The 64,787-nt window shown below is 63.5% G+C and overlaps 5 protein-coding genes, 1 long non-coding RNA gene and 3 other non-coding genes across 13 annotated transcripts; 4 read left to right on the forward strand and 5 right to left on the reverse strand.

The window, feature by feature from the left end:
- Positions 1 to 2,298: 2,298 nt before the first annotated feature.
- Positions 2,299 to 14,173, forward strand: HDHD5 (haloacid dehalogenase like hydrolase domain containing 5). Of its 4 annotated transcripts, none has more exons than XM_028526737.2 (8): positions 2,299 to 2,455; positions 4,970 to 5,173; positions 6,400 to 6,512; positions 9,011 to 9,104; positions 9,880 to 9,913; positions 11,389 to 11,563; positions 13,163 to 13,351; positions 13,500 to 14,173. In XM_028526737.2, exons 1-8 carry the CDS (start codon positions 2,330 to 2,332, stop codon positions 13,780 to 13,782), a joined length of 1,218 nt encoding a protein of 405 aa, XP_028382538.1. In that variant the 5' UTR covers positions 2,299 to 2,329; the 3' UTR covers positions 13,783 to 14,173. The 4 variants fall into 4 exon arrangements, with proteins under 4 accessions (XP_028382538.1, XP_035867032.1, XP_035867031.1 ...); XM_036011139.1 differs by having other exon boundaries at positions 9,880 to 9,946; positions 13,500 to 14,150; XM_036011138.1 differs by having other exon boundaries at positions 2,302 to 2,470; positions 9,880 to 9,946; positions 13,500 to 14,151.
- Positions 8,085 to 19,352, reverse strand: LOC118497283. Its single transcript, XR_004899809.1, has 3 exons — positions 19,342 to 19,352; positions 18,257 to 18,268; positions 8,085 to 8,297 (listed from the first exon to the last, which is right to left on the reverse strand). It is a non-coding gene; the product is annotated as an uncharacterized LOC118497283 (long non-coding RNA).
- A 1,155-nt stretch (positions 19,353 to 20,507) lies between these two features.
- On the forward strand, positions 20,508 to 22,394 carry TMEM121B (transmembrane protein 121B). Its single transcript, XM_028526939.2, is given in 4 exon segments — positions 20,508 to 22,015; positions 22,018 to 22,079; positions 22,081 to 22,248; positions 22,251 to 22,394. Coding segments are annotated over 4 exon segments (1,662 nt in total). The 5' UTR covers positions 20,508 to 20,610; the 3' UTR covers positions 22,278 to 22,394.
- A 7,359-nt stretch (positions 22,395 to 29,753) lies between these two features.
- Positions 29,754 to 45,314, reverse strand: IL17RA (interleukin 17 receptor A). Its single transcript, XM_028526345.2, has 13 exons — positions 45,048 to 45,314; positions 39,585 to 39,609; positions 38,567 to 38,713; positions 37,661 to 37,773; positions 36,768 to 36,894; positions 36,476 to 36,523; positions 36,211 to 36,377; positions 35,238 to 35,321; positions 34,939 to 35,023; positions 33,980 to 33,991; positions 33,600 to 33,701; positions 32,980 to 33,015; positions 29,754 to 32,480 (listed from the first exon to the last, which is right to left on the reverse strand). Exons 1-13 carry the CDS (start codon positions 45,192 to 45,194, stop codon positions 30,970 to 30,972), a joined length of 2,604 nt encoding a protein of 867 aa, XP_028382146.1. The 5' UTR covers positions 45,195 to 45,314; the 3' UTR covers positions 29,754 to 30,969.
- Positions 45,315 to 50,158: 4,844 nt separating this feature from the next.
- Positions 50,159 to 54,059, reverse strand: CCDC115 (coiled-coil domain containing 115). The gene is made up of 5 exons (XM_028526787.2): positions 53,858 to 54,059; positions 53,674 to 53,777; positions 53,508 to 53,590; positions 52,761 to 52,892; positions 50,159 to 51,081 (listed from the first exon to the last, which is right to left on the reverse strand). Exons 1-5 carry the CDS (start codon positions 53,966 to 53,968, stop codon positions 50,969 to 50,971), a joined length of 543 nt encoding a protein of 180 aa, XP_028382588.1. The 5' UTR covers positions 53,969 to 54,059; the 3' UTR covers positions 50,159 to 50,968.
- Positions 54,060 to 54,099: 40 nt separating this feature from the next.
- On the forward strand, positions 54,100 to 58,715 carry IMP4 (IMP U3 small nucleolar ribonucleoprotein 4). 2 transcript variants are annotated; one of them, XM_028526622.2, is made up of 9 exons: positions 54,100 to 54,811; positions 54,945 to 55,053; positions 56,786 to 56,869; positions 57,521 to 57,630; positions 57,704 to 57,836; positions 57,921 to 58,075; positions 58,158 to 58,252; positions 58,347 to 58,420; positions 58,521 to 58,715. In XM_028526622.2, the coding sequence occupies exons 1-9, from the start codon at positions 54,809 to 54,811 to the stop codon at positions 58,631 to 58,633; spliced, it is 876 nt and encodes a 291-aa protein (XP_028382423.1). In that variant the 5' UTR covers positions 54,100 to 54,808; the 3' UTR covers positions 58,634 to 58,715. The 2 variants fall into 2 exon arrangements, with proteins under 2 accessions (XP_028382423.1, XP_035867033.1); XM_036011140.1 differs by having other exon boundaries at positions 54,171 to 54,700; positions 54,943 to 55,053.
- A 1,327-nt stretch (positions 58,716 to 60,042) lies between these two features.
- On the reverse strand, positions 60,043 to 60,206 carry LOC114509023. Its single transcript, XR_003685591.1, has one exon. It is a non-coding gene; the product is annotated as a U1 spliceosomal RNA (small nuclear RNA).
- Positions 60,207 to 62,578: 2,372 nt separating this feature from the next.
- On the forward strand, positions 62,579 to 62,668 carry TRNAY-GUA. The gene is given in 2 exon segments: positions 62,579 to 62,615; positions 62,633 to 62,668. It is a non-coding gene; the product is annotated as a tRNA-Tyr (tRNA).
- A 1,145-nt stretch (positions 62,669 to 63,813) lies between these two features.
- TRNAY-GUA lies at positions 63,814 to 63,903 on the reverse strand. The gene is given in 2 exon segments: positions 63,814 to 63,849; positions 63,867 to 63,903. It is a non-coding gene; the product is annotated as a tRNA-Tyr (tRNA).
- Between the last annotated feature and the right edge of the window lie 884 nt (positions 63,904 to 64,787).

Genomic DNA, 64,787 nt, shown 5'->3' on the forward strand with positions numbered 1-64,787 from the left:
CGAACGTTCGCTTTGCTGGACGACGCCCAGACCACAGAGCCACATGGGCCAGGGCTCATTCATTCATTCTTTCCTTTTAATGCTTCTGACCCTTGTCTCATAGTTAGGAAGTTTTCCCTCTTCCGGGTTATAAAGAAATTAACAGATTTTCCTCCAAATCAGGGTGATATCAAGCAGCAGCAAGACAGGATTTTAAAGAGAAATCTACACATCCCCACTGCTGGGAAGGGGCGAGGGTGGAAGGGAGACCAGAGGGCACTGTGAGGAGCTCAGCTCCTGTTTATGGGGCTTCTCCGGATTTGGGAAGCGCGGTGTTCAGGAACTGGGAATTCTGGTGCGCCAGGTCCTCTCCCTGTCTCCCTCAGGAGGTTAGCAGGCTGTCCACCCCAGAGAGCCCCAATACCAGGGACTGTGCCCCCCAGGGGACATTGGGCATGCGTGGAAACATTTTTGGCTGTCGTTTCAACTGTGGGAGGGGGTGCTATTGCCAGAAACTTTGCTAAACATCCTACAACGCTCAGAACAGTCGCCCGAGGCAAAGACTCAAAATGTCAGGTGTGCGGAGGTGGAGGAATCCTGCTTCTGCCTTTCAGACCCTCTCGGAGCTCCCAAGCAAAGCAGCAACGGTGACTGAGGGACTGAGGCTGGGGGTGGCTAGGACGGGTGTCTACGTGGTTGTTCCCCCCCCCGCCCCCCCCCCCCCGGGGCTACGACCCTGCCTTCCACCTGGGACAGCTCCATCCGAGCTGCTGCCTGCTGCCGCCCTGCAGGTGGGCGATGGCTCTGACTCCTGGCGGTGATACTCGAGTGCTAGCTCCACAATGCCTTTGGAGCTGGCATTGCTCTCCTTGCCTTTTATTTTGTTTCTTAAAATGTATTCGAAGAAGCCCGGGCCTCTGTCCTGTAGAGCAGGCCCAGTCTGGACCTCACTGGCTGCATCCTTGTGGTGTCCTTCCCCAAAGGCCCGCGGGCCCTGTACTCCCTGTGAATGAGTCTTGATTAAGATTTCATCTGATTCTCTCGGCAGGACTATTTCACTAGTGGTGGCATCTGCACACCAGTGAAGAGCAGCCAGTCCAAAGCCTGCGACGGCCGGGGGCTGGAGACTCAGAGCAGAGCCAGGTGGGGATCAGGCCCTACGCGTTAGGGGTCAGGGAGGGCAGGGGTGGGGGGCCGGGCTCAGGACGGCAGTGAGTGTGGAGAGCGGGACCAATAAAATGGCGTAGGTCTGGTCAAGATAGGATAAAGTATATAAAACAAAACAGCATCACTCATCAACCAAGAGGGCTGCCAGTCAGCCATGACACTTAGGTTCAACAAGGAAACTGTCTAAGCCACGCCAGGCGCCCTGCCAAAGGCCTGCCAGGGCGGCACACCCACGATATGGGCACACGGACGCGTAAGCAGAGAGGGCATGCCTGCTGAGAGCGCGCTGGGGGCTCTTGGCCCTGAGCCACAGCTCCATCAGGCGCCATGAATTTGCGCAGAACTGAAGAGGACTTCAGAGCCACCACCGAGAAGCTGCTGCACGCTATCGTGGGCCACGCGCCGCCAGAGGTCTGGAACATCCACGCGCCTGAGACCCCCGCCAGCCTATGCTGACTTCCGGACCTGGGACCGAGACTCTGGGACTCGGGGACTCGGGTTCGTTAACCCCCAAAGGATTGTTGTGTGTTGACTGTGTGTGGCACCGCAGAGGGCAGGATAGTAATGCGGTGTTGATGTTCTCTCGTGTGAACCTGCATTTAATAAAAGCTGAGAGTGAGCAACAGGTCTGTGGGCTCTTGCCCCTGTCCTTGCCGCTGCCCAGTGTAGACGCAGTCAGGCGACCTACTCCCCAAACTCCCGCCCAGCCCAGCCGGAGGTGCGCTCTTACCTGTAGGAAACGCTGTAACGCTGCCCTCTTTGAGAGGTGCAGGTCGTTTGGAGGGTGCTCAACAGTCCCAGGAGCCTCCTCCCTGCCTGCCCCCGCGGTATCCTCCCTGGCAGGGCCCGGGGCCATCGAGGCTGCCCGTGTGTGTTGGCCATGAGGCTGCAGCTGGCGGGACGGGCGCCCCTGGCTCTGCTCAGAGGCTCCCTGGGAGCCAGCACGGCAGGGTGTCCGGGCTGGCTACAGGGTCCCCAGAGGGCTCTGCAGGAGAGAGAGTGGGCAGGTGTGGGGGGACAAACTTAGGCCCCCAGTACTGAGCTTCTCCGCTGCCCCTCGCACTAGCGAGGTCCAGGACACGCATGTGGGACTACAACTCCCGAGAGGCTTTGGGCGTCGCCGGCCGTTGATTGGCCGCACGGCGCGGACCGGGCAGGCGCAGTGTGCGCGGGCGGCGGCCGGATGGCTGTGTGGGGCGTCTTCGCGGCGCTCCGTGCGGCGCCCCGGCTCTGGCGGCGGGCGTCGCGGGCAGCCGCGGGGTTCCGGGGCACCTTCTTTGGTAGGGGCTACTCTGTGGACCCCGCGCAGGTGAGGGCCACGCAGGTGAGCCGGTCCGCAGGGCTTGCGGGGCGGCCGCAGCGCCGGGCCTCCTGGGAAATGGCCGTGATTGGGCACCTGGCTGTTGGGTCTGGCCCTAAGCGCGAGTGTCCCCGCGTGCCCTGCCTCCCGACTCGGGCTCTGGGGCGTGTGTTTGGCCGGGAGAAAAGTGATCCTGGTCGGGGCAGGACAGAACACCCAACACGCGCACCAGGAGCGTCTCGTGGCTTCTTGCCGCTCTTGGTCCCCAAAGTCCCCGGCGTTTTCCGCCTTCCTGTTTCCTCTCTGAGGTCCATGATGAGGACTTTTGGGTTAGGGTTTTCAAATGCATTTGAAAAAGATTTGGGGGGCTCTCCCGAGCTGCACCTGCAAGGGACAGCCTGGAGGCGAACGTGGTTTTTTTTTAGAGGGGCGGGGCTTTCACTTGGGTGCCATTCACTCGGTCTGCTTGCAATGAGCAGCTGTCCTGTCCGCAGTGGGGGCGGGGGAGGGTAGGAAAACCGGCGCAGGGTCCCTAATTTGTGCCAGGTACTTCGGTAATACCTAATTTTCTCAACCTTGGTGGTAGGTATGACCCAGGTGTTAGTAAGGACGCTGAAGTTTGGAGTCAAGTTTGTAACAACTTTGTTTAAAGGTCCCACACCACGGGCCAGGACTTTGAGCCAGACAGTGGTGAAAGATTTCACCAACCCCTCTTCCCCTCAGCCATTTTGCCTGCTACATTCACAGTTTCCGCATGCATTAACAATAATAGGGTATGTTTGTACAATGCTTTTGCAGTAACACTTGGGTGCATTTCAAGTCAACTACTTATTTACAAGAAACAAACACACAGTATTTTGTGCCACTCAGTATTCTAAGTACTTCACAATTATATCATGAATCCATAGAATTTTCATAACAACTCTGTGAGGTTAGCCCTATTTCACAGGGAGGTTAAGTGGCTTGCCCAAGGGCACACAGCTGTGAAGTGGCAGAATCTGGAACCCAAGGTGGTCTGGTGCCAGAGTTGTAGCTCTTTTTTATTTATTTTATTTAGTTTTAGAGAGAGGGGAAGGGAGGGAGGGAGAAAGGGAGAGAAACATCCATGCGTGGTTGCCTCTTTCGTGCCCCCAACTGGGGACCTGGCCTGCAACCCGGGCATGTGCCCTGATTGGGAATCCATCCGGCCACCCTCTGGTTCGCAGGCTGGCACTAAATCCACTGCGGAACAGTAAGTTACCTGAAACGTGGAAGTGATTAGGGGAGACAGTGAAATGGGCTCTTTTTGTAAAGCTGTTGTCGTTGTTGCTTTAAGGTTTTATTTTTTAGAAGGGAAGGGAGGGAGAGAAACATGTGAGAGATCATTGCCTCTTGCACGCCCCCAGCTGGGAACCCAGCCCACAGCCCAGGCGTGTGCCCTGACCAGGAATCAAATCCATGACTTTTGGCCCACAGGCTGGCGCTTGGCCCCCTGAGCCACACCAGCCAGGGCTGCTGTGGTTTAAAACACTGCAGGCTGGAGCATGTGGTTTAAGATTAATTTGAAATGAAGGGACTGCTTCAATGTTCCTTAGTCGTTGCTTCTTATCTAGAATTGGTTTGGTATGTTTTAAATTTTTATAAAAATACATGTTTATTGATTTGCGAGAGACAGAGAGGGAGAGGGAAACATTAATGGGAGAAATAAACATTGATTGCTTGCCTCCCATGTGCACCCAGACCCAGGAGCCAACCCGCACGCAGCCTGGGTATGCGCCCTGCCCAGGAGTCAAGTCCGTGACCTTTTGGTCTGTGGGACAACACTCCAACCAACCGAGCCACGCCAGCCAGGGCTGTCTCTAGTTGCTGTGTTGTCTTCAGCTGTGTGTAGTTACAATAAAATTTTAAAACGTGGTTATGAAGGCTGTTACAACAGGTAAAAATGTGTGTCGGGCAAAAAGAACAAGATGAAAAACTGGCCATACAAAGTGCACTTGTCGCTGCAGGACAGACAAGAACAGAAAATGAAGAGAGGAAAAGAAACTATTGCTTGTGTTAAAGTGTGGGGATTACATTTGGAATTTCTGTTTTCCACTTAAATAAATTCTCTTTTATGGAAAAATAATTTTTAACAAAGTAGTCACGTGCTTAATTATATAGGAGCCCTGACTGGTGTGGCTCCGTGGGTTGGGTGCTGTCCCACAAATCGAAAGGTCACCGGGTTGACCCCCGGCCAGGACACGCTCCTGGGTTGCAGGTTTGGTCCCCCGTGTGAGAGGCAACCGATGGAACTTTCTCCCTCACGTTGATGTTTCTCTTCCTCTTTCTTCCTCCCTTTCCCTCTCTCTAAAAATAAATAAAATCTTAAAAAACATATATATGAAAAAGACTCCTTTGTTATAGACGGACTCGCCCATGTCCTCACTTTATGCTTCAGGCCTGCGCCACCCAGAAAGGGTGTGGGGCCTCTCTCTTTAAGGGTCGTTTCCTCCCTCCCCTCTGCCTGTCGACTCAGGCAGGGGCGGCTCTCTTTTCCCCCTGCAGAGCCCGCCCACCTTTGGATTCCTGCTGGACATTGATGGAGTGCTGGTGCGGGGCCATCAGGTGATCCCGGCCGCCCTGGAGGCCTTCCGCAGGCTGCTGGACGCCCGGGGGCAGCTGCGAGTGCCTGTGGTCTTCGTCACGAATGCCGGGAACATCTCGCAGCACGACAAAGCCAAGGAGCTGTCGACCCTGCTGGGCTTCAAGGTGCACGCACAGCTGGGGGAGCCCCGCCCCTGCTCTGACAAGGGCTTTTCCCAGGCGGTGGGGTTGGAGGACAGGGTCGATGAGGCGGAGGGCATGGCCCATGGGTTCAGTACAGATCTCTCAGCCCTGCTGGAAAACAACTTGAAGTTGCCAGCCTCCTGAGTGGAGACCTCATCAACAGGCCCATGTTTTTAATTTTATTTACCTATTTTTAGAGAGGGGAGGGAGGGAGGAAGAGAGGGAGAGAAACATCACTACGTGGTTGCATCTCCAGCGCCCCCTACTGGGGAGTGGCGTGCAGCCCAGGCCTGTGGTCCCACTGGGAATCAAACCGGGGACCTTGTGGTTCGCCCTCTGGCGCTCAGTCCACTGAGCCACACCAGCCAGGGCAACAGTCTCATGTTTTATGCGTACCTACATGTTGGCCACGAAAACCCACCTGTGGAGCCAGCAGTGCAGCCTCCTGTCTTTGAACCCATTTCTTCTGGGCGTCAGGGTCGTCTCTTTTGACTTGGCAGCCCCCAGGGAGCAAGGGTCGCGTTTTTCAAAGTCTCTGTGTGCCAGGCGGGACTCCCATGACTAAGACGCACGCATGTGGGCGCGCGCTGTCCCCCAAAGCAGCCCCTCCTCGCCCACTCGCAGACACACTCCTCCTTCCCCGCTGAGGGCGCACGTAGTTTGGGAAAGAGAACTGGGGAACCAAGCAAGTAAGCAAAGTGGCTGACTGATGGGCGGCCCTGCTCGAGGATGACCGCAGGGAGCAAGGGCATAACACCGGTTCCCCTTCTGCGGGTTTCGCAGAGGGTTTCAGAACAATCTGAGAAAAGGCTGCCTTGTCGTAGCTAAATGCTAAAAGGCTCAGTTTTTCGGCAGAGCGGGGGACTGACAGCCGAGGTCAGAGGCAGGGCTCTGTGACAGCGACCGGGAGCACGCGCACGCGCCCTGTGCTTTCTGAAGCGGGGGCCAAGCCGGGGGGACGGGTGAGCCTCGGACCCACGCCGGGGACACATCCTGCCCGCTGTTCTGTGTGGCGGCCGGCAGCCCAGACGCCCGCAGCTGCCTGCCTTGTTGCTGGGAGCTGGGAATGGGGCTCCCCCCGCTGGTTTTCCTGGGTGGCTCCCTTCCTTCCTGGGTGGAGGAAGCCGCCCCCCACCCACCCTACCGTCTCTCACGCGTGTGTCCCGGCCCCCCCCCCCCCCCCCCCCGCCTCTTGCCCGCCCGCGCAGGTGGAGCCGGACCAGATCGTCCTCTCCCACAGCCCTCTGAAGCTCTTCTTCCAGCACCACGGGAAGCGCATGCTGGTGACGGGCCAGGGGCCCCTGGTGGAAAACGCCCGGGCGTATCCTTTCGGTGCCTCTCGCTCCGGCTGCAGAGGGAGGTGCGGGACGGGCCTTCCTCCCGAGGCCAAGGGGCCCAGGGTGGGCTCTGAGGGAGGGGGCCCAGCCCTCGGGTGTGGCCGGTCCTTGTGCCTGGCCGTGTCCAGAGGCCGGCCCGGAACCTCCGGGGAGCTCAGAATGCAGATTCCCGGAGAGCCTTGTGTCCCAGGGTCTGAGAGGACGGTCCGCAGTCTGTGTTTTCGAAGGGGAGCAGGTGGTTCTGTGATCGCGTCTGGGAGCCGCCGCTCTGGGGCTATCTCCGGGGCGCAGTGGGCACGCCTGCAGCGCGGGCTGCGGGGCTGCGGCGAAGGCGTCCTTCGAGCTGTGTGCACGTTTCAGAAGGCAGGAGACTCGTCCCCGTTCTTGAGCAGCTTATTTATTTGCTCGGCCTGCAGACCTCGGCCTGCACGCCCCGCACATCCCCGCACGCCTGCGTCGTGCGGCAGGCCCTTGGGGGTGGGGCCAGGGAAGCGCAGCGGGATTGCGAGTTACGCGAGGGGCGCACCCGGGAGTCGGCAACAGCGCAGCCGCACATGGCACTGGAGAGTCTCGGACGGCCTGGGGCTGGAGACTAAACGAGCAGTGCGGGTCCTGGAGTCCCGGCTGTCCGGGGACAGGGGCATCCTGGGAGCAGGAGTGACCTGTGGCTTCGTGGAGGGCCGTGGCCCTGCCACAGGAGAGGTCTCGGGTTTTTCAGCAGGGGTGGCAGCTAAGGAGGCCAGGGGGAGAAGGGGAGGCGGGGACCTCGGGGCAGAAGATGGGACTGGGACGGGGCAGTGCCGGGTGTGGGGCGCCACAGAAACACGTGCCGGGTGTGAGGGTTGGTCCCCACGAGGGCCGTGGGGAGCCTCAGGCGTGGTGCCTGCTGGTGGTGTGGTCTGAGAGAAGCATCGGTGTTGGAGAATTCAGTTTGAGAGTAACCTGAAACTGTGCCCAGTTATGCTGGCAGGTGGGAGGGAAGGACGGGGAAGTGTCACAGAACGGACCCATGGGGGGGCGGTCCGAGATGCTATTACCACATGGACCCCCCCTTCTCCTGGGGGGTCCCTCTGTGCTGGGTTCGCCTGGCCCACCGCCAGGGAGTTACAGCTCTCAGTGCCAGAGAATGGTGAAAAGGAAAGGGATTATTTAGTCAAAAGTTACACAGACTCAAGAGTAATGACTTAATACCTTCACAAAAATCCCAGAGTCCCTTAAAACACCCACAAACCCACACAGTCCTTCCTTCCCCCTCCCTTGCCCAGGCTGGGGTACCGTACCTCAGGAAAAGAAGCAGAAGTCCGTGGCTCAGGCAGCCCCTGGTTCTTCCCAGTGACCTGTGCTCAGTGGGCAGCCTGCCGCGGTTCCCGGCACTGTCAGCTGTGCTGCTGGGGTCTCCAGGTCTCAGTTCGGGCCTGCGTGGCCCCTCCTCCCGGCCCCCCAGCAGGAGTCCCTCCGCCCTTCCCCCCCCACAGTGCCTCTCCTGCGGTCCTCCAGACTGCCGAGAGCGAGCCCTGCAGCCACATCTTGCTTTCCAGCTTCCTAAGCTGCGTGGCACAGGGAGCCCCAAACCGTGTGGTTCCTCCCCTTTTTCCCATGGCTGCCGTGTCTGGGTTTCAATCCCAGGGCCAGTCTTCCTCTGCAGCCCCATTTCCGACTCCGCCCACAATCGACCACACCTGCCAGCACTCCCGTATTTTTCCAGCTTTTCTCGGCTGCCACAGTGAGTCTGGGCGGGTGTGGCCCCGAGGCGTGGAGCCAATCACCTCCTAGGAGGTAACCAGGGCGAGTCGTGGGTGGACTCACCCTGGTTACCTCCCATCTCCCTGGCTCAGAGCACGGCCACAGCTACTTAACTGTCCTTGAAAACAGTTAAAAGTTACAGATGTGTTAAATGACCTTTCCTGAGATTATTTGCAAAACTGTTGCTATGCAGAACAACTCTCAATGGCCCTGCTCCACGTGTCCCATCCCCCAGCTCAGACGTGGGGGTGAGGACACCCATATATTTTTAATATTTCCTGGATATCCTACCACATTGCAAACCCCTCTTTGGTGGGGGGAGCTGGCTGCACCCTGTTACTGAAGTGGCGGTGGGTCTTGGGTGCTGAGGCCGGAGGGGCTCCCCTCTCCCCGTGGCCTCCCCGCCATGGTGGAGTCCACTCCCTGTTAGAGCTGCGGCTCGGGTCTGACTTCCTGGGCCCTTGCGTGGCCGGCCTGGCCGCTGAGCGGGCCCCTCTTCCAAGGTGCTTGTCCCATGGCGGCAGCCCGGCCGGGGGCGCCTTGGGGACAGAGGCGCCTGTGTGCCCGGTGGCCGGGGGTGTGGAGCCAGGTGCTGCTGGCCCGCTGGGCTCGTCTGCGTCGCTGGCTCTCTCCTGTCTGTGTCCGGGGGGACTGCGTGCTCAGAGCTGGGCCGGTGCCCCTCCCTTTAGAGACCGAGCCCCCTGAAACCGTCCAGTGCTTCTTCCTGACCTCGCCCCAGCCTGGGCTTCGAGAACGTGGTCACCGTGGACGAGCTGCGCCTGGCCTTCCCCGTCCTGGACATGGTGGACCTCCAGCGGCGGCCGAAGACCACGGTAACGAGAGGGACGCGCCGGAGGTTCCCGTTCACTTCTGTCCTCCTCGTCCTGCGTGGGCCGCTCTCGATGGCCTTGCGGCCCGCCCCGCAGGGCCGCCCTCTCGGAGAAGTGCCCCGGCCACAGACTTGTCCCTGGGTGCTCTGGCAGCTCAGAGGAGCCGCCCCTGCTGACGCTCCGCCCTCTGCCCTGCTCTCCGTCAGCCGAGGGCCCTCACCAGGGCGCTGTGTCCCCAGCAGGCTCTCCCGGGGCTGCCGGAGGGTTGGGACCTTTGTCAAGCTCTCCACCGCCCGGCCTTGGTCGGCCCCGGGGCAGGACCGTGCGGCCTGGGAAGACACGGAAGCCCCGGTGACGGGGAAGCTCCTGCCCCCAGTCCGGCATCGAGGGGAGCAGCCACCACCCCCGGGTGGCCGCCTCCCCCCACAGGCTCCCCTTGCTGTTTGCCCACCTGGTTCTGGACTCTTGCTCAGTCCCTCCCTGGCCTCCTGGCAGGGGATGGACAGCCGAGCGGTCCTCCTCCCGGCCGACCTTCAGCATGGCCGCCCTCAGTGGGGCCTGTGGCCGCCTTCTCCTCACGAGCCTGCCGTCACGTGTCCCCTCCTCGGTCCTGCATGGCTTCTTCTCAGCGTGGGCTGGGCCGCGGGGTGGCCTCCCGCCCTGTCTGGACTGCGTCTTTGCTCTCTCCCTCCCTGGAGACCAGTGCGATTGTGTGGGGGGCGTGGGGGGCGGGGGGGCCGCCCTGGCGTTGATGGGCCTGTTCTTGGTCTCTCGGCAGCCCCATCTGAGGACCGACTTCCCCGCCATCGAAGGTAAGGGGGTCTCTCTGGGTGTGGGCGGGTCCGGTGAGCCCCTCCCTTCAGGCCCTCCGGGTGCCATCGAACACTCGGCCCCCTCGGTCCTGGTCTCGGTCTGCCGCTCGCTGTTGCTGAGACGTCTGTCCTCTGTCCCCCCTCCCCATGCACTTGCCTCACTGCTCCAGAAGAAGGCAGGCTCAGAAGCTGGTGGAGTGGACTGGGGCCGGGGTGGGGGGCCTGGAGCAGGGTTCCCTGGCCCAGGCAGGTGCTGTGCTCGTGGGACAGACCCTGGGGTGTCCCCTCGCTGACGGGAAGCAAGGCTCCTGGGGGTGTCTCTCCTCACTGTGATGGGGGGAACAGTAAAGACTCAGCGAGGGGGTGCGCACGGCAGAGGGTCACGGCGGTCCAGCAGGTCGCACTGAAGTGGCAGAGCAGCCGCACGGCACAGCCTCACACGCAGACCGGCCGCGTGTCGGGGTGGGGTGGGGGGGGTCGGTGGCCTCAGGGGTTCCCGGCGCCTCAGACGCTGGCGCAGCTCTGTGGTAGGCGAAGCGGTTTTGCAGAAGGGGCTAGCGGTACGATTCTGAAATAAGGAACTACGGCCATCTCTTCCCTTATTTGATTAACGTTTTTGGGGAATTCAGAGTTTGCTGAAACTACCAAAACGGACTTTGTGTTTCCACGCGGAGTGGCATGAGGGTGTGGGCTCAGCGAAGTGCCGACAGGCTGTTCCCGGCCTGACACCGGAGGGACACTCGGGGTTCAGAGGCTCGGGCAGTTTCTGGCCCAGCCTGAGCGCGTCCTGAGCACGTCCCAAGCGCATGGTGTCCCCGGCCCCTCCCTCCAGCTTCTGGAGCGCCCTCGTGGGGCGGTCGTCCAGCTTGCCGGCCTCCTGGTGCCGTGCGCTGTGTGTCCAGCTCGGGTCCAGCTGTGCTTGTTGTGTCTCGTTTTCACGCTCGGGGCAGTAGCAGGTGGTGGTGGTGGGTGCTGAGGAGGCCAGGGCCAGGAGCAGGCAGGAAACTCGCCCACAGTTGGGGGGGCGTAGCACGGTCAGCCGGAGTTCGGGCCCTGTCACTGCACGTCCCCCTCCCGGGCCGCCCTTAGGGCCACCACGGGCCCCCAGCGGGGCTCTGGGGCCCAGAGGGAGGTGCTGGGGAGGGTGAGTGCGCAGCCCAGCGCCTGTTGGCGGGGAAGGGAGAGGAGCAGTCAGTGGAGGCAGCATCTGGGTGGGCCGCTGCTGGTCTTGTCCCTGGCCTCCTCGATGGCGTGAGCTGGACGCGGGGCCGTCGGGAAACCTTGGGAGGCACCTCCCTGGGCCCCAGGATCTGTTCACCGGGGGAAGAGGTGGGAGGCTCCTGCGGGGCTGTTCCAGGAGCCGCACCCTTGCCAGGGTGAGCGCGGGGCGGGGCCAGGCCTCCGCTGGTCTCCCCGGTCTCCCTCCTGCCGCCTCCAGGGCCTGCACCCTCACCCGGTGCCTTTGCTCTGTCAAGGCGTGCTCCTCCTCGGGGAGCCCGTGCGCTGGGAGACGAGCCTACAGCTGATCATGGACGTACTTCTCAGCAACGGGAACCCCGGGACGGTCCTGGCGACGGTCCCCTACCCCCACCTCCCTGTGCTGGCCAGTAACATGGACCTGCTGTGGATGGCGGAAGCCAAGATGCCCAGGTGAGGACGCAGACCCAGCCCCCGCCCCACTGGCCGCTCCCGCCGTCCCCGACGCCCAGGGGCTCAGGCCTGGGCCTGGGCGAGCCTGCAGTCGCCACCGTTCCTTGGCCTCCCCGCCGTGGGGTCTCGAGGGTCACGCCACTTACTGCTTGTGGATGGAGACTGCAGCTCCCTGAGCACCGAGGCTGTGGTGGGGCGGCTGTTCACACACTGCCCCTGCCCCCAGAACCGGGCAGGACTTGGTCTCCCGGGCAGGACTGGAGGGGCCCAGCCGCCGCCCTGCTCTCCCCCCTCCACCTTCGCCCCGCAGCACTGCACCCTCCACTCGTTTCTGTGTGCCCTGGAGCCGGAGGGGCGGGGGGAAGAGAGCTGTTCCGATGTGGTCCAGGCCAGAGGACGGGCCCAGGCAGTGAGCGACTCTGTCCAGGCCCCGGGCGGGGCTCGCCTGGCCTGCCCTGTCCTCATGGCGGCGGGGCGGTGGGGGGGGGGGGGGTGTCGAGTGCCTCGCAGGCAGCCTGGCCCCTGGCCCTGCGGGTGTCTCACAGAAGGGTGGCTGACGGCAGCTTGGTGGTGTTCGGCCACTCTTATCTGCTGGGCCAAAGTCTAGAATGTTCTGCCCTGACCCCGCCACTGACCCCCAGGGAGCTGGCGAGTGGCATCAGGGTGCAGGGCCCAGTGCTGCCTCGAGCCACGCCACACACAAGCCCGTGGAGATGGCGAGTACGGTGTTCCTCTCGTCCCTTCCCACGTGGTGTTGTGTGGCTGGAGGTGGGGCGTTTTTCCTGAGGTGCCCTTCCCAGAGCGAGGGTGTGCTGACGCCAGGTGAGGGGCGTTGGTTAATGACTTTAACACGTTGTGCCGTGTCCGTTCAGATTTGGTCTAGCGGCAAGGCGTGACAACCCCAAAGGAAAGTATCTTCAACAAGGCAGGCATTCCTCCCTTCTGTAAAGTAATTCTGCGGTAGACGGTCCAGGTCCTGTATGTAAACCTTGCCTGGCAGGGACACAGGTCCCTCTGTTGTTCTGCCATGCAATCCTGAGCCCTTTACCACGTAACTCATAACGGCTGCCCAGCGTCAGCCATCGCATCAGCATCCCGGGCAGCAGGAAAGAATAGGGGAGGGTAGAGAAGAGCATCGTCTCTGCAATTTTGAGGATACTTCCTGGAAGGTCAGCCAGCACCTCTAATGTCATTGGCTCTTCGGCTGCGGCGCAGTCACGTGGGCACACAGCCAAGTGCGGAGAAGGAAGGGACCGGTCTTCACTCCCGGGGAGGGAGGGGAGGGTGGCCCGCAGGAGTCTGCCTGAAGCCTGAAGCAGGATGTGCGATCCCGGTGCCCCCACCCCGGGCGAGCTACTGAGCCTCTTTCCTCCAGTTTCCTGGCTGGGAGATGAGGTCTCCCAGGGTGTTTCGGGGAGCTCCGGGCAGCGCCCGTCAGTTTCCCCCTTGCTCGGTGACTGCTGCCGGACAGCAGCAGGCCACGTGCATGGGCAGGAGACGCCGCTCTCACTCGAAGTGGCTGCACTGGGACCGGGCCCCACGGGCCCCACGGGCCCCGGGGCGGCGGCGGAGCGGCCGCTGAGCCGTGCGCCCCCGCAGGTTCGGCCACGGCACCTTCCTGCTGTGCCTGGAGGCCATCTACCGCAAGCTGACGGGCAGGGAGCTGCGCTACTGCGGCCTGACGGGCAAGCCCAGCCTCCTCACCTACCGCTACGCCGAGGAGCTGATCCAGCGGCAGGCCGTGAAGCGGGGCTGGGCCGTGCCCATCCAGAAGCTGTACACCGTGGGGTGAGCGCCCCGCCCCCCAGCCCCGTTCCCAGCCCCGCCCCGCCCCCCCCCCCCCCCCCCCCCCCCCCCCCCCCCCCCCCCCCCCCCCCCCCCCCCCCCGCCGACTTCGGCCCTGAACCCCTCCTCTCTCTGCCGCTCCGGCCACCAGGGACAACCCCATGTCGGACGTCTACGGCGCCAACCTCTTCCACCAGCACCTGCAGGCGGCCCAGCAGGGAGGCATGGAGTCGCCGCTGGACGCCCACAGCTGCACCTCCATCCTGGTGGGCACCGGCGTGTACAGCCCCGCGGCACCGGGGCCCGTGGAGCAGCCCCCCTTCCACGGGCACCGGGACTTCGGCCTCAGCCCGGGGCTCCTGGAGGCGGCCCATGTGGTGAACGACGTGGACGAGGCCGTGCGGCTGGTCCTCCGCCAGGAGGGCTGGGCGTAGCGGAACGCCTGCGGCGGGGGCTGTTGGGCCCGGCGTCCCGCCCGGCCTGCACCCCTGCCGCCCCCCCAGGGACGCGCTGGCGACTCTTCCCCTGCGGGCAGCAGCCTCAGGGCGGTGCTGGGGCGCAGAACCAGGGTTTCCTGCATCCGGGGCCTGTCCGACCTCCACCAGCCCCTGCAGCTCTGTGCCTCAGTTTCCCCCTTGCTGCAGAAGGGCCTTGGGGGAAAGGGGGGCCATGTGCAATCACGAGGTGCTCTCCGCGGGCCCTGTGCGGTCTCAGCGTGTGACTGACCCTCAGACACTACTTTTCACTGTCCTCAGGCTTCCTGCCCAGAGACTGCTGAGCTTATTTTTTAAATTAAAATAATCACAATAAATATTCCTCATGCCCTGTCTCGTGCGGGTCTGTCTGGAGTGGACGGAGAAGTCCAGCGGGGGAAGGCCGGTGCGTGGTGGGTGGGTGCGGGTCCCAGATACCTGGCCCTGCGCCCCTGGAGGAGCTGCTGCCTCCTCCCACCCTCGCCTGTCTCTGGCGGCGCCTGCCCAGGCTTGGGCGGCTCCCCACGTGGGAAACAGAAGGGTCCTGCCTGTGGCCTATCCTTCTGGGAGGGGCTGTTCCTACAGGGACTCTCAGAGGGCGTGTCCCTCCCTCCAGGAGGAGCCCACTCCGATTCCCGGGCTTCCTACCACCCGGGGTGCAGACTGGCCAGGCCCCGAGTCAGCTACACGCTGGACCTGTCCGGCTGGCGGGGACCCAGCCCACCCGACCCTCCTCTCAAACACTGGTCTCATGGGCGGTGGAGGGGACACAGAAGGCGGAGAAAGTGGCCCTGAGATCTGAGGAGTGGGAGCTGGTGGCGGAGGCGGATGAAGACCCTCCCTGGCGGAGGTGTCGGAGCGGAGCCGCGTCCCAGGCTGCTGCGCCCCAGAGTCGGCGCGGCCCAGTGCTCCCGGCTGCGGACAGCGGCAGCCCCCTCGCTGAGCTGGGCTCCGACTTGCCCTCGTCCGCCCTTCCCGTCTCACTCCCCACGGCCGGGCTGGCCCGGGCCGCCGCCTCCACGCCTGGGCAGAGGGCTGCGGGGCCTCGAGTCTCCTCCGTCTGACCGGCCCCCCGCCCCGTCCTCTCCTCGGCCAAGAGTCACATCACAAGCCTGATCTGCCTCCTGATGGGAACCCTCCCGTGGCCCGGTCTGGAGCGAGCGCCCAGGTTCCTCACCGGGCACAGGCCCTGCCCCCACTCCCCTCGGCCACTTCCTACGGGCTGCACCGCCCCCCACACGCCCACCTCCGGGCTGGGCACCTGCCCTCCCGGCCTCGTTCCCCACGTCCACCAGGCTCCGCCTTCCCCCTTTCCAGTCCTCACCCCCACGACGCGCACTCGCTCCTCACCTGGGTCTTCTCCACCCCGAGCCGCGTGAATGGGCTTGTCTGCGGTGGTTCGCCCTCGCTCCCCGCACCTGCAGCCGGCGCCCCGTGGGGCTGCAGACCCCCCTGCAAGCCCAGGAGACAGACGTGGCCCTCCCGTCTCTCCCCTGGGGCGTCCGGGCCTTGGAGTCGGCCTGGCCTGGCCTGCGCCCCCAGGTCGGCCGCCCACGGGCCGGATGGCCTTGGGCAGCGCCTCCACCACCCCACGCCAGCCCCCGTGGCCCTCCGGTGAACCCGGCAGTGTGTGCTCCGTGGAGGAGCCACTTGAAGTGCAGTCCGTGTCGTCCAGGGTTTTGTCCGGCTGCTCGTTACAGGAATCGGACGGCAGCGGCTTGAACAGACAGGCGGGGGTTTTCCTAAACCGCGGGAAGTGCGGGGGCAGGCACCTCGGGCTGGGGGCATGGCTTGGCATCCGGTCAGGGGTCCCGTGCTCGCCGCGGTCCTCCGCGCGAGTGTCCGTCCGCGTGCAAGGCGCATCGGTCCACTTTCAGGCCTCACCCACACTCCAAGGGGGAGGAGAAGCGGCAAAGGTCTTTGAAAGAACTTTCCAGAAGTTCCACCTGCGGACTTGCAGTTCTGGGCGATTGGTTCCAGCTGGGCCCCAGGTGCCAGGAGCAGCGCGGAGGCGGGGCGGGCACTCTGCTGCTCGGGCGGGATCAGGCATGTGCAGAGGGGAGGCTGGCGGGCCCGGCGGTGGGTGGGCAGCCGGCAGCGCAGCCCCGGTGCCTGGGACCCAGAGGCAGTGACCTGGGATCCCTTCGGGGGATGCCCTGGCTTCGGAAGCACCTTGTCCGTGACCTGAAGCCACTGGCCTGGGTGACGACAGTCTTGCCAGACGACACTCACTCTTCAGGGGACCTTTCCCAAAGCATTTTAAAACAGACGTCCAGCCACGCTTTGTTAGAGCCTCACAGCACCCCGATGGAGGCGGAGAGCCCTCATCTGTCCACGTTCCCGGCCGCGGGCATCAGGGCAAAGAGCGTTCAGTAGAAACGTTTGTAGAAATCCGGTGCCCTGGATGGCTGGGCTCAGTGGATTGAGCGCCGAACGGTGAACAGAAGGGTCACCGGTTCGACTCCCAGTCAGGGCACAGGCCTGGGTTGCAGGCCAGGTCCCCAGTAGGGGGCGCACAAGAGGCAACCACACACTGATGGTTCTCTCCCTTTCTTTCTCTTTCCCTTCCCTTCTGACTGAAAATAAATAAATAAACTCTTTTTAAAAAATTGTGTGCCATGTACCCTGCTAGGCCCTGTAGCGGAGACCAGCGTGGCAACAGTGCCTGCTCCCGTGGAGGTCGCGTGGAGGTCACATTTCAGAGTCATTTCAAAGGCAGTCACCAGAGGGGCCGGCCTGGGCTGAAGTTCGTGCCCTGGCTCTCATCCAGGGCTCTCTCTCGAGATGTGTCCCGTCCTTCCCAGCCCACGGCCTCCCCCTCCGAGTCTCGCTTCGTGCCCCGGGGCAGCTACTGCTGCGGAGAGGGCCCGGGCGCTCTCCGTGGGCCAGAGGGGCCGAGCTTACCGAACTCAAGGAAGGCCCAGAGCAGGGGTAGGGGACAAAGCTGAGGCTGGCGACTTGGGGAGCAGCCTGGCGGGGCCGAGACCCCTCAGCTCCCCACCGCAGGGCCGGCTCGCCTTGCAGTGGCCTTGTCTGAACCGCTGGCACGAAGACCCCCCGGCGGCTTCGTGAGCCCAGCCCCAGACTGAGTAACAAACGGTGTCACCTCTCTGCGTGTTGATGGAGCCAAGCGCCCAAGGAACAAGAAGGACTTTGTGAGCGAAGCTGAACAGGAAGGAAGCCCTCGTTCACAGCGAAAGTACTAACCGGGAACAAAGCCATGCTCTCGGGCGGTCACACTGAACAGGGTCGGAACAGGGGCACTTCCTGGGTGTCCCCCGGGGACGGGACCCCTCTCGGCTGCCCCGGGGGCAGGAACAGGGAGCAGCGGACTGGGAACCCGGCAGAGCCAGGGTTGCTGTGGCAACCGGCGGCACTTTGAAATATCTGGGCTGTCAGTTACTCTCCCCGAGTTGCTCTGTCACTGCCCCGCTGCTGCTGCTGCTGCCGCGTGGGGCTGCTGAGGCCGCCCGCTCCTCCGCCCGCTCCTCGCTCCTCGCTCCTCGCTCGGGGCTCTGGAAGCAGCTCTGTCAGATCCGGAGGTGGGAGGACTGCCGCAGGGTGTGAGCTGCGGGGAGGTGACAGAGCTTCGGCGCTTGCTTCCAGGCTCCTCCAGCCAGCACTTGCTTCCAGGAGTCTGATGTCACGGCTTCTTTTTCGGGAGGCAGAGAGGAGGGGTCTGCCTTGAACCTCGCTCACCCCCCTCCCACGCTGACTGGAGCCTTCTGGCGTGCATCTTCCACAGCGGCCTCCCCCTCCCTGGGGTCCTGGGACCCCCCCCTTTGGAGAGGGCAGGGGCGTCTCGTCGACTCTGTAGTCAAACAGCACCAAATACTGGGCCCTAAACTTCCATAACACTTTGTCGTTTACAAGTCTGTCTCCCTCCCAGTCTGAGCTTCTAGGAAAGGACTTTTTTTTTCAGTCTCTGGAACCCCAAAACCTCACTCAGGGACTGCCCCGGGGGCGCTGATGCTGGGGGCACCCCTGCTTTAAGCAGGTGGTTGGCGGCATTGCCGTGGGCGCCCGTGGAGCAGCTCAGGGCGCGACCGGGTGCCAGGTATCAAAGGAGCTGTGAATCGGGGCAGGGGTGGGTCTGCCCTCAGAGGGTTCTCAGTGGGGGGCTCCAGGTCCTGACAGCCCAGAGCATCGCAGCCCCGCCCGCCCCCAGCACTGCCCCCCTGCGGGCCCCCCTTTGTGTCCCGAGAGTCACTGTGGCGACTGTGTGCGAGCACAGGGGGACCCCACTGCTGTCACTCCTCGGGGTGCACCGGTGAGTCTCCTCCCACTCTCTGACAGTCGCCTGTGGACCGTTGTTCACCTGCTGGGAAGCTGAGATGCGGTGCTGAGGGAGAAGATGGACTGTCCAGAGGGGCCTCGGCTCAGCGCTGGGAAGGGCTAGCTTTGCTCCTCTGAGTTTCCTTTGCTGCTGGGTGACCAGGATCTCGTGCTCCTTCCTCCGAGCCCACTCCCTGCTGCTCCAGGGGGCGGGAACCCTCCGCCCTTCTGTGCCAGGGGAAGGAGGGCATCAGGTCTCCAGGGGAGCCCCGCACGTAACAGGCCCCGGCTCGGCCCCGAACCAGCTGTGTGACCTGGAGTGAGCTCATGAGGAGCTCAGGGACTGTGCCTTCCCTGTTGTAGACCCTTCTGGGGTGTCTGCACTCACTTCAGACGGGAGGAAACCTTTTGTCTTCCACCTCGCCCCGTCGCGTCTCCGTCCAGCCCTCCCCAGGCGGAAGCAGAGCTGTGTGCGTGCACACAGAAGGCCAGGGAACGCCCGGGGTGAGAGGACGCCCCTCGAGTGCCCAGACCACCGACTTACCTGGTCGTGTGCCCTGCTCTCCGTCCTGTTTATCTGCAGCCTTTTTCTTTACTTCTTTTTTATTTTTTTATTGATGAGAGAGGGAGAGACACACGGCTCTGTTGCTACAACCATGCATGCTTCCACTGGTTGCTTCCTGCGTGTGCCCTGAGCGAGGGTTGAACCCGCAACCTCGGTGCGTTGGGACGATGCCCCGGCTGACTCGGCTGCCCAGCCAGGGCCACCTGTGGGGTCTTCACGGAAGGCCTCAGACCTGGAAGAGCCGGGCTCGGGAATCTCCCGCAGAAAGCTGGTCCAGCTGACTGACTGTCCGCCTCCCCGGAGCACAGAGGAAAACAGGGAGGGGCTCCTGCGAGCCACCAGGGAGGCAGCTTGTCCTCCGGGGGCGCCTGACAGGCGGGAGCAGGGGCCAGGGCCAGGGAGGGACCGGGGGGGAGTGGGGACAGGGTGTCTGTCTTCTCGGGAGCCCCGTCCTGTGTCTTTGCCAGCTGCCTCTGCTCCGTAAGTGTGGGCAGAGGTCTTGGGCCAAGGTTCAGGGTGGCTGTGGGCTGGTGTCCCCTCGGGGGAGCCAAGACCTGCCTGTAATCACCCTGCTTCCTGGCCTGGGCCGGCCCAGCCCCGACCCCTGCCTGCACTGCCGTGCAGGTTGTCCCAGTCCCACGAGGGGGCGCACTGTCCAGGCGGCCTAGCCCGTCGGCAACCGTGCAGACCCCAGCGCACAGTGCAGGGAGAGGGGCAGGCGAGCCTCTAGCTGCGCTTTGACGGGGCTCAGGTGCCTGTGCTGTATGTGAGCTTCCCTTTATTTTGGGGGGCTCACAACTGCTCTGGTCACTTCTTCTGCCCTAAACCCCGAAAGGCATAACTCCACCTGCCGCCTTCCAGCCCCGTGTGGACGGGGTCTGGGGTGAGTCAGAAGGAACCCAGAGCTTATAGGTAGGGGCGGCCGCCATGTCCTCGTTTAACCTGCCCTCCGTTCCCGCAGAGCTGCACGCAGAGGACCAGTCGCTGTCGGGGGTGGGCCTCCCTTGGGCGGCTCCTGGAGCCCTGCTGGGCGCGGGCACCTGTACAGACTCCTGCCCGCCGCCACCGCTCCCGGTCCTGCCCCTCAGCAGGGCCTGCCTCCCCCCTCAGCTTTTACACGAGGTGCGGGGGTGTCCAGCCTTTCGGCGTCTCCGGGCCACACTGGAAGAAGAGTTGTCTTGGGCCACACATGCAGTACATTGTGACATGTAATCACAACAAAATCTCATCATGTTTTAAGCAAATTTGTGATTTTTTGTTGGGCCGCCCTCACAGCCATCCTGGGCCGCAGGTTGGACACCCTGGGGGAGAGGCAGGCCCGCCGGATGGTGAGGGCGCTGGGCCGTGAAGGGGCGCAAGCTGCCCCGTTGCCGGCAGCAGGGACTGTGCAGAACAGGGCAACGGCCTGAGCCTGTCTGCCCCTCGGCCCGCGCTGGGAGGCTGTGGTCACGAACCGCTAATGCTCCGGGGTTTCTGCGGGGGGTGGGGGGGACCGCGCGGCCACGTCTCTCGGAATCTCGTGCTCCCTTCAGGCCCCCCCCCCCAGCGCTGAGCCCCCGCCTCTGCCCCTCCTCGTTGGGACAGCCACCTCCCCCTCCTCGCGCCCAGACACCTCCCGCCCCCCTTTCTCCGGCTGATCCAGCCAGCCGTGCTTTCCCCTCCTCTGCGCGCTCCTCCTCCCCTTCCCCGCGATCCAGTCCTGGTTTCTCCGCAGCCGGCGGCCCTTCCTCCCGCTCGGGCGCCCCCGCCTCGCAGCGCCGCCCAGCTCGCAGCCACCCGGGACTCCGCTCGCCCGCCCAGTCCGGCGGCTCCAGTCCGGATCTCCCTGCTGCCCGACTTTGGTCCGGCTCCCGCCGCTGGGGAGGAGGCGGCGGCTGGCCCGGCTTCCCTCGACCGCCCCGCCAGTCCGGGGGTGGCGGGCTGGGAGCCGCGGGCGGCCCCGGAGGACAATGCACCCCGGCGCTCGGCCACCCCCGCTCGGTCTCGTCCTCGTCCGGCTCCTGCCCGCCTCGCCCAGCAGCGGCCCGGCGCAGCCCCTGTGCCTGCGGGGGGGCGCCCCCCGTGCGGGAGCGGCTCGGGCGACAGAGCGCCAGCGCCAGCCGGGGCGGGGGCGGCGGCTCCCCCGCCAGCAGCAGCAGGCAGCAGCAGTAGCAGCAGCACCGGAGCAGAGCGCGAGGACGACGACGACAGCGTCAGTGTCAGCAAGCCGCTGGTGCCCGCCCGCCGCCGCCGGGAGTCCCGGGGGCCCCCTGGCCGCGGGGGGCGCCCCGACGCGGACCCCGCGCGCGCCGCCTTCTCCGCCGCCACCCCCCTCGTCCACGCCACCTCTCCAGCAGCATGACTGCGCGGACTTCGGCGGGGGCGCTGCGGCCGGGGGCGTCCGGGGGTGCGGGGGGCCGCGCGGCCGGGGCTGCGGTGCGCACGGGGACAGGCAGCGGCGCCTTCCTGCTGCTCGCGCTGCTGCTGCTGCTGCGGCCGCCCGGCCCGCCGGCCCGCAGAGGTCGGCGCCCGGCTGCGGCCAGAGCGCCGGGTGCGGCTGGGGCTTACCAGGCGCTGTCCGTGGTGCTGCTGCTGGCGCAGGGAGGGCTGCTGGACCGTACACTCATCGCCGTCACCGACCTGTACTGGTGCTCCTGGATCGCCACCGACCTGGTCGTGGTGGTGGGCTGGGCCATCCTTCTTCGCCAAGAACAGCCGGAGCCGTCGGGGCGGCGCGCACAGCCACCCTTCGCACCACCACCACGCCGCCTCCGCCGGGGCCAAGTCTCGCGGGTCCCGCGGGGGCCCCGGGGGCGGCCCGGAGCGGCAGCAGCAGCAGTGGGCGAGTTCGCCCTTCGCCTACCTGGCCTGGCTCATCTACTCCATCGCCTTCACGCCCAAGGTGTGCTCATCCTGGGCACGTCATCATCCTCGACCTCATCGAGCTGCGCGCGCCTTTCGGCACCACGGGCTTCCGCCTCACCATGGCGCTGTCGGTGCCTCTGCTCTACAGCCTGGTGCGGGCCATCAGCGAGGCGGGCGCCCCGCCGGGCTCCACGGGCCCCCTGGTCCTGCAGCCCCAGCAGCACCGCGCCGCCGGCTGCTTCCTGGGCACGTGCCTGGACCTGCTAGACAGCTTCACCCTGGTGGAGCTGATGCTGGAGGGCCGCGTGCCGCTGCCCGCGCACCTGCGCTACCTGCTCATCGCCGTCTACTTCCTCACCCTCTCCTCGCCCGTGCTCTGGCTCTACGAGCTCAACGTCGCCTGGTGCCATGCCCCGGGCCGCGCTGCTGCGGCCGCCTCCTGCGCCTGCTGGGGCGGCTGCCTGGTGGACGTGCCCCTGCTGGCGCTGCGCTGCCTGCTGGTGGTGAGCTACCGCAGCCCCTCTCCATTTTCATGCTCAAGAACCTCTTCTTCCTCGGATGCCGGGGCCTGGAGTGCCCTAGAGGGCTGCTGGGACTCGGGGAGCCGGGCACCCCCCAGTCGGGCCCGAGGGGGCTGTGGCCCCCCGCCCTCCGCGCCGCCGCCCCCGCCGCAGCCTCAGGGGGGCTCCCGGCTGAGCCACTGCGTCTCCGAGGACGAAGGGGGGGCCCATGGCTATGTCAACACACCCTCGCCGTGGCCTCCCAGAGTTGAGCGGAACAAGGGGGCTCTCGCTTTTTCCCTCGAGAGACCTCTGCTCCCTTGTCCTCTGACCTTCTCTCACGCAGAGGACACGAAGCTCTGTCTGGAAGAGGTCCACCCTGGTAGGGCCAAGGGTGGGTGTGGTCCTCCTGTGCCCCTTGGTCAAGAGGGCGTGGAGGAAGACCAGCCGCTGACAGTGAGGGAGGAAGGCCCCACGCTTCTCTCTGTTCTCGCTTCTCCGTGCCCGGCCCTGACCCCAGCCTCCAAGGGTCTGGTGCCTCTGCTTCTTGCTTTCCCGCCGCCACCCTCATTCCCACCCCGCCGTGCGGCGGGGAGGGGCTCAGAGGAGGGGAGGTGCCCAGGCACGAGGTGCTGGGCCTTGGGCCTTGCCTCTCGAATCGGAAGTGCCAGCTTCTGTCTGGCTGCGGTCAGCAGCCGTTGTCCCCCGCCTCGAAGTGGACTCAGAAGCCACTGTCCCCCGATGTCTCTGTAGGATTTCTACCCAGTTGTAGATGCAAAGTCCCGTCCCTCTGTCTGCGTTGTGTGGTTTCTGGTGTCCACCCTGGGGAGGCCCTCGGAGTCGCAGGGAATCTGGGGAGGCCCTGCTGTCCCCCGCCACACATGCCACCGCCCTCCCGTCCCCACCCGGATTCGTGGCCGCGCGTTCCCGGGACCGCCCTGGGCTCTTCGTCAAGGGAGAAGCTCCCCCAGGACCTCGTCGGTCTGGCTCCTCTCTTCCCAGCTCGGCCGGAGGGGAGGGGTCTTGCCCTAAGGACCAAACCACACCCGCTCGTGGGTGGCAGACATTTCTACCTCCACGCTTTCGACTTCCGTCGCATCATGCACTGATGCCACTTGCAAAAAATAAAGACAAACTGCCCAGAAGTTGCATTCCACATGACCCCTGGATCCACACGGGGTTTGCTGTCAAGGTCATTACAGGGTCTGTGGGGTATCAGCCACTGGCTCCCCCCTCCTCCCCGCTGCACCCAGATCTCTTTCCCTTCCCGAGGGGTGTTGCTGGCTGGGCCAGAGTCTGGCCCAGAGCACAGCTCTGGTGGGATTCCTGGACAGACGTGAAGTGGGGGCTCCCACGGGCCCAGCTGTCCTTGCAAATAGTGTGGTGACCCTTGCCCTTTGCCCCGGTTAGGAGCATCTCCAGGGGAAAGGGGGGCTTGTGAATGGTGGGGCAGCAAAGCCGGCACTGCCCAGCCCCCTCCCTGGGGCTCCTCTTGCTGAGGCTGCTGTGAAGGGACAACAGGGGTGCCCACGGACCCCCTTGGACTCTCGCAGGCAGAATGAGTACTTCCAGGGGAGGTGAGTGCGCAGCTGGGAGCAGGACCGGGAAACACAATCCTCCACCTGGCAACAGGATGGGGAGGGGGGTCATGAGGGTTTTTGTTTCCCCTCCTCCGTTCTTTAGGGTTCTTAGGCTCGGGGAGGTCTGGGTGCTGTGACACACAAGGGCCAGAAAAGTCACGGATTTTAGTTTTGATTGTTGCTCATTTTTGCTTTCTGAGCCTCAGTCTTTTGCTTGGGCCGCTGTCCCCAACTTTTGTGGGGGCTTGTTGACAGCAGACATCCATGTAAATAGAGCCACAAGAGGGGCTGACGGCTTAACCAGCGCTCTCGGGGGGGGCTTGCCCTCTCGAGTGGGGAGCCATGAGGAAAACACTTGCCCTCGATGCACCACTCTCTGGGCTTCCGGCCCTGCACCCCGCCGGGCCCCATGCAGGCCGGCTGCGTTTGCAGGCGATGGGGGTGTTTCCCGCCTTTTCTCCTTCCTGCCCCGCTCCTCTTCTTTCCCTCGGAATCCCACATGCTCCGAGTTTGGGGGCCCAGGCCCTGGGGGGCTCCTAGCTGCTCTGTCCCGTTTCCAGATCCTCCTTCCGGCCCCGCTGTCTCTCTGCGGCCTGGTGCCCGTGACAGGGAAGGACGTGGCGTCCGAAGCCCCAGCAGTTCCCAGCTGGCTCCTGCCCCGCCCCCGTTGTGCTGTTGGGACGGCGGCCTCACATCGGGGTGCTGCCGGGCTTCCTGGGGAGAGAAGGCTGTGATAGGTTCCCAGGAAGCTGCCCCTTCCCTCGGATGTCGGGAAACCGATGGCAACCGGGGAGATTTGTCTGCCAAGCCTTTGGTTGCGGCCGCCTCGTGCTCGGGGGTCAGGCCCTCCCTCCCTCCTTCTGCTGTGTTTCCTTGAGTTCTTTTACTTACTTTCCCTTGCCTGAATCACAAGAGGAACGCCCCCTACAGCTTCGTTTTTCTTGCCTTCTAGGGGCACCTGTAGTGTGGGGGTCAGATTGAGGTTGTCCCCGGGTCAGGAAGCAGGGGCGCACTGTCGCCTGAGGCTGCCGCCAAGAGCACAGCCCCACAGACAGGAACCGCTCCAGAGCCCAGACCGCCTGCCTCTAGCACGTGCTCTCCCGTTGGCACGTCCTGCTCCGGGCCGCCACCCTCCGCACCTGCTTCGGGGAGGCGCTGACCAGACCCCCCTGCGGCCGCCCCGACAGGACACAGGACACAGGACGCGTCCTGACTGGAGCTCGTGGGGTTTGGGGGAAGAGCTGCCTGGCAGCCTGAGCCTGCAAGGGGAAGTGGCACCTCACTAGCGTTTATCACACTTTTCTCCCCTTCTCTTTTAAAAAATAAAACCAGCTTCTGTTCTGAAAATAAAAACTTGAGACTTGTGACAAGCTTCCTGTGCGGTCTGTTTTAAGATCTTTCCTGTCCTGGTTCCCTTGCTAAATTCTTAAATGTCACTGTGACATTTGTCACCACTTACTTATATATTGTGTTAACACGATGAGCGCACCGCGGCTACTTCCTTCAGGGAGCGGCCGGCTACTCGGGGAGGCCGTGCGGCTGTGGTCGTGACCTGGCGGGGGGGGTCTAGCCAGGCTCTCTGTAGGCGGAGTGATCGAAGATGCAGCCTCAGATCCCCCAGCCACCCGGAACTTTCTCCTCCATTTCTTTCTAAAAATAACTTACCAAAGGGGAAAGACTGAGAACTAATTTTTTTTAAATTCATTTATTTATTTTTAGAGAGGGGAAGGGAAGGAGAGGTGTAGTCACCTCTTGTGCGCCCCCTACTGGGGATCCGGCCCACAGCCGAGGCACGCGACCCGACTGGAAATGGAAATGGGCGACCCTTTTATTCTCAGTCTGGTGCTCAGTCGATGCACGGAGCCCCGTCAGCCAGGGCTGAGAACTAATTTTTAAATACCCTGAACTCCTCTATTGCTCTTGCGCCTTCAGAAGCATGAATTCTTACGTGTGAATGAGAAGCGCAAGGCCGTGGGGTTTTGTTTTGTTTTATTGTTATTTTGACACGAAGGGAACTGCGAGTCTAAGAGCACTGATTCTGCACAACAATAAAGTCTGGTGTTTTCTTCAGCCCAGAGGCAGCCAGCACCATTCGACCCGCTCCGTGTTCCTGCCCTGCGAGGCTTCTGGCCGTCCCAAGGTCGGCACCGTCAGCGCCTGGTCGCAGGCTGGCTTTGCCTCCGCCCGCGCGGGCTTTGGGCCCTCCCCTGACCTCCCGGGGCGTTTTCCTCCCGTGTAAAACAGGAGCGGCATGGCCCACCTGCCCGGGCCGTGGCGAGAATGACAGGAGGCGACCCAGGCCAACATGGTCCTCTTCCTCAAGACATTTATCATCGTGACGAGGGAACAAAATTTACACGGGAGAGGATTACAGAACCGCTTAAGACCGTGCTTTCGTTTCTTCCTAGATCTAGATGTAGAGTGAGATGGCTAATTTAACTACGCATTTCATAGACATCTCTACACTTCTCACAGTCAAGCAAGCTAGCTAGCTTGCACCGACCTTGGCCAGCCGGAGTGTCTAGGAAGGCGCCTTGTGAAAGGCGATGAAGAACTCTAGGCGTGATCCAGGGATGCGTGGGGTTTGTGGAGGGGCCACCCGCAGGCCTTGCCGGAGGGACTGGGGCAGAGCCTGCAGCTCCGGCCCTCGGGACGAGCACGGAATTACATCCTGGGCTGGGCTGTGTCCGGCCCTCGGTGCGCCCTGGCTCACGCCGTCCTCACAGCCCCTTCAAAGTAGCTTCGTGTGCATTGTCCCCAGGTCTGGAAAGACGGAGATGCTTGCTGAAGGCCACGCTGCGGTCAGGAAGGGAACCCAGACCCGACCCAGGTGTGTCCGTTTCCAAAACCTGGACCCCCGGCAGCCTTCTGACATCTGCTGTTAACAGGTTCAGTGCAGCGTCCGCCGAAGTGGAGAGCTTCTGGCCAAAGAGCAGGGGCGGGCTCTCACGTCCCCCGTGTGCACCGTGCAGGGGGCGCTGGGCAAAGGCCGACAGTGAGACAGGCACTGAGGCCGTGTCCTGGCAGAAGGGGCGACGGCCCGTGGGGACTCCCTTTCTCCTCCCTGCTCCCTCCCGTCCTCTCGGGCACCCTTGTATCTCCTTCCTCTCTGTTCCGAAAGGCAGATCCAGTAAACTAACTGACACTGAAGTGTGAACACCCCAACGGGCTACTCCTCCTAGGACAGGCGTCTGGGTACCGGGTGGGGAGAAGGCCTATTGGACACCACTTCTCGCACCCTTCAGGTCCTGAGAGAGGGGGCTCCGAGTGCCTCTAGCAGGCTGCCTGCCTGCCTGAGCCAGCCGGGATGGAGGGGACACGAGAGTGGGCCCAGTGCCCAGGTCTGGGCGAGGCAGCAGGGCCTGGGGAGCTGGGGAGAGGCCAAAGGAAGGCGAGGGGCCTGGAAGCCGTTGGGGAGCGAGGTGGGAGGCACTGAGCAGGAGGCAGCGGGGCACCCGGCCTTCACAGCCTGTCCCCACAGGCTGGGGCCGTTGCTTTATTTCGTATTCTCTCGTAACCTATAATCTATAGAATCCATATTGTTTCAATTTTCCGAAAATGAGTTCATTCACTCAGACAACATGTGTATTGAGCTCTCAATTCACGCCAAGTGTCGGATCGATCGCACGTGACTTTTGTCGTTGAGGGAAAGCGGAGGCAGCAGGGAAGGAGGCGGGGTACACGGCTGCGGCTTCACGAGCCGCTCTGACCCAGACTCGGGTCCGAGCGCTGCTCCGTGCGGGGGCAGGAGACCGAGGCGGCCCCTGGCCTCTGGCAAAGGCAGCAGTGGGTGGGGCTGGGGCGGGAGGCGCGGGAACACCTGGGCCCGCTCACAGCTGTAGCGTGTGGACTGTTTCCTGGGCGCTTCCAGGTGTGCTTCATCCACTCCTCACACGGCCCCGGAGAGGCAGGAAGTCCTGCTGGGCCCATTGTCCAGACAAGCAAGGTGAGGCCTGTGAGCCCTGAGCAGGAAGACCCCTAAGACGGTGTCCTGGTAGGTAGCTAACTGGGCTTAAGTTGAAAACAACAACAACAACAACAACAACAACTACAACTCCCCACAGGAGCCTAGCAACCACTCCTGCGCAGGGGCCTCACGAGGAAACCGCACCGGGGAGAAGCCCGCCCTGGGTTCCTGCCGTCTCAGCGGCCCTTGCAGAGGAGCTCCTGGGATTCCGTTTCAGCCAATGGGAGTGAGGCTTTCCCCGTCCAATCAGTCAGGGAGTGTCCATTCTGACCAATCAGAACACGGCCTTTTTGGACCAATCAGGCTTCAAGGATTGGAGTCCGCGGCGGCCCGTGCGCGCTGGCGAGCGGATACACCGAAGCGCAGCGGCGGGTCGGCGCTGTCTGCGGGGCGCCAGGTCGCCCGCCACGTTCGAGCCGCGCTGCCCCGAACGAAGTTTCCTCTTCACACCGCAAGTCGGGGGTTCCTGTCGGCGTTGAACGGGGGCCCAGGACCAGCACCCCCGGCCGGCCGGCCGACCGGCCTGCGGAGGGTAACGGATCCCAGCCGCTCGGCCGGCCGGCAGCAGAGCCAGGCGCCCACCTTGGGCTGCGCGCGCTCAGCCGACGCGACCGCCTGGGCTGGGCCAGCTCTGCGAGTCACTCTGAGGTCCGGCCACTGGGCGCCCCCGCCCCCGCGCGTGCGGGCGGGGGAGAACGGAACTCACCCTGGCGCGGCTCCGTCTAGTCTGCAGAGCCCGGCGGGAAGTGCGGACGGACGTCCCGTCTCCCCGGGTTGGGAGACCCGGCTCCAGGGAGTCAACGGGCGTCTCGGTGGCGGAGCGAAGCCCTCGGGACGGAAACCCCGCCGGGGAGCGTCCGGGCAGAAAGAGCGTCCGGGTTAAAACCGCGGGGTGAGCCGGGAGGGCGGCAGCTCTCGGGGCTGGGGCCTGTGTCTTGGAGGGGCTCTTCGGGGAGCAGCGGGAGCCCGCCAGCCCTGGTGCAGAGCGATGTGATGAGATAGACCTGGGGGCTTCGTGCGTGCTGGGCACCTCTTGGCACTTGGCTGACGGCAGGCACCGCTCTCAGGAAGAATTTCCAGCCCCAGAGTGACCAGTGCAGGATTTGGGGGCTCCGGGGACAGGGAAGCAGTGGAGGAATGACAGTGGAGAGAGGGTCAGGCCGCCTGCCGAACCTCACGATCCCTGTACAGGCGACGCGTCCACGGCAGGCCCTCCGCGGAGGGAGCAGCGATGGGTGGTTGCCCAGGGGCGGGGTAGGGGGCTTGGGGGTAATTGTTAAGGGGTGCCATGCTTCTATTTGGGTAAGAAAATGTTCTAGAATCCGTTCTGCTGGCGATCGCTGAACTCTGAACTCCTAAAAGCCACTGGACTGCACGGGGCCAGTTGTGGATTGCCTAGTGGGTGACTTGCACAGCTCAGGGATTAGGCTGGGAGGGGGAAAAACAGCCGCCCCACGCGTAAAGGGGACAGAGTGGGCAACAGAGGCAGCAAAGCCAGAACGCAGGGTTTGTGGGGGACACGGTGCTCCTGGGCACCGGGACCCACATGCTGCTCTCAGGCGGAGCCCTGCTCCGGGGAGGGTCGTGTCCAGTGTGGTGGCCACAGGGCGGACGTTTAGTGAGCGCTCAGTCGAGGAGAGCATGGAGGGCGTCCTGACACAAGGAGGCCCACCTCCCGGTCGTGGTCACTGAAGAGATGGACCCCGAGAGCCTGGGAGGACTCGGTGGCTTTCTTCCCTCACTCCCTCACTCCACTGTGACAGTCCCGCAGACCAGGCAGGTCATATGTAAACCGAAAACATTTGTTTGCCCCGAGTCCCGGAGGCTGGGCAGTCCCAGGTCAATGCTGAGCAGATGCGATGTCCGGTGAGAGCCTGGTGCCAGGTGACCACCTCGCTGTGCCCTCAAATGGCAGCGAGTGCGGGGGGAGCTCTTCAGGGTCTCTCTCATAGTGGCCCTAACCCCTTGCCTGGGGGTTAGGATTCCAACTTAAGGACTTTGAGGGGACACGGGCGTCCCATCTGTGGCACCCCTCCCCCACAGGTCCTTTGCGGCTTTGGGGCTGGGTCGAGACTAGACACTGGCTGGGCCTGTCCCGGTGGTCCTGCTGCCCCGTCTTACTCACTGCCAGAGAGGACTCCCCAGCAAGGAGCTTCTTGACCTTCGGGATCGTGTGACTCACAAATAACGACCAGGCAGGCTTCCCAGAGTTAAGTGTGTTCATCCTTTTATTGATCCTCCCTTCACGCACACACACATGCAGCCAAGATGCCTGCTTTCCCATCACGTCTCACAGTCCTCTCCTCCCCTCCCACCCCCCGTAACACTCAAAGCTGCAGGTTAGTGCTCAGGTACAGGCCGCGGCACACCCTCGGCTGCAGGGCCAGATGGCATCCCAGGGTGCTCTCCCAGGAACCTCACGCACTGGCCTTAGTGTCTCTCCCCCAGTGTTGCCTTTGAACCTCACACCTGTAATAAGATCAGCACAGCACCCACCCCTCCGCCCACAAAGGGCCTGACCAGAGCCTCACTGCCCTCCCACCGCCCCACGTGGACCCTCCATAGCTCACACTCAGTTCGCTTTACTGCTGGACCCAGTGTGGGGCAGGGGGCAGGGGGGAGGGGCTCAGGACGCCAGGCCCTTCTCCTTGATGAATGCTGTTCACTCTCACCTCCCAGGTCTCCTCTTTCCAAGACGACCTGAGGCGCCTCCCAGCTATGCTTGGCCCTCAGCCGCCACCTTTGCAGGGCAACAGCTCATCATATCCAAGGAGTGCCAGGCCTTCGGGCTGATGGCCCAGCGCCCAGCCTGGGCTGCGGCTGACTCTCCACCACGGCTCCCCAGGCTCGGGGCGCAGCCCGCAGGGGGCGGGCCCCTCCCTCCTCAGCACCGGTGCCTCCTCCAAGCACAAGCTTCCTGCCGGCCCAGGGAAGCAGCCTCCTCTTCGGCTCACCCATCGCCCCCTCCAGGACTGCGCCCTGGGCCAGGGTCCCCTTCTGTGTGTTCCTGGCCCCAGGCAGGCCTCGGTTGGGCCTTCACAGCTTGCACACCACCTCTATTTGCAAACCTGCTCCTTAGCGGCCAGGGCCAAGGACCGGTACAGTTTATCTCTATCTTGTATCTTGGACACCTGGCACATAGCAGGCACAAAATCCACAGTAAACAAATGTGTGGACGATGGAGACTCCAGTCCACTGCCGCCAGCTCCTGGGAACGGGCTGCAGACTTTTGTGGGGATGGAGGATGACCAGACGGCCCCAGAAAGAAAAATGATGAAGGCTGTCTAGGCATCAAAATCAGGATGTCTGCATTTGAAAGGTGCTATTTCACACGGGAACATATATACATATACACACACAGAAACACGTGCACACTCGGGCACTCACACTCCCTCTCGCGCCCTGGGTCTGCAGGCCCTATGGGACCGGGCCCTCGGGCTCCATGCTGTCCCAGCCCGAGTCCTTCCGGAGCTCCTGGAAGAAGAGCCGCCTCTGGAGACTCCGCAGGCTCTCCAGCGCCTCCGGGGACAGTCGCTTGGCCGACTGTCCCAGGTCCTGCCCGACGTCCTCTTCCTCCACTTCCACCAGCCCATCGGGGGGCTGGGGGGAGCTCCTGGAGATGTAGCCCTGGTCAGACTGCACCGACTCCCGCTGCCCCTCCCCGTAGGGCGTGTGTAGCTCTTGGAGGGCTGGCGCCGGCCGCCCCCAGACCTCGGGAGCCTGGCCGCTCAGGCTCTGCTGGAAGAGCGAGAGCATCAAGCCTTCGAGCTTCTCCCTTACGGCCCCGGGGAGGTCGTCCGACAGCACCCTTGGGGTGCTGCAGAGAGGAGCGTCCTCCAGGTCCACCGGGAGGAAGAGGACACTGTTCCGCTGGGGGCCAGAACCCTCCAGCAGTGGGCAGGCCTCACCCCCCTCCACAACGGCCACCTGACTGGCTACGCTGCTCCTGAGCACAGCAGGCGAGACGGGCTCCAGAGCCTGAGCGGGAGGGGCCGCTTCCAGAGCCAGCACGGTGGTCTGCAGGCTTTGTGCCACCAGCTGCCCCTGGGGCTGATGCTGGGGGTGCAGCCGGGCCACCTGCCCACCCTCCTTGGTCAGGAGCAGCTCCACCGCCAGGCCGTCCTCCACGGTGGGCTCCCGCACCAGCGGCATCTGCTTCTCGATCCCGCGTCCCGGCGGCAGCAGCGGCTCTTCAAACACCTCTTCGTCCAGGGACTGGAGGTCCTGGTCGGCCGCCGAGCAGAGGTTCTGGCGCTCGAACCAGTCGGGGCACTGTGCCTGCCACTCGCGGAACCGGTCCACGGCCTGCCGGAGCTGCCGGCCGCTGGGGCTCTGCAGGTAGTTGTCCCCGGTGAGCTCCCCCACGCGGTGCATCCGGCCCGGCTCGAACATCTCCAGGTCCTGGATCCGGAAGTACACCTCCTCGAACTTGTCCATGAGCGGGTACCTGGGCGTGATGTGGAAGAGGTCGGGGACGTCGTCCTCGCTGCTGATGTCACTGAAGTAGCAGATGACGTAGGTGCCGAAGCAGGCCGGCTTCTCGAAGTCCGGCAGGATCATGTTCATGGCCGCGGTGAAGAGGTCCCCGGCCAGCCTCTGGTGGTCACAGCGGAGCTGGACGGCGGGCTCCTCCCAGCCGAGGATGGCCTGCCACTTGGCCCGGGTGCCTCGGGAGCACAGGATGATGATCTTGGAGTTGCTGTCCACCATCTCCTGCTTCTGGCGGCCCACCCAGGTCATGACCCCCATCTCCGCGATGACCTGCTCCTCTAGCAGGTCAAGGGCCACTTCGGTGCTGCAGACGGTGAGCAGGAACTGGGCGAACTTCAGGACCACGTCCACGTAGAGGGGGTGGTCGGCCGAGTAGACGACCCAGACCTTCCGGGGCTTCAGGGGAGGCGGCGCCAGGCCGGCAGTGGGCACGGCATCTGGGGGAAAAGCAAGCCCAGCCCCCGCGTTCAGGTGTATTCGTGCAGACGCCCCCACCACGGCCCGTGGGCGGACCAGACCAGCTGTGCCGGCCAGCTCCGGGCCCTGGGGTGGGCCAGGCGTTGCCGTGTGACCCGTCCTGGCTGCATGGGAAGAATCACAGCCCGGGGCCTCCTCGGCCCCTCACACTTCTCTCTGGCCTTCAGCCTGCACTTTACTAAAAAGGAGAGAAGGGTGCAGAGGCCCGCCCAGGGGACAGAAACGTTACAGGGGCGATCTCTTTTCACAGTGAACAGCAGGTGCCTGGCCTGCGTCTGAGGGATTTAAACAACATCTCCCACCCTCGCCATCCTAGGGGGCGCAGAAGGCCGGCCCCCGAAAGGCAAGGCTCCTGAAGAGACACAGGAGTCAGACCCACCCAGGTATGTCAGGAGACCCCTCCAGCCAGCCTTCCAAACTGCCCCCCACCCCGGCGTGCCCACACCGGGAAACACTGACCTGGGTCCCTGGCGCCCGGTTTCTCGCGACGAGACCCTGAAAGGAACGATACTGCACTGGCTCACTCGGAAGAGACACAGGGACCCCAGCCGCGCCTGTTGGGGGAGCTGCACCCCCATCTGCCCCCAGCGCCCGCAGAAGGGAAAGCAGCCAGAGCAGGGGGATCAGTCAGCAGTGACCCCTGGTTGGCTGAGATGAGCCCTGAGACCTGGGGATGTTATTAACGCCTCAGAGACTCGGTTTGTGCCTCTGTGAAATGGGTTGGGGGTGTTCAGTGAGCTGGTGTGTGTGACGTGCCCAGCCCGTGGGACACACAAAGGTGGCAGGGGTCATAGGTGTTCTGGGCGAGGACCCAGCCGCCCCCCCTCCCCCCTCCCAGCAGTAAACATGGACCAAGACCGAACCCTGAGAGCCCTGCCGGATGCAGGCGGCCTCCCGCGTCAACAGAAGAGGTGCCCAGGGCGCTGGCGGGCAGGGCGGGGCCGGGCCCCCGACCACAGACCCACGCCCTCTCCTGCCTGGAACCCGGCCAGAGAGAGTGGCAGTGTAGAGGGGGACCGACACCTGTCTACCTCTTTGTCCTAAGAAAACCCTGTCTGGGCCCTTACCCAGCCCCTTACCCGACAGCCTCCAGGTCATGCAGAGGGTCAGCAGGATGGCGGAGCCCACCAGCGAGATGGCGACGCCCGTGATGAACACGTACACCCACAGGGGCACGTAGTCTGTGGGAGCGGAGCAGCTCGAGGTGTGGCAGGGGGGCCCGTGGTGCCAGCCGCCCCAAGGCCCCCCGCCCCGATGCCCCCCGCCCCGAGGCCCCGCCTGCACCATGACATGCTGGTGGCCTCACCCAGCCCTGGGCAGGCCTGTTGGTTCAACCTTGGGCGCCTGGCTCTGCACGAGACCCAGTCGGGGGCTTCTCATGTGGCCCCCAAGGAAGGCCCCCAAGGAAGGCCCCCTCGGGCCCCCCATGGTACACGCTGGGAAGGAGTGTTGGCCTTACCTGCAACCGGGCCTGCAATGAGAGCAAAAGGAAATGGTATTCACTTATGTGCAGGGTCCCCAGACTGTCACCGACCCCCACCGAGGGCCTGTGGGTAGCTGCGGCCTGACACGGAGCCCTGGGGGTACAGGTGATGCCCAATGGAGCCACCCACACGGAACACCCAGGTCTCTGTCCGCCCAGCGGCCCCCACCACCCAGCTGGGAGGCTGGGCTGCGTGTCAGGCCAGAGCCGCCGCGCCTGCTGCTTCTGGGTCAGGGTGGGCGGAGCCACGGTTAGGCTGCAGGGGCCTGTGGACCGGCTCTGCTGCCACCGCCCCAGGGCATGACCTTGGGAAGGTCACAACATCTCTGAGCCTCAGTTTCTTCATCTGTGAACCCAGGAGAGGGAGTCTCGCCATCCTGGCACAATGGTTCCCAACTTATAAGGATTAAAAGCAAAAATGTGGCCCTGGCTGGTGTGGCTCAGTGGACTGAGTGCCACTGGCCTGAGAACCAAAGGGTCACTGGTTCGATTCCCAGTCAGGGAATAGGCCTGGGTTGTGGGCCAGGTCCCCAGTAGGGGGCGTGCGGGAGGCAACCACACATTGGTGTTTCTCTCCCTCTCCTTCTCCCTCCCTTCCCCTCTAAGTGAATAAATAAAATCTTTAAAATAAACCCCTTAAAAACGATGACGTGCTACAGCACCCTGTCCTGTGTGGGGCGCGTGACAACCCCATTCCCCAGCCACGGAGGCTGAGGTCAGACAGGCGGCACCCTTTGCCTGAGGCTACGTGGCCGAGACGGCATTCTGGAGCCCCACTGGGCGGGGTGTCTTGCTGAAGCCCTGCATCACAGGCCTGAATAACCCCAGCTGGACTCTGTCCCTGGCCCCCGGGCCAGGTCGGGGTCCAACACAAGCTGCCGACCTTCACCCATTCCCAGCCCCAGCGAGTCCCGGGATGGCCGTGCGCCTCCTACCTGGAGGGTCCACGGTCTGGGGGCAGCTGACGTTCACGGTCCGTCTGTCACAGTCGTTCAGGCAGCTGCTGAAGAAGGGCTGGATCTGAGAGCAGGGGGACAGGGAACACGGGGACGCTGGGGGTCTCCCAACAGCCGGGCGCTGGAGGCCGGCTGTGGGGTGGGCACCCGCGCCCAGGGGAGGCGTGGGGTCCTCAGGAAGAGCGCCCGTCAGGGGCTGTCCTCCTCCCGTCCCTGGTCTCCACGGGAGGAGTGCCCCCTGTGCACGCCCCCCCCCCCCCCCCGCACCGGCCACCCACCTTCAGCTGGTGGCGGCAGCACCAGTCGGCGTTGGGCAGCAGGAACGTGAGGTTGGCCCGCTGGTGGAGGGCCTCCTCCGTGGGCTGTGGGCGAGGGGCAGGTGAGGCTCGAGGTGGGGGTGTCGGGGCGCCCCGGGATGGCTAGGACCCACGCCTTCTGGATTCTGGGCCCACAAAACTACGTTTCCCCAGTGCCTGGGCCCGCTGGGAACTCGGGACACAGCCAGTGCCCGGCACCTCCCTGTCGGCTGTGGGTGCGGGGGCTCGTGGGGACAGACCTGTGCCCACCCCCTGCGGCGTGGCCCTGAGTTCGGTGTTCATCGTGCCCCGGCTTCACCTGACTGCCTCACCCTCAGTTACCCTTCCTCCGCATTTCAACACTTCCCACGTCCTCCAATCCTTTTTGGAATAAACTGAGTCAACAAAGCCCAACAAGAAGAGACCAGGGGAGGAAGTGTGCCAGGGAAGGGTGAACAGGCCCTAGTTGGGTGGCTCCGTGGGTTGGAGTGCTATCCCGTAAACTGAAGGGTTACGAGTTTGATTCCCAGCCAGGGCACAGGCCTGGGTTGCAGGTTTGATCCCCAGTCGGGGGGTGTACGGGAGGCAGCCAATCCATGCTTCCCTGTCACACTGACGTTCCTCCCTGTCTCCCTCCCTCCCTCCCTCCCTCCCTCCCTTCCCCCCTCCCTCCCTCACATCAGTGGGCCTGTCCTCGGGTGAGGGTTTAAAAACAAACAAAGACAGGGCTGCTGAGCAGGGCAGAGACCAGCTGCACTCTGTCGCTAGAGACAGCAAGGGCCAACGGAAACCTCAACCACAGAACAACTTCGCATCGACTACGCCCTACACTCAGGAAAAAGGGCGCAGCGCCCACTGGGTGCCGGGCTCCCGGTGTGCACAGCTCTGTGGGGACCGGTGAGGGGCCGAGAGGCGGCTCTGAGCAGTGCTGGGGTGTGGGGGGGGGCAGCCTTACCGCAGGTATGTCCACCACGCGCTGGAAACACGTCTCGTCGTCGTCTCGCCGGAAGCTCTCCAGCAGGACCTGGTAGCGGGCGGACTCGTTCCACGGGGCGAAGCTGACCTGCAGCTGCTGGGGGGCCTCCAGGAGGCGCAGGGCGATGTCGGGCTCCCACAGGCTGCCTGCCCCGGGCACAGACACGGCGGGCGTGAGGCGGGGCCCGCGTGCCCCCCCCCCCCCCCCAGGAGGCTCCCCTGGCAGGGCCCCTGGCCGGGCTCACCTGCGCTCACGCACGGCCTGGTTTCCTTCATGGCGCGGTCGTCGCAGTCTGCAGGCCCAGAAGGAGGGAGAGCGTCAGGCCCCTGTCTCATCGGGCTCGCTCTCCCTCCCGGCCGCGGACCCCTGAGGTCGCCGCCTTTTCCTGCCGGGGAGCCCGTCGGAGGATGGCTCCTTCCAGGCAAGCTCCAGGACCGGACCGCGGCCGTCGGCCTGAGGTCCCCGGAGCCCAGGGCCAGCCCGCCGGCCTTGTGGTGAGGGGCAGCCCCGTGTGGTGAGGGGCAGGGCGCACTCACTCGGCACGAGGAGGGTCCTGGACTGGTGGTTCGGGTCCCCGTCCGGGATGGGCTTGGGCAGGTGGTGGACGGTCACCTCGTACTCCCGGCCGGGCTCCACCACGAAGTGGCTGAAGGCGAAGCGCCACTGAGGACAAGGGCGGAAGGGCGTGTCGGACAGGTCGCCCACAGTGCCTCCTGCGCAGCTGCGCCCACAGCACCCGCCCCCCCACCCCCAAAGTTCAGTGAAGCAGGAGGCATAACCATCACAACAAGATCCGAAACCAGAGGCTCCTGTATCTGGGCTCCGTCTCCCCTGGTCCTTCCTGCCTACGTCAAAGCACCTGGATCCCACCCAGGAGACTTGGGGGCGAGCCCTCGGCCCCCACCGGCCCCTCAAAGTGCGGAACAGAGCCATCAGGGGGCCGGGCCAGGACTGGGGGCCACGGGAGAGCTGGCTCCCGGGAGGCAGCTAAAACCTGTGTGTTCAGTGACGCCCCCTCCTCCAGTGGGAGAGCCAGGGGATCTCTTCAGAGCACCTGGTCCTCACCATGCACCCGGCACTCTGGGGGCCCCGATTAAACACGGGCAGGGGTCTGTGGTTGCAGGAGATCTAAATGAGCATTTTCAAACTGGCATCAGAACTGCTTGGAGCCAAAGTTGTGCAGAGCTCACAAACCCATGCCCTGCCCGCTCCAGTCCTCCGGTCCGGACACATCAGGTCCCTTGCGGGGGGGGTGGGGGGCAGCTCCGATCACTCTCGGTTACAGATAAAGGGGGCTGGGGGTGCACCGGGGAAGTCCGCTGCCCCCTCCACTTCCTGCCGTGGCTCGCCAAGGAAGGCGGGAAAGGAATGCAGGGCTTGCGCTCAACTGGGAAGTTCCCCAAAACGTGCCCAGAAGCTCGACTCTTACCGGCTTGCGATGATGCTGCAGCTTGGAGAGAAACTCAAACTTGACACACAGCCGCTCGTTGGTGGTCAGCTGCAGGACAGAGAGCTCCACCCCCTCCAAGGAGAGGATGCTGGCTGCGGTAGGGGTGGGAGCGGGGGGGGGGGGGGTAAGGAGAGGAGACAGTTGCAGGCGAACTAGACCAGCCACCGGGTGTGTCACTTTCCTCTGGGGTAAGAACATCTGTGTCTTACCCAACCCTCCACTTCCTGCTCCTCCCAGCTCCTGGGCCTACGCGGGCTGCCACCTGCCCTGCAGAGGTTACTTCCCGGCAAGGCAGGGACCAGCAGCACCTCACACTGGGCTGGGAGCAAGGGCTTTGCAAGTCTGGGGCTGGGGCGTTGGCCACAGGGCCTGGGGGCCAAATGTGGTGGCCACCGTCCTGGAAGACGCTGTCGCAGCAGCAGCAGCAGCAGCTGGGGCCACAGAAAGAAAAGCCCCCCCCCCCCAGCCCACCCGGGCTGCAACCGCCTACCCCCAAGAGGTTTGGGGGTGTCGCTTCAGGGGACAGCAGCCCCTAGATTAAGGGGCAAAGCAGCCTGGCAAACGTGGGAGTATTTCCCCATAAACACTTGGTGCCGCGGTAAATATTCACCACACAGCCTTTTCCCCAGGGACGCAAAGACATCCCACTGAGGGGAGGCCTGTCACAGACGGTGGCGGGACGGGAACGCCTGGTCGAGGTCTGGTCTCTGAAACGGTGAAAAGGTGTTCGCTGCGCGACACGCAGGGTGCGCTCAGCTCTCAATCGGGGCCCTTGTGTCTGAGCACGGGACGGGGAGCCTGACTCTGAGGGGGGCAGCCGGCTGGTCCAGCTGTGGGTGCCCCTGGAGGGGCAGGGTCCCCGGCCCCGCGGACAGGCCCGCTCACCGTCCGTCTGCAATGCCCACTGGATGTGAACCACGGGGACGCGGTCTCCATCCCGGGTGCGGGCCACCCGCACCTCAACCTGGACGTCCTTTGGCGATGAGGGGGTCAAGTGTCGAGGTTGGATCCAGCTGTCATCCAGGCAGGTACCTGGTGGCCAGGAAATGCAGACGTCAGAGGTGGCCGCGGCCTGCAAGATTCTGGAGAAACTGCAAGGAACGGAAGCGTGCACGCGAGACGCCCAGCGGCACGTCCCGTCCGGAGGGCGGGACTTTAATCAGTCGGGGGCCACAACCCTCGACCCTCGGAGGCGATCTCAGTAGCCTCCCCCCTTTCCTCCTGCTAGCCCGGGGTCGCCGCAAAGCTCTGGAGCCTACAGGGGACCCCGAGGGAGAGCACAGAGCACAGGCGGGGTGGAGAGATGGAGCGGTGCTTGGAGATGGGGCTGAGGGAGCACGGGGCACAGATCAGAGTTGCTTTGGTTTTACACGGCAGGGTCCCTCGTTAGCACACACACTTGCAGTGTGTGCCTCCTCCCGAATTAAAACACAGAACAGCCCTGGCTGGTGTGGCTCAGTGGGCTGAGTGCCCCTGGCCTGAGAACCAAAGGGTCCCTGGTTCGGTTCCCGGTCAGGGCACAGGCCTGGGTTGCGGGCCAGGTCCCCAGTAGGGGGCGCTTGAGAGGCACCTACACGTTGATGTTTCTCTCTTCCTCCTTTCCCCTGTCTCAAAATAAATAAAATCTTAAAAAACAACAACACAGAACAAAATCCACGGCACAGACGTGCCTCCCTCTACAGGGGGGCGACCGGCACACGGAGCAGCACCCAGGGTTCGGCCCTGAGCGCAGGGGCCGAGCGATGCGCGTCCTCCCAGGAAGCGGCAGTGCGCGCGCGCGCACGCGCACACACTTCTCCAGGGCGCCTCCTGCTGGAGGTGCGGCCCTTGCCCGTCAGCGATCTGCACAAGGTCTCGCTTTATGATCAAAGCAGCAGCAACAAGGACAAAAACGGCCACTTACTGTTCTTGACTCGGCAGTCCAGCCCCTGTGGGGAGAGAGGGGGTAATTACCGACGGGACGGACTTCCCCTCGCAGGCCGGGGCCCACCTCCCTCTGCCTCCTTCTCGAGGATGGACGCTCCCGGCCCTGCCCCCCACTCTGGGGGTCCGTCCGGGGAGGGGACCAGGGGACCCTGGCACTTTTCTCATCCGGCCCCACAGAGGAGAAACAGGAGGAGACGTGGGGACAGTGGTGGGAAGCGACACAGGTGTTTTCTGAGTAACCTTCTGAGCTGAGAACCTTCCATGTTTAGGAGATGCTGCCAGGGTCCCAGGGCAGGGGGCGGGGGTGGGGGTGGGGCGGTGACAGGCCTTGGAGGCTCCCGGCCGGCAGTCTGCGGGCAGTGCTGGGACGGAGGGGAGCGGAACCCCGGGCCTGCCCCGGAAACTGCACAAGGCCCCTCCCAGCCCCCGGGAGGGGAGCCGGACCCCGCGCTGCACGAGGCACGGAGTGTGTTGTCTCCGTGAAAGCTCACGACCCCCAGGAGCAGAGTCCCCTCGGGACAGCCGACACGGCCAAGCCCCCGGCTCCTGGGCCGGGGGATCAGAAGCACCGCAGCACCCGCGTCCCCGCGCGGCCGAGAATTAAATGGCGCGGAAAGTCGAGCTCTCGGGGTGGGAGGGGGCCGGCGGTGACGGGTTGGGTGTGTACGACGCTTTCCACCTCTGATGTGTCTGTCTCGTAAGAAATCTCAAGCGACGGCAGTGCACGTGTGTGCCGGTGAGCACCATTAAGAGAAACGGTACATGCTCGCACACGGGCAGGCGGGCCGCTGGACGCCCCGGGGAACTGGGAGGAGGGATTTTGTCGGCTGCGGCTGCCGCGCCCAGGTGAGGCTGGGTGCGTCCCGAGTCCGGCTCCCAGCGGCTGTCCTTTTGTCCCGGGGTCCCCTCCCGCAGAGCCCGGCGCCTAGTGAGTGCCAGCTGTGACCACGCGGGGTGCCCGCGGCACGCTCACAGGGGACAGTGGGGCGAGGGTCCGGACGCGCCCTGCGGGGCGGGGAGGCTGAGGCTGGCGGGCACCAGAAACGGGGTCTTGGAGCCGAGGGGTGGATGGAGGGGTGTGAACGGGGCCCTGGGGTCGGCAGGCGCCTTTGTCCCCGGACGGAGCGGGGAGGCGGGTGGGCAGTGCGCGGAGAAGACGGCGGAGACGCAGTCCTACTCGGTTCGGTTCGTCTCCGAGGTGGAAGAAGAGACGGTGAACCCCAGCAGCTCCAGCAGAGGGCGCCTGGGCGTGCCGGTCACCCGGAGTCTGCCCCCTGGGGACCCCAGCTCACTGCGGCCTGACTGTGTGCACCCTGCCCAGCTCCTCGGATGGAAGCTCCCCTCGGCCCTGGAGCCGCCCCACGTGCACAAGACCCCCCTCGCTGCCCCCGCCCCCTGCTCTAGCAGCGTCCTCTGGTTCCTGAATGGCCGGGAGGCGGGCCCCTTGCACGGTCTCGTCCTCCTGGGACGGGGAAGCTCTGCTCGAAAACACGACAGACGCGCTCTGAGTGACCCCACTGGCGGCGGCTCCTCCAATGCGCCTCGAGTCGGCGCCCTTGTCTCCACGGGGACCCAGAGGCAGCGCGAGGTCGGGGCGCCCGCTCAGCTGCTGAGGGGCGAGGCCCACGCGTCTCCTCCCGTTTCCTGTGGCTGATGCCTGGCACTGAGCGCCCTTTTTGGTCTTGGTGTTTGAAGCCACTGCTGTCTGTACGTATTTCCTGCCCTTTATTGGTTTCCTTGTAGTTTTTATACACAGCAGCTCCTGAACCTCATTACCCAGCACCTCCGCAGCACTCGTCAGCGTGACTGCACAGGTTTCCTCCCTCCACGAGGAGCCAGGCCTCCTGCTGAGCACTCCACACACACGTGCCCCTCGCTCCCGACAGCAGTCCCCTGGGGATGGGCCTTTGTCTCGTCCTTGGTGACCTAGTGACCGCCGCCAGCCTGAGGGCCAGGCCGGTCAGCACAGGGGCTCTGGGCCCCCCACCGCCGACACTCCAATCCGAGCAGCTGGGCCCTGGGCCCCTAGTCACCCCCGTCCTGCCCTCTGAATACAATGGGGGGACAGCACCACCAACCCTCAATGGTGAAGAGAGAGGAAGAAACACAAGACTGTCCTCACGCTCTAGATGGCCACACAGCGGAACCTGGACCCGCGGCTCACCACTCAGCAGGGGCGGCGATGGTGGAGGGGGGCCCTGGGCACCGGGCCCCTCCCGCACACGTGATGAAGTTGGCCTGCAGGCTGCTGCAAGCGCCGGATGAAGGGGTACCCACCCGCTCCCCAGCACAGTGCCCCTGCACCTTCCCACGCCACAGCCCACGCAGGCTGACCCTTTTTTGTGTCCAGTGAGTTATCCGCTCTCCAGAAAACCCCGAGAGGTCAGGGTCACCTCCTTTAGAGACGCACACGTGGGTCGCAGCCATGGAGGGACAGGCCGGGGCAGTGGGGCCAGGGAGGGGGGTGGGGCTGACTCGCAGCCCCCCCCCACTGCACAGCCTTGCCTCTCCCTGCTCTTCGCTGCCCGCCTCCAGGCCAGAGGCCAGCGCGGAGGGGAAGCAAGCCCTGAGCAGGGTGACCCGGGAACCTCCTGACTTTGCGGGGTCTCCTGGCTGCAGTGGCCCCGGCCTGGACACGTCCAGGGCGCAGAGGCACCCACAGAACCCTCCTCCACACTGCGCAGGGCACCCCACCTGTGGAGAGCACCTCCAGCCACCAGCAGAGGAGGCCGAAGCCAAACACTGTCTCACTGCTTATCAGAACCACGAGCACTCAGGCCAGAGAGCAGTTCAGAACGCTGCACACGCTCCGTCCGGGAAAAAACAGTGTCTTACCAGCCCCTGACTGGGTCCAGTCCGAGCCTCTGCGGGAGGCCAGGGGAAAGCCGGGTCGCAGCCCTGGCCGGGAACCGCGGCCGCTCAGGGTTTCCCCAGCACTGACCTCTGAGGGGGCCGTGGTGTCACCCGGGTTGGGAGGTGCCCCTCCAGGCAGCGGGGAGCAGGGCTGAGCCTGGCCCTGGGGGGGGGGGCATTCACTCGCCAGTCACGCCTGCCTGGGTTCTGTTACTCCACAGACGTTTACCGGCCCCCCGGACACCTCCTGTGTCCGCAGTGCTGGGCTACAGCAGAGCAGGCTCCTGTCTGTCTCCGAGAGAGTCTCCCTGAGCGCTGAACCCAGCCGAGCCACGGATGGCCGTTCTGTTCTGGGAAGCCGCATGGGCCCCGTTGAGACCCTCCCCCCATGGAAACGGGGAAAGCCAGGTGCAGGCCGCTAAATGCCCAAGGTTGCAGAAACCGTAAGCGATGAGGTCAGGATGCGAACCGGGTCCTCCTCACTCGACTGGGTGTCGCATCCACTAAAACACTAGCAGGGAGCCCTGGCTGGCGTGGCTCAGTGGATTGAGCGCCGGCCTGCAAACCAAAGGGCTGCTGGTTAGATTCCCAGTCAGGGCACGTGCCTGGGTTGTGGGCCAGGTCCCCAGTAGGGGGCGTGTGGGAGGCACCCACACATGGATGTTTCTCCTTCTCTTTCTCCTTCCCTTCCCCTCTCTCTAAAAAATAAAGAAAATCTAAAATAAAAAAAAAAGAAAAGAAAAACAAAAAACACTAGCAGGGAGAGAGCCCTGTGGGCTGTAGTTTCCTTTTTCCAAAGGGCCCAGTCAACGTCACAGGTGCTCTGTACACAGGTGCATCCTCCGAGAGCCGGGTGCTGGCAGAGGGAAGGCAGTGGCAAACCTGGCCCACCAACATCCGCCCCCCCCCCCCCCGCCCTCTCTGGAGCCTCTCTGCTCAGGAGCAGCTCAGGTCATGGTCATGGGCATTTCTACTCTAGCCCAGCCCTCAGGCCGGCCACCGGCAGTCCCCACCTCCCTCTGTGGCTTCTTCTCTCCCCTTCCAGCCCCACACACTGCGCTGCCCACCCCAGGGCTGTCACTCAACCCCACAAGACAGAGCCCACCGCCCTGTCTAGGGGTTCCCACTACCCCCGGGCCCACCCCCATACTTTCTGTCACAAAGAACACCCCGGCAGGGGGCAGTTTTTCTCCCCACCGGGGAATGCTGCCCACTCGCTGGCTGTCCAAAGAGCCGGGGGTGTCAGGTTGGGCCGCCCCGTGCCACAGCTGCCCGCTCCAACCCCTTCCCTCCCGGGTGAGTTAGCCCGTCGGACAGCAGCGTCTCGTCGCAGTCTCAATCCCCAGCAGCAGTCCCTCCCGATCTGCGGACGCCTGGCAAAGGGCCATCAGAAGGGAACTCGGGAGTCCTCGGGCAGAAGGGCCCCGCGCCCGGCGGGCGGGAAGGACCTGCGGGGCTCGGCCCCCTGCTCTGCCCAGCAGCGGGAGCCCACGGGCCTTCCGGAACTCATTCCCATGGAAACACACGGGAACACGCTCCCCCGCCAAACAGCCACTCCCCGCCCATCCTCTCCCGTAAACCGTCTACAACGTGCGGCAGGGAGAGCTGTCTCCACGCTGGTCTCACATCCTTTGACTCACACGTGGCTCATTCCTCCTCGGGGTCAGTGGTGGTGGCCGCGGGGGTGTGGGGGGTCAGAGAGGCAGTGGAGGAGAGAAAGCAGCTGTGGGGGGCAGGCACTGTGTTTGCTGCTTCTCGTCCCCCTTCCGTTTTTCCTCCACCCCAGGGCCACTACCCCGAGGGCGAGGGCAGGGTGGCCACAGCGCGTGTCCTACTGGACGGAAGCGGCAGCAGCCGCGACCCCAGGCCCGAGGGCGGAGGTGGTGGTGCGGCCACAGGGGGCGGTGTGTCCCCAACCATCCGCCGGTTCTCAGCGCTTCACCCTCCTGGGGAGGTGGCACCACGCGGCCCGCGTCTCTCCGGAGGTTCGGGCCCTGGCCCGCCCTGGCTGGTGCGCACCGTTCTCCGGCCGAGGGTCACCCTGCCCCCCAGAGAGCCGGCTGACATCCGTCGGGGTCCCACCTCTAACCCGGTTGTTGCGGGCTGGCCGGGCTGCTCGGGAGGGAAGCCTTGAGGTGGGACCAGCAAACCCGGCTCCCGCGGCAGCCGCCCGAGCACGGAGGGGTCTGCAGGGCGCACGGCGGGCTGCCCCGCCAGCCCCCTCGGCACCCGCGGTCTAACCAGCTCCGCCCCGTCTCTCTCGCCGGGCCGGCCTCGGTCTACTTCCCCAAACAGTGGGGCCCAGCGGAGGTGTCGCGCCCGCCCGCCCAGGACGGGGGTGAGGTTGTGCAACACGGGCCGCGCGACCTCTTTTCCCCGCAAATGCCGCCTGGTCCCGGGTCCACACCGCCCCTCCCGCCCTCCACCCCAACTGTCCTCCCCGGGGGGTACCCGCTCCTCGTGCCAAACTCGGACCCTCGGAGACCCCAGCACGGACTTCCTGCCCGCCCGCTCCGCATCCTCCCGGTGGCTCCCACGGCTCCGGCAGCTCCGGGTCACGGCAGGGGCGGGGGGAGGGGTGTCTCACCTCCTGGGAACAGACCGGGGCCGGGTGGTCCAAGAGCCGCAAGGCAGCGCCACCCGGGGCCGACCAGTGCAGGAGCTGGAGTAGCAGCAGCAGCCGCCGCAGCGGGGGCCCCTGGAGGCCGAGAGGCCGGCGGGGCGGGGCGCCCATGGTCCCGGCACGGTGGCGGAGCGCGCGGCCCGGAGCGAGGGGCGCAGCGAGGGGACGCGCCGGCCTCGTCCCGGCTTCGCAGTTCCGAGTCGGCAGACTTCGTCCGCTTCCGGCTCCCGGCCCGGCGGAGGGGCGGGCCGCGCCGAGGGGAGGGCCCCGCGCCCCGCGCGTCCCTCCCCGCCCCGCCCCCGCCCCCGCCCGCGCGGCCAGGTGCGCGCTCCCCGCGCGCGGCCGGGGACTCCCGCCCCGCATTTCACGCCCCTCTTCTCCTCTCGCTAGGAAGTTCGGTTTTCACCGTGTGCTGTCGGCCCTGCTCCGACTTCTTTCTCGGTCCTTGGACGTCAGGCCCCAACTCGAGACTCGAAGGAAGTCTGCCCTTCGAGTCCCCGTCCCTCTTGACGCCCTCCTCCCCTTCTCCCGCAGGCCTTTCTCTTCCCCCAGCAGGCGCGCGCGGACCCGGCCAGCGCGTCCCTCCGTCCCACTCCGGCGGAGGGAGTCGGGGCCGCCCTTTCCCGCTCGCGCGACGCGAACTTGGAGACGGGATCGTTGGCCTCGCACTGTCCTGTGTCCCCACAGCGCCCCGAGCGCCTCGTTTCCCAAGACTTACGCCCCGCCTGCTGAAGGGCTGTCTTTGCCCCTTGGCATCTGTTAGTCTCGGGGAGAACAGGTCCTGCCCTCTCCAGCCCCGGTCCGGCCCGGCCCTTGTCCCGCGTTCCCGCTACTCCCCCCTGCGGGACCCTGGCCCTTTTCATCCCACACGCTGCAGACACATTCGCGTTTCGAAAACCGCATTTTTATCCCCTTTCTGCCTCCATCCTAAACCCACCCCCTGCGCCTTGCCTTGCCTTTGACGCCCGTGGAATCTAGACGCATTTAGCGTCTCCCAGTACTTTCCACGCACCTGGCTTGGAGCTCCTGGAACTGGGCAGTGGATTGTCCCTCCACCCGAAGCACTCACCCATTGCCCTTTCCGCTGCTGGCAGATTCCCCGGGGACCACCTCCATGGTCACCCCCGCTGCCCACCCCCCCAAGAGGACCCCCCTGTATCAGGCCTGAAGCTCCGTGGTCTACCAACACCGTCACTTGTTTATTCCTAAAGGCGCTTCGAGCCTGGCTGAGTGGCTCAGTGGATTGAGCACGTGCCTGCGAAGTGGGGAGATCACTGGTTCGATTCCCAGTCGGGGCACTTGGCTGGGTTGTGGGCCAGGTCCCAGGTAAGGGGGTGCGTGAGAGGCAACCACATGTCGATGTTTCTCTCTCTCTTTCTCCCTCCTGTCCCCTCTCTCTAAAAAATAAAAAAACCTAAACTTTGAGCCCTCTCTGATCAACCGGCCCCAGTTAGTGTATCTTAGCCTAGTTCCTTCCGCTCCTCGCACTTCCTGAAGTGAGCCCCTGCTCTGACTCACGCTCCCCGTCTTCCACAGGACGACCTCCTGGGCGGCGCTGTCAGCTTCAGAAGATGCCACGTCGGGACACCTGTACGTCAGGTGGTTCTTACTATTATCATTTTATTTTCCTTTTTTGTTGAAAGATTTTATTTCTTTGGTTTTAGAGAAAGGGGAAGGGAAGGCGAAAGAGAGGGAGATAAACATCAGTGTGTGGTTGCTTTTCATGCGCCCCCTACTGGGGACCTGGCCCACACCCCAGGCATGTGCCCTGACTGGGTATCCAACCGGTGACCCTTTGGTTCACAGGCCTGTACTCAATCCACTGAAGTACACCAGCCAGGGCTTATTTCTTCATTTTTGGAGCGAGGGGAAGGGGGAGAGAGAAACATTGATGGGTTGCATCTCACATGCACCCCAACTGGGGACCCCACCTGCAACCCAGGCCTGTGCCCTGACCCGGAATCGAACCAGTGACCTTTCAGTTTGCCAGGCAAGGCTTGACCCACTGAGCCACGCTAGTGAGGGCTATTAATTTTTTTCTATTCTTTATTAACATTTGATTCGCATGCCACACAATTTGGCAGCTAGAGGGGCCAGTTCAACGTTGCTTAGTAGTCACGGGGTCGCACACAGGCCACCGAGATCTAGCTCGCCGTTGTCAGGGCCGCGTTTGATCGCCTGGTCACCTCGGAGACCGCCAGAGAAGAGACGCTGTGCTTGCACCAGCGTTTACTGAGCCCCGGGAGCCGCAGCCCGCACGGGGCACCAGGCGCCTCAGAAAGGCGGCAGGACGGGCGTTCTCAGCGGTCCCGGGTGAGCTCGGAGAGCACGCAGCCCCAGTGGGGTGAGGGAGCTGAAGTCGGACCCCTCGGACAGCGGGTGCTGGGGAAGCGGGGCTCCCACGGGGCGGGCTTCGCTAGTGAGGTCTCAGCAAGGCCAGCGGGGCCCGCACGCCTTCGGTCCGCTCTGCCCCACTGCGCATGCCCCCAGCCTCGCGCACGGTGGCCCTGGGTTTCTCGGGAGCAGCCTGGCAGACGTGCTCCGGAAACCCGAAGCCCAGGTGAGAGCGGAGGGGAGGAAACCGGTGTTTGCTCAGCTTGCACCCGACGCCAGGCCGCGGCCTGCGCTCCGCCGGGGTTATCTTGTTTAATTCTCTCGGCCGCCCGGGAGGTGGGTGTTTTATAGCACAGCAAACAAGTCTGCAGAGATTAAGTGATTTGCCCGACGTGGCACAGCAGGGGTTTTGTGTGCCCGGGAATTAAGTCTAAATACCAGTTCTCAGGGCGGTGGCCAGGTTCTCCCTGCTCCCCCGCCCGTCAGCACCCCTGCTCCCGGGCTTCCTCGGGGTCTTCGGTCCCCGGAACCCTCCTCCCTCCAGCCCTCACGGCCCACTTTGGCCCCTCTTCCTCCTGGACTCGGCCTGAACCAAGGCTGGCCACGTGGACGGTCCCTGACACTGAGCCAGGTGAGCTGCCCCCACCCCCGACGGGGGTTTGGATGGTGGTCACGACCTGTGCTCACGGGAGGTCTGGCCCGCACTGCGAGGTTCTGGGAAGGAAAGGCCTGCGGTGTGGGGTCTGCCGGAGCCAGGCTCCCTGGGTGCGGCACACAGGGTTAAGCCCCCGAAGGTCCCAGCTAGGTTTCCGCCTCCTTCCCACCCCCATCCCTCTCTCCCTGTTGTCCCTTCTTTTCTTAGTGTGGAACCAGCACACGAGATGTGCACAGGACACACGTGAGACTGAGGCCACAGTCAGCTCGACAGGCCAGCTGGTGCGTCCTTGCTCCACGCCGGGCGTGCCTGGAGTTCCTTCTTCTCGGCTGTGTGCACACGGTGCCAGCCCTTCCAGGCCCCGGGGCCCAGAGCACAGGCCCGCTGCCTCCGGGCTGATGGAGCCCCGGGACCAGAACCCTCTTCCGTGCAGGTCTCCAGTGCACCGTCCTGCCGGGCAGGGCTGCAGCAGCCCGCCCCCGGGCCCCCCCCCCCCCCCCCCCCAGTGCCCCCCGAACCGGGAGTGTGTGGGTGTTTCTCTCTCCCTCCACCTGCCAGGCCATGGCCCCTAGCCTGCCTGGTGTTTGCCCGGTGGTTTCCTTGGAGTGCCCCTCAGCACGACTTTGTCCGTCTCTTCCTCCGAGTCAACCCTGATGCCTAGTGACATGGAGCATCTTTCCCTATGTCCACTGGCCTCTTTGGGGCACTGCCTGTCCAGGGTCTTTGCTTGTTTTTAAATTGGATTGTTTTTTAGGTGTTGAGTTATAGAAGATCTTTATACATTTTAGATAGTGAGCCCTCATCAGATGTGTCATTGGCAAATATTCAGTGGACTGTCTTTTCCTTTTTTTTTTAAAAGATTTTATTTACTTTTAGAGAGAGGAAAGGAGGAAGAGAAACATCCATGTGTGGCTGCCTCTCATGCACCTGCTACGGGGGACCTGGCCCACAACCCAGGCCCATGCCCTGACTGGGAATTGAACCTGTGACCTTTCGGTTTGCAGGTTGGTGCTCCATTCACTGAGCCACACCAGCCAGGGCATCATTTTGTTTTTGATTTCCTTTGTTGTGCAAAACCTTTTTAGTTTGATGCAGTCCTGTTTGTTTTTTCTTTTGTTTCCATTACCCGAGGCAATATATCAGAAAAAACACTGCTATAAGAAAAATCCAAGATTTTACTGTTTTCTTCTAGGACTTTAAGTCTGTAGTCCATTTTGAGTGTACTCTTGTGCGTGGTGTTAGAAAGTGGTCTAGTTTCACGCTGTGTGTGCATCTGTCCAGTTTCCCCAGCACCATTTACTGAAGAGACCGTCTTTACCCCATTGTGTGTTCTTGCCTCCTTGGTCAAGTATTAGTTGGCTGTAACGGTGTGGGTTTATTTCTGGGCTCCCTATCCTGTTCCACTGAGCTGTATGTCTGTTTTTATGCCGAGACTGTACTGTTTTAATTACTAGAGCTTTGTAGTACAGTTTAAAGCCTTGAAAAAATAAAATCGACGTGAAGGACCCCACCCAGGACCTGGGCCCCGCACCAGCTCTTTTCCGGGAAGAGCAGAAGCAGCACAGGCCCCTCTCCCTCGCTTCTCGCCCCCGACCTCACGGCCAGCCAGCGCTTCGCGGACAGCAGCCCTTCGGCTGTGGGGAGGGACGTCTTCTCCTTGCCACGTGGTTCCCACTGAGCGATTCCATGAGGCTCCTCACTGACAGCTCAGCTCAGTGTGGCCGAAAAACGACCCCCCCATCCAGCTGCCAGTCTGCCCGACAGCAGTGACAGTACGGCGAAGGCCCAGAGCTGAGGGTGTGGCACCTGCGTCAGTCAGACCAAGGGAACAGCCGGGCGCCGCGCAGGCTGGGCCAGACCGAAGGAAAAGTCGGCGCCTCTTCCCCCACCAGCGGGAGGACGGGCCCCTCGCCACAAGCGGGGTGCAGGGCTCGCCCCGCATCTTAACCAACCCCACGAGTTCTTGGGAAAAATGGAATTCCTCACAACCCCAAATCCAGAAATCATGAAAGAGCTAACTCATAAATTCTACTTTATTAAGAAAACTTAGGGGGAAAAAAAAGAACACAGACCAAAAACCACGAGCAGTGGTTACTACAGTTTTCACCTCAGACATTCATTAAGCTTTTCAACTGTTCTGTGTGGTTCAGTAGTGGAATGTATTTTGTTTTACAATAAAGTTCTTTTTAAAAAACAGCATAAACAAAGTTGAAAGACAAAGCAGGAAAGACTGTCTCCATCACTGAAGCCATGAACTGAGGGCCCACTCCCCCCGCACGGAAGGCGGCCCCTCGGGAACTGGGGCAAACGCCGACCGCCCGACAGGAAGACTAGGGGGGTCACGGGGCTCCCAGAACGGGGGAACCACTGGCTTTTCGACAAATCACGGAGGTCCGCCTCCTGGGTACGGCGGGTTTTTAAAACCCGGGAGTTCTCTTCCTAGAGGTCGTTTCAGAACCCAGGTCAGATCTCGTTCACTTTTCACTCACAACCTGCCGAGGACGCCCTGTCTTTGGTGGGCTCATTCCCCCTCATCTGTTAGCCGTGACCCCCCCCCCCATGGAATCAGTTCTGAGGACCGAGTGAGCCCGAAGCACCGACCCGTCCCTCCGCCGCAGGCTGTGCAGTGGGTCACCTGGACCCGTCCTGCGTGACGGGGCTCCGCTGCTCCCCAGCACAAACGGACCTGGCAGCCTGGACGCCCCACCCCCCCACGGGTGTCCCAGAACGAGGACCGGGGTGGTACCACCGAAGGAGCAACTCTGAACGTCTTCAAACTTTCACGTCCGACTAAGTTGGACATGTGTGGCCAGAGGGACTTGGAGGCTGGCCAGGTGGGGCGGAGACAGCAAGGCAGGGAGGGGGGTGGAACCGGGGTCTTCCTCTGTGGCCGCGGTCAGGCGGCCCCGAGCTCAAGCTGCTTGACCTTCTCCTGGAGCTCCTGGAGCCGGCTGCGCCCCCAGCTGATGTGGCTCTGAAGGCTGGCCATCTCTGCAGCAAGTTGCAGGCCTACAGGAAGGGGCGAGATGGTCACCATGGTGTCTGTGACACCTAACTCCAGGGACTCTGGGCACCCTGGGGACTAGGGAGGGTCCCACCTCTCTACTGCCCCTAAACCGTTCCAGGGTCGGCCCTGCAGCGCCCGCTCTGAACCTCGCTGGGCCCGCCCCACCCCTCCTCCTGGTCTTGGCTAAAACACCGCCTCCTTAAAACACTCCCTCGACTCCCTGCTGGGGCATCGCCCACCCAGGAACTGGAAACCCACAGGCTGCCACGCCGTCTCATGCCCTCCCCCTCCCTCCCTCCCTCCCTCCCTCCGGCTTTCCCCCATCATGGTCCCTCACTGCGCCCAGGCTCCCTCCTCCCACCCGTTTTCCCACCCCCAACAGGACCCCACGCTCTGGACCCGCCTCTCGGTGGCGTCTACCCGATGCCTCTGCTGGGAAGGCTGCTGCCCAGCCCTCTGGGCCTCCATGCCACCCAGTGCCAGGGCCACCCTGTCTGCAGCCTGCCTGTCCCACAGCAGCGCTGGCCGCGTGTCCGACCCACTCTGTCCAGGGAACACTTTCTCCTCTGGCTCCTGGGACACCTCTCCTTCTGGGCTTCTCCCCCAGTCTCCTGTAATGGTTTCCCCCTCCTCTTTCCCACTTCCGGTCCACCCTCCAGGCCCCTGCTGATCTCACCCCCCCCCCAGCTTTACCACCACATCTGTGCCAGTGCCTTGGGGGTTCAAACACCAGAGCTACACGGTGGCTCCTGACTCTCCCTGCCCAGCTCAGTTCTCTTCCAGACTCCGGACGCGCGAGCCCGACTGCCCACTCAGACCCCACCACACGCACTGGGGACGCAGCCACACCCGACGCCCCCCGCCCTCCTGCTGCTGCTCCGCAGTCCTCCCTCGCCAGGTGCGGGCCACACCGGCCTCCCAGGAGCCCCGGCTGGCCACCTTAGGCTCCGCCTCTGCTCCTTTCCTCCCCTCATTCCTGAATTGACCTGTCAGCAAATCGGGGGGGGGGGGGGGGGGGCGGGGGGCCCGAGGGGTTCTACTCTCAAAACCCGCAGGTCCCACCACTTGCCCACTCCTCCACCTGCACCCTGAGCCCGGCTGCTCCCTGCCACCTGCTCAATCCCTCTGCTCTCGTCTGGTCCCAGCCAGGATCCACAGGGTTCCGGTCACTCCCAGCTCTCATGGGCCCGGACCTCTGGGACCCCAGCTCCTGGCACTCTCCATGGCACCAATGCCCCGGCAGCCTCGCCTCAGGGTGATCACCCCTGCTGGCCCTTCCCCCGCCCGGAACAGTGTTCCCCAGGCCTCCACCAAGCTCCCTTCTTCCAAGAGAACAAAAACAGCTCCCTCCAGCCACCCTGTCCCACTCCACCCACCACCCTCCACCTTGTTTTTTATAACAATTCTCATTACTTATGCAGCTGCAGGCTGTCTTTCTCCCCATCACACCACAACGTTCTCCGAGGGAGACGGGTCTCTTTCGTTTCCTGCCATGTCCCCAGCACCTGTCCTGAGCCCAGAGCACCGCCAACACCCAGCTCACGATTCCAGAAAATAAAAGCAGCCGTGCAACCCACGTCCACGGTGGAGAAAGCCCGCGATGCCCTCTGCAGACTGACCCCAACCCCCGCCTTCGCGGGCAAGCGCTCCCTGCAGGCGGAGGGCCCAGGGGTCCACTCACCCTCCCGGAAGCTGGCTTGGGCCTGCCGCAGGCTGTGGGGAACCAGGATCCCAAACCAGTTCAGAGGGTCTCGCGGGGCAGACGAGGGCTCTGGCTCTGGGGTCCTGGTGAGGCCCTTGCGCCTGCGCAGAACTGGAGAAAGAAAAGGCAGGGGCTGGGGTCTCATTGCCTGGACCTCGTCGTCCAAGTGACAATGCGGAACCCGGAGCTCGTGATCCTGGAGAACCCTGATGGCTGGGAACTCCCCCCGCCTTTCCCGTCCCATGAGGCAGCTGACCACAAAGAGCCGCCGTCCCACACTCGTGATGCAGACGCGAGTCTCCGTTCCGTTCCTGTGACTCCCACAACACCCACCGCTGCGCAGACAGAGCCGCACGCCGACCTCTCCCGTTCTGCCAGAACGTGCCGAAAGGCCAGAGACCCCCGCCTCCCCGTCCCTGGTCTCGTGAGGGACTAGCTGAGTCGAGAGTCTGTCCCGCTGAAGCTGGCGAGGCGCGGACACAAGCATTTTCTTCTCCCCGGACCGAGACTTTCCCCGAGCGCGAAACGACCCCACCCGTAAAACGACTTCCCCTGTACCTCGTCTCCTTTTCCCTACAAAAAAGTCCAAGGCAAACTCCCCCCGCCGAGACACTGGGTCTTCCTACCCGGGGTACCCTCTACCGCGGCAGCCTGAGCAAAATAGTCTCCGCGACTGTATTCTGGCCTTGACATCGGGAAGGGTCCCCGGAGGGAAGGGGGGCTCACCTGGCTCGCGGGGCCCCACGTCCTCCGGAGCCTGGGCCGCAGCTCTCACCACGCGGAACTTGTGCAGTCCGTCCGGCTCCTCGCTGCAGGAGGAGAAGGGCGCGTGGAGGTCTGGCCTCCCGGCCCGGACGCCGCCGCCCCCGTCCCAGCGCCCAAGGCTCCTCACCTGGTGCACACGCACACCTGGGGCTCCATGTGGGAGGCGTACTGCAGGGGCCCCACCGACTTGGCGCCCATGGCGTAGCGAGCTTTGGACAGCGAGAGCCAGCCCTGCGCAGGAGAGCGGAGCGCTGAGGCTCGGCCTACCTGGCGTGCCCCCGCCCACCCTCCCGCGCGCCCCAGGTTCCGACCTCCTCCACCCGGGCGTTCAGCGCCGCCCGCTTCGCCTCCAGCTCCTCTAGGTCCGCGAGCAGCCGCAGGAGCAACGAGTCCAGCTCCGTCCGGACATCAACCGCCGCCATGGCTCCACAGCACTCTGGTCCGGAGTCTGCCTCCTTCCCGTCGCCCAATCAGCGCCCACGGTGCCGCGGCTGTAGCCAATGGGCGTGCCATATCCGCCCCCAAGGGGGGCGTTCCCAGGCCGCCTTCCGGTCGCCCAGTCACCGCCCACCGTGCGGAGTTCCAGTCAAGGGGCGTTTCCCGCTGCCGGCGCGGTAGTCGCGGGGTCACGGCGTCCAGGCCAGCTGCCTCAGCTCTGTAGTGTCTTGGGACTGAGGAGCCGCGTTCTGCGCTCAGCACCCGAAGCGGGCCGGCCAGCCGGAACGTCGGCGAGAGCTGTGGGTGGTTCGAAGTCGCTCCTGAAGCAGCCGCATTTTAAAAGTAGGGCTGTTGCTGCGGCGGTGGAAGGAGGCATAGCCACCATTTTAAGCGAAAAGCAGCTTTATATTGAGTTCCAGAAGGAGCCGATAGGTGACCCTACGGTCAACCATGGTGCAGTTTTTATAGTTGCATTATTTCGAGCCGCCAATTACGATTTTATTGGTACATCATCTTAAAATTGCGCTTCCTGCAGAGCGGCGACAAATAGTGAAGCCAAGAGCGGACATCTTTATTGATGGCAGCCCTCACAACATTGGGACACTCCCTTCGCTTATTGGTTGCTCTAGGAGCAGGCGCTTCCGGACTGGCCAATCGTCTCGCGACTTCCATCCGCTGTCCGCCATCTTACCTTTGGTCATGCTCAACCGCAGCAGTGTTTGGTGAAGCCTCTAGTCGCCTTCTTGGTTGAGGGCGGAAGCGAGGACTGCGTAGCGCGGGCGGTGGCCGCACAGTTCTGTATCCACGTGGTAGCGGCGCTCAGGATGGTAGGGAGGTTTGAGCTCCAGTTTGGGGGGTTGGGGGCTCGCGGAGGTCTGGGGGTGGGTTCCTCGGGGTCGGTGGTCCCCGGGGTTCGGGCGCGCGTGGCGAGGGGAGCTGACCGGCCTCACTGTTCCGCAGCTTCGCCGTGAGGCCCGCCTGCGCCGCGAGTACCTGTACCGCAAAGCCCGCGAGGAGGCGCAGCGCGTGGCCCAGGAGAAGAAGGAGAAGGTGCGGCGCGCGCTCGAAGGTACAGCCCCCGCCGCCCAGGCTTTAGAAAGACCGTGGGTTGGGTTTTAAAGCCCAGCGGAAGTCAGGACCGAGTGGTATGGAACGCGCGTGCTTAGCATTTCTCTGGTGGTGCGGTTGGGCACCTTTTCAGATACTTTCCCATTTTCCTTGCCTGTTGCGTGTTCCTCTTGGCTTGCAAGTGCCCCTCCGTAGGATGGTGTAAGTCACTTGTCATTTGTGTCGCAGTTTCCAGATTTCACAGCTTGCCCGTCAGTTTTGTTAGTAGCGTGCCCAGCTCTGATGTACAGTTTTGGCCATGGTCTTAATAACCTGTTTCCATTCTCCGACCCCTTGTGGTTTTTCCTCTTGCTCTCTGCTGCAGTACGAGGTAACAAGCCTGTCTCACTGTCCTTCGGCGGTACTCCGAGTCCCTTGCATTTTTAAAGTGTTGATCTGTGTAGAACCTAATTTTATTGGTCGTTGTAAGGGAGGCCTTTCCGTTCTCCGTACCTGTGAAGAGTCTGCCCCACACGCCTGATCGGAAGCGACGTCGTTTTCGGTCCCATCATGTTCTTGTGTTCCTGAAGCTTTGTGTCTTGTCTGAGGGTGCGTAAGCTCCCCCGTTATTTTAACTTCTTTCTGACGTTCCTAGGTGTCATATACACAAAGTGTCAGTGGTTATGTGTGTGTTTGCGCTCAGCTTAGTGGGAACAGCTGCGACCTCTCTGCCCATCTGAAATGGGAAGCGGTCGGGCGCTGGCGGGTGGCGTAGTTGGTTGAAGCATCGTTCCGGTGCATCGAAAGGTTGCACATTCTGTCCCCAGACAGGACACAGATGGTCAGCAGCTGATGGATATGTCCATCCGCCTCTCAAAAATCAGTGAACGTATTTTCAGTGAGAATTAAAGAAAGAAAGAGAGAAGGGTCAGCATGCTGGGGTGGGCAGAAGTACCTTTGCAGTTCACGTGGAGAAAGACATGCAGGTGGTTATTACAGGAAGATAGTGCAAAGGAACGTCTCAGTGCAACCGTAAACCCCCTTTCGCCTGCCCTTGTGATTGAAACTCAGGAATATTTTCACAACTTAGGTAACTACGGCATTGAACATTGTTTAAAAATAACCTGTTTCCTTGTTTTTCTTTGTGCTCGTGCAGTTCTTATTTTATCCCTAAATCAAACTGGTCAGTTTCCAGTTTTAAGGTGCTTCAGGCTGTACGCGTTCTTTGGCAGCTTTGCGTTCTTGTTCAGCATCGTTTCTGAAACCTGTTGAGTGCGGTGGAGGTTTCTCGTGGGTGCGGGTCATCCACGTGCACGAGGGCACACTCGGAAGTGCTGGGTGCAGGGCTCGAGCTCTGCTCTGTGCTCCCGACCTGGCCCATCCCTCGGCCCTCCCTCCGCCAGGTCGCCCTTCAGTCCACAGCAGGAGCCTCTTACCCGGAGTGTTGTGATTCGCTGTTTTGTGGTCAGAGGTTTGGGGATTTCAGGTCCACCTTTGTACGGAAAGAGCAGTCTTAAGCCTTCAAGCCGTGAAACTCGGAAACCGTAGACAGTTAAGCTTCCTGTAACCATTGTTAACAGATTAGTAGGTAGGCAGAAATCGTCCCTCAGTTCCCACCCCCTAATAATTACAGGCCACCTGCCTACTCTGAGAGGAGGAAGACAGGTGTTTTCCCGTGCAGGCCCGTCTGCCGCAGCGTGGTGCCGCCTGAGGGCTCCCTGCACGCCGCTCAGTCGCCCTGTCTCTCCCCGCAGAGAACCGTCTGATCCCCACGGAGCTGCGCAGGGAGGCCCTGGCCTTGCAGGGCTCCCTGGAGTTCGACGACGCTGGCGGTGAAGGTAACCCTCCTGGTCCTTCTCCCTGCATGCCAGCTCGCTGGCCCCCCGCCTTCCCCAGACACCCTAGGAAAGTCTCTGCCGCTGCACCCCCACAACGGCCCCCCAGCAGTCCTGGTGGCTGGGCACCGCGGGGGCGCGTCCTGAGTGCCCCCGGTTCCATGGAGGCACGACGCACGTGCCGTGACCCAGCTTGCCCTCTGCTTTGCTTTGTTAATTGTCCCCTCGCTGGAATGCGAGTGCTGCTGGGACAGGACAGTGTCCGTCCTGGTCACTGGTAGTCCCCTGGCTCTCCGCACTTCAGTGGTACCAAGTGTTTAAGGAATCACAAATGCGGTAAATGTTTGTCATGATAGAGGAGTCTGGTACCTTTGGCCTTAACACAGTCGGGGTTGAACGCTGACACAAGAGCCACTGGCCCTGTGTGACGGGTACAGCTTAAGTGACGGAAGTCAAGTCAAATTAAAACATTAAACTTATTGGCACTTGCACTTGTGGCCTCTGGCTTGGGCCACCCTGCAGCCACGTGGGGTGGGCGCTCTGCTGTCCAGGGTGTTGCTGGGTGGTGCTGCTCTGGGTGGGCTTAGGCGTGCCCCCGTCAGGGCTTCACTTCCTGGGGTGATGTCACGTCCTTGTCCCTCGTGCTGCCGACAGGTGTGACCAGCCATGTGGATGATGAGTATCGTTGGGCAGGGGTTGAGGATCCCAAGGTCATGATCACTACTTCCCGAGACCCCAGCTCCCGCCTCAAGATGTTTGCAAAGGTACCAGTAGCGGGAACGTAAGGTGCTCGGGTGGCAGCAGCCCGAGTCCTGACCGGTGTGGTTGCCTCTGCAGGAGCTGAAGCTGGTGTTTCCCGGCGCCCAGCGCATGAACCGCGGCCGACACGAGGTGGGGGCGCTGGTGCGAGCCTGCAAAGCCAACGGGGTCACGGACCTGCTGGTCGTCCATGAGCACCGAGGCACTCCTGGTGAGGCTGGTAGGGGGGAGCAGCCCTTGCTCGGGGGGCCATCTCGGAGCATACGTGGTCTCTGACTGCCCGCCCGGCCCCCAGTGGGGCTCATTGTCAGCCACCTGCCCTTCGGCCCCACCGCGTACTTCACGCTGTGCAACGTGGTCATGCGGCACGACGTCCCCGACCTGGGCACCATGTCGGAAGCCAAGCCCCACCTCATCATGCACGGCCTCTCCTCCCGCCTGGGCAAGCGGGTGAGTCTGGGAACACGGGACTCGGGCTGGGGCCAGGGGGTGCCAGGCGGGGCATTCCCTGTTCTCCTTCCCTCTGCACCAGGTCTCCGACATCCTTCGTTACCTGTTCCCTGTGCCCAAAGATGACAGCCACCGGGTCATCACCTTTGCCAACCAGGACGACTACATCTCCTTCCGGTGTGTTTGGGGGCTGGCCCTGGGTTGCGTCCTGACCCTTGTGTCTCTGGACTGTGTGGTTGACCCGCAGTTGCCTCCACCTGCCCTTCCCCAGGCACCACGTGTACAGGAAGACCGGCCACCGAGACGTGGAGCTGACTGAGGTCGGGCCCCGCTTTGAGCTGAAGTGTGAGTCTGGGGCTTTGTCCCAGTGCTGGGGGGGGGGGGGGGGGGGGGGCATGCTGGCTGTGTGGGTGACAGCGTCCCCATTCCCCTGTCCCCACTCCAGTGTACATGATCCGCCTTGGCACTCTGGAGCAGGAGGCCACCGCAGACGTGGAGTGGCGCTGGCACCCCTACACAAACACCGCACGCAAGAGGGTCTTCCTGAGCACAGAGTGAGGCCTGGGCGGCGCGTCTGCTGTGGGCCGTGGGCTCAGGACAGCAGGCAGGGCAGGTCCAATAAAGTCTGCCACGCTGCCCCCTTTGCCTCCGAGTGGTTCGGACAAGGCTGCTGTCGGGAGTTGTGAGGGATGTTATGCTTGGGGGCCTGACAGCACTCCGGACTCTCGGGCCTGGTGTTGACACTGCCCAGGGCAGCACAGGCCGGCTGTGCTGGCTTGCTCCAGAGCTGTTGTGGGGGGAGGGGGGTATGGCACTGTCCCCGGGCAGCCCGGGCCCTGTGGGGGAGCTCATCGTCTGGGGGTGCTCCCCAGGGCCCCTCGCATCTCCACAGAGCTGGCCCCTCTGCGTGCCAGCTCGCAGGCACACCTGCACGTGCCCAGGGCCCTGGTTTCACACGTGGGGGGCCATGACCCTACTCTGCATAATGCACACACGCTGATGGGGAAGCGATGGCAGGTGAGGGGAAGACAGGACTTGTAAGACAGAGGACTCGTAAGACAGAGGTCGGATGGGGGGTGGGGAGGGAGAGGCCCCCCAGCAGGAGCCCCAGCTGGTACGTGGGGCAGCACCGCGCCAGTCAGGGGCCGTTCAGGGGGAGCAAGGGGTAGGACCTCACTGGATGCCCCTGACTTCAGGCCCCGGTCCTGGGAGGCCAGTGAGCGCCTTCCGGGACCTCTCCCACCTTCCCGCAGCCTCACTGCAGGGAAGAACGTGCCGTGAACACTTTTGCAAGTCAGGGAGATTCCAGAATGCACCCAAAAGCAACTGGTGGGTGTTTCTGCCCCTCTCTCTCTCTGGAAAAAAAAAAAAAAATGAAGTCTTTTAATAGAAAGAAGCAAGATGCCAGCCACTCTTCATTCACTGCCTTGTGGCCTCCACTATATTAAAAAAAAAAAAAAAGCACTTGAGTATTTCATCCTTTCCAGGAGCCTCGGAGAACCCCACACGAGAGACTCCCGCGCTGGGTTTCACGGGCCCCCGCTTCGCGGCTGCCGAGGGTGCCCCTTTGGGGTCGCAGAAGAAAGCGCTAATGAGTGTATGCACAAGTGGAGAAAGCACCCGGTTACTCCTCTTCCTCGCAGCGCCTCGGGGGTTCCCAGAGATCTTGGGAAGCGGCTGTTTCCCAATCAGGCCCGTTGCTGCTCACAGGTGGCCAGAAAACCACAGCAGTTTAGGAAGCGAAATGGGGAAAAGACAGAAGCGGGCGACAGGAACTTTCAACGTGCTGTGCAAACCGTTAAGAACGAACACAACAAAAAGGCGTTTGAAAGGCGGTGCGCCGCACTCACAGTGACCCGCAGTGCACCTAGTAGAAAAACCCTCCTCCAAGTCTGCGGGCCACGCGAGGTCAGCCGTAGTGCGTCCAGCTGTCTCGCCTCACGTCTGCTCTTGCAACCACGGAAAGCCAGGGGAGAGCGCGAACGCAGTCCCCCACTACCACAAATTATGCAGTCGAGTTTCCCACATTTGGGGAAATCGCAGGGGTCAGCACATCCGGAGTGCAATGGATAAGCCTCGCCCTGGGAAAACCACCTTCGTGATCATGGTATCTCCCCTGCCAGGTAAGTATGAGTTGGGCTTCCCGCCTCCACCGGACCCTCACGCTCGCCTCACTTTACACGCACGGCCACTCTTCGCGCGCCGCCGCCGCACCTCCCCGCCCGAGCGTCCCGAGCTCTAACTTCGACCACCGCAAAAACGGCCTCGGGGCGTTTGGATCCGGGGCGCGGGGGGGCGCGGACGCCGTAGGACCGGCAGCCTCTGCGCGTCCGCTCATCTGCATACGCCGCGCGCCCCGCCCACTCTGACGTCCCGGCGCCCACTCTTCCGTTCCGAACCCAGCGGCCAGGCGCAGGTGGCGCCCGGCACGCCGCAGCACACAGCGGTCTCGGGCCCCAGCGAGGGTGGAGGTCAGGGCTGCGGCGCGGCCTCGCCTTCTTTCCGGCAAAAGAAAATCCCCTCCCGCTGCTGTCCTCGCCGGCTCAGCTCCTCACGTGACCGAAAGCTCAGGAAAAGGCCTTTTTGCAGGCCGACGTTGGTGCTGAGCCGCTTGATCAGAAGTGGTGGGCCTGTCTATTCCTGCGGCCTTTCTGAGACAAAGTCACGCTACGGGCTTCGGAATACGTGGCAGCCCGACCTAGTGACGCGCACGAAAACCCAGGGGGGCAAAGTTTTGTAGAAAGAAAACAGGGTCGGGAGCCCTCCCGCCTCTTCCGCGCGCGCTGCCGGCCCCAAAGTGCTCCCCAACCACCCCCCGCCCCACCCCCGGTCCTCTGACTCGGCCAGACTCTCCAGGATGAACGCAGCACACAGGGGTGAGAGTGATGGCGCAGGTGTGGCGCCGTAACTGCCGGCAGAGTGGGAAAAGCTGGGCTCCCGTTGCTCAGCGGTGGTGGCGGCGTTTGAGAGGGAGAAGGGGGCGCTCAGTGGAGTCAGAGAAGCGAAAAGCCGCCCCAAGGGTCGGCCAGCGTCCCAGCGGCCGGGCCAGCCGCGTGTGTGGGAGCACGCGGTGTGAAGTTAGGAGGCCGGGGGGCCGCCCGGCCCTTCCCGGCTCCGTTTCAAAGGCATACGCATCTCTAGGAAAGGGGCGCCAGGCGCTGACCTCTCTCGGGCGGGCATTTAGTGGGAGCCGGAGGTCGTGCCTAGGGACAGGACCTGACGCTGCCACGAGCCACGCCGGGGTCTGCTCACGTCTCTGGGGACAGGGAGCGGCTTGGGTGGGTGCTTCTATGCTGGGAGCTCTGTGGTTGCCGACTCGAGGAATTCCTGTCTTGTGATCAAACCGGACGGCTGCGCCGCCGCCCCCTACCCCCCACCCCCCCACACACTCCCCCCGGCGAACCCTGGCCCCTGGCCCCTTCTTTTGCGTTCTCTCCTCTGTGATGACCTGGACCGTTTCTCCACTCAGCAATGGTGCACGCCCGTGCCAGACGCTGCTCAGGGATTGGGGAACAAAAGCCCTCCTAGCGCTTAGGGCAGGAGGAGTGGGGCGGGAGAAAATTGACGGCGGACGGACGCAATAGGTAACTTAATTAGTACGTTAGGCGTTTAGGAGCCGGGGGAGGGGGGCGGGGGAAGAGAAAGAACAGGAGGGAAAGGGGGACCGGGACGTGCAGTAGGGGGCAGAGGGATGTGCTGAACCGGGTGGTCAGAAGAGGCCAAAGCGAGGAGGCGCCGAACGAGCCAAGACCTGCCCGAGGGGAGGGGGTCGGTCCCGGGTGCCTGGGGGGAAGGGCGTCCTCGGCGCGACCAGCAGGAGGAGCAAAGCCCAGGTCGGGCTGCGACCGTGTCCGGGTCGGGGCCAGGTCGCGCGCGCCTTGCAGACGGTTGCAAAGCTTTAAATCTGAGCGAGCCAGCAGGTTTGGAGCGGAAGAATGGCTTGAGCTGACTCCCCGCCCCCACCCCCACCCCCACCCCGAAAACCCGCTCCGGCCACAAGGGTGGCGAGGAACGCCGCAGATCAATAAGAGACTTACGGTTGGCTTACGTGTTTTTGGCACAAGGATAATTTGGAACTAAAGGTACTAAAAAACCGGGAGGTGGCCAGGCCGTCCGCCGACGCCTATCCCGTGCCAGTGGTCCTCCCCCACCCGCCCCCGGCAGCGGGTGTGCCAGCGCCCCTCCCCTCCCTACCCGCTTCCTGGCCGCAGGTCACTGTCGGCCCCCCATCGCCCCCGCCCCGTCCCCTCCCCGTAGAAAGGGGCACAGGAGGGGAAATTAGGCAACAGGTGAGGCCCGACCACACGTCCTGGAACATCATTGCGGCGGGGCGGAGCCATCGCCTAGCCGCAGTCCTCCGCCCGCAAAGGGGGCGGTGGCGAGTGCCCGGCCGGCTTCAAAGGGGCCGCGGGACACCTCAGGGCTCGTTCTGCCTCTGGGCGCCAGTGTCTCGGCGTCCCCGAGCTCAAGGAATAGTCCGGACCCGGGCTTGGCGGCGTGCGCCCTTCGATAGCTCAGCTGGTAGAGCGGAGGACTGTAGGCCACGTGCACGCTGACATCCTTAGGTCGCTGGTTCGAGTCCGGCTCGAAGGAGGTGCCTGGTGCTTTTTGCGCCGCCGCCCCCCCCCCCCCCCCCCACTGGCACCCAGGCCGGTCTTGGGCCCTGAAGGGCAGGACCTTGAGGCCCAACTCGAGAGAGCACCCAGGAAGTAAGGGTCTGGGCCCTCACCCAGAAGGAACCTGGACCTGGCCGGTTTGCTCATCTGGTTAGAGCAGCGGTCCTATGCTCCCCACCCGTGAGTTCGAACCCCACTCATGGTACAAATGAGTTTCAACCAACGAGTACAAGAACAAGCCGGACAACAAATTCATGTATGTTTCTCTCTCCAAAAGCAATCAATAACATTTTTTTTAAGACAAAGAATTCTTTTTTAAAAAGGAAAAGAAAGAGAAGGGGCCGTCTTCACTGTGGGACAAAGCTGGGTGGAGGCGAGAGTGCAGACACAGAAGGAGGCCCGGGAGGGTCCCTGCTCTTTTCCCTCCCGGATAAGCAGATCCTGGAGATCCGATGCTCATGCGGTGGGGGTGGTGGCGGGAGCGCATCCCATGGGGGACTGGCAGGGGAACCGCATGGGAGGGTGACTTTCTGAACCCCAGGGTGCCCTGCCCTGACCCGTGAGGCCACATGCACTTTTCGGTCCTGATGCAGCCTGGAAGCTGCGTGTCCCCAAGTCCCCTTTCCCCGCGGCGGGTGCTCGCCGTCTCCCCCTGAGGTCCAGCGCCCCCTACTGTCGCACTGTGAGGACAAGCAGCCCCGGTGCTGTGGACCCCGCGGGTTCCGAGGAGGCCGGAACACGGCACTCTGACCAGGGGCCTCCGGGAAGATTCTATTGCTGTGCAGCTCCAGAGACCCCCAGCCTCTGGTGTCCCCACCAGCGGGTACCCGCGGACCGGGACCAAAGACAGAACCGTGGCCCATCATTGGCTTTGGCCCCCGAGGGAGGTGGAGGTGTGGGATCCTTGGGAACCGGTCTTGGGTCCTTCGGGAGAATGGGGAGAGGGGAGGAGTAGGTTTTGGTGACCAGCACACATGCCTCAGAGCCCCGGCATGGCCGTCTCTTCCTGTAAGGGTCTCTGGTGTTGGGCCTCAAGGTCCTGCCCTTCAGGGCCCAAGACCGGCCTGGGTGCCAGTGGGGGGGGGGGGGGGGGCGGCGGCGGCGCAAAAAGCACCAGGCACCTCCTTCGAGCCGGACTCGAACCAGCGACCTAAGGATGTCAGCGTGCACGTGGCCTACAGTCCTCCGCTCTACCAGCTGAGCTATCGAAGGGCGCACGCCGCCAAGCCCGGGTCCGGACTATTCCTTGAGCTCGGGGACGCCGAGACACTGGCGCCCAGAGGCAGAACGAGCCCTGAGGTGTCCCGCGGCCCCTTTGAAGCCGGCCGGGCACTCGCCACCGCCCCCTTTGCGGGCGGAGGACTGCGGCTAGGCGATGGCTCCGCCCCGCCGCAATGATGTTCCAGGACGTGTGGTCGGGCCTCACCTGTTGCCTAATTTCCCCTCCTTGTGCCCCTTTCTACGGGGAGGGGACGGGGCGGGGGAGATGGGGGGCCGACAGTGACCTGCGGCCAGGAAGCGGGTAGGGAGGGGAGGGGCGCTGGCACACCCGCTGCCGGGGGCGGGTGGGGGAGGACCACTGGCACGGGATAGGCGTCGGCGGACGGCCTGGCCACCTCCCGGTTTTTTAGTACCTTTAGTTCCAAATTATCCTTGTGCCAAAAACACGTAAGCCAACCGTAAGTCTCTTATTGATCTGCGGCGTTCCTCGCCACCCTTGTGGCCGGAGCGGGTTTTCGGGGTGGGGGTGGGGGTGGGGGCGGGGAGTCAGCTCAAGCCATTCTTCCGCTCCAAACCTGCTGGCTCGCTCAGATTTAAAGCTTTGCAACCGTCTGCAAGGCGCGCGCGACCTGGCCCCGACCCGGACACGGTCGCAGCCCGACCTGGGCTTTGCTCCTCCTGCTGGTCGCGCCGAGGACGCCCTTCCCCCCAGGCACCCGGGACCGACCCCCTCCCCTCGGGCAGGTCTTGGCTCGTTCGGCGCCTCCTCGCTTTGGCCTCTTCTGACCACCCGGTTCAGCACATCCCTCTGCCCCCTACTGCACGTCCCGGTCCCCCTTTCCCTCCTGTTCTTTCTCTTCCCCCGCCCCCCTCCC

The sequence above is a fragment of the Phyllostomus discolor genome, chromosome 11 (assembly GCF_004126475.2).
Source record: "Phyllostomus discolor isolate MPI-MPIP mPhyDis1 chromosome 11, mPhyDis1.pri.v3, whole genome shotgun sequence".
NCBI classification, from domain to species: domain Eukaryota; kingdom Metazoa; phylum Chordata; class Mammalia; order Chiroptera; family Phyllostomidae; genus Phyllostomus; species Phyllostomus discolor.

Excerpts from the sequence above, each read along its gene's own strand:
- IL17RA (XM_028526345.2), bottom strand. The coding sequence starts at position 45,194 with ATGGGCGCCCCGCCCCGCCGGCCTCTCGGCCTCCAGGGGCCCCCGCTG. Across the intron at positions 36,895-37,660 it reads TGCAGCATCATCGCAAGCCG|TGGCGCTTCGCCTTCAGCCA; the intron begins GTAAGAGTCGAG and ends CCTTGTCCTCAG. Across the intron at positions 36,524-36,767 it reads CAGGACCCTCCTCGTGCCGA|ACTGCGACGACCGCGCCATG; the intron begins GTGAGTGCGCCC and ends CTGGGCCTGCAG.
- CCDC115 (XM_028526787.2), bottom strand. The coding sequence starts at position 53,968 with ATGGCGGCGGTTGATGTCCGGACGGAGCTGGACTCGTTGCTCCTGCGG. Across the intron at positions 53,778-53,857 it reads TGAACGCCCGGGTGGAGGAG|GGCTGGCTCTCGCTGTCCAA; the intron begins GTCGGAACCTGG and ends TCTCCTGCGCAG. Across the intron at positions 51,082-52,760 it reads CCAAGCCAGCTTCCGGGAGG|GCCTGCAACTTGCTGCAGAG; the intron begins GTGAGTGGACCC and ends CCCTTCCTGTAG.
- HDHD5 (XM_036011138.1), top strand. The coding sequence starts at position 2,330 with ATGGCTGTGTGGGGCGTCTTCGCGGCGCTCCGTGCGGCGCCCCGGCTC. Across the intron at positions 5,174-6,399 it reads CGACCCTGCTGGGCTTCAAG|GTGGAGCCGGACCAGATCGT; the intron begins GTGCACGCACAG and ends CCGCCCGCGCAG. Across the intron at positions 11,564-13,162 it reads GCGGAAGCCAAGATGCCCAG|GTTCGGCCACGGCACCTTCC; the intron begins GTGAGGACGCAG and ends GCGCCCCCGCAG.
- IMP4 (XM_036011140.1), top strand. The coding sequence starts at position 54,562 with ATGGCAGCCCTCACAACATTGGGACACTCCCTTCGCTTATTGGTTGCT. Across the intron at positions 56,870-57,520 it reads CGACGACGCTGGCGGTGAAG|GTGTGACCAGCCATGTGGAT; the intron begins GTAACCCTCCTG and ends TGCTGCCGACAG. Across the intron at positions 57,631-57,703 it reads GCCTCAAGATGTTTGCAAAG|GAGCTGAAGCTGGTGTTTCC; the intron begins GTACCAGTAGCG and ends TTGCCTCTGCAG.